Here is a 72,089-nt window from a genome sequence, read left to right as displayed (position 1 = left end):
TTTGGATTGACTTTTAAAAAGTAACTTATAAATTAAAAACCAAAAATCATAAGATGGTAATATCTAACTTTTGGCTTTTGGCTTATTTTTATATTTTTCATGCCTAAAAGTAAGTGTTTTTAAACACTTTTTATCGTTGTCAAACACCACAAAAATTAGAAAAGTGCTTAAAAGCCAATAAATACTTAAATAAGCCAATCTAAATATCCTTTAAGAGTGTGAATAGACATCCCATCGCTGAAAAATTACGTTGTATAGTTAGGTAATTTTTTTTAGAATGTATATATTATAAGTTGAATCTCGTTAACTTCTTCGTCTATTTACTTTTATGTATTTTGATACCCCTTAATAAAATTCTTGGCTTCATTATCAGGGACGGATTTAGGGGTGAAAGGAGGTTCACCTGAAACCCCTTCGCCGAAACATTACACCGTGTATATAAGGTAAAATCTATTTTTTTTAACTATATATATATTATGTTTTGAATTCCGTTAATAGTAACTATTGCATCATAAATAAAAATGGATTACTTCAAATCTGCATATTCTTTCATAGTTTCTTCATTTAATATGCTGTGAGCTTTAAAGGGAAGATGATTATTAGCATGACAGTTTGTTTTGCAATATATAGCTAAGTGTATAAAACATTCTTAGCTAGCTTTTGAAGTCTTGAGAAAAATTAAATCGTTGACTAAAAGGTATACCAAATCAACTCGAATTAATTACGTTCTCCTAAAGTGGAAATTTTATAAGATTTTAAAATTATTCAGAGCATTAAAACAAAAGTGACTGTCCTTTTCCTGATAAGTTATTTTGTCCTTGATTTCTATATAAGGGTGTACACGATAGAGTGAAGAAAACAAAAGCAAATAAACGAACATCAAATAAATTTGATATTTATATATAGTTTCCCACTATAGAGGAAAACTTAAAGAAAATTCTTCCCAAAAGTATCTTCCTTGAAGACAATGATCTTCACTGTGACTAATTGTGAAAGTAGGTTTCAATCTTCTAGTAATTTTCTATACATAATTGGAAATAATAGATCCAGTTGAACCCACCGAATCGGCTCGCCTTTGTTGTCATTCCACTTTATATGCGTACATAATTGAGAATATTAATAGATTCAGTTGAACCCACAAAATCCGCTCTAAATCCGTTTCGGTCGTCATCCCTCTATTGGTTCTTCCACATCATTGAATTTAAGCCATTTCTTGGACCTACAAATCTTGATCAAAAAGTACCATCCAATCCCTCCAACAGTCATCAATCCACTTATCAAAAACACAATCTTGGTTGCAATAGCCATTATAAACACCAAAAAAACACATGGAATCAAGCACATAATCACTAATCCTGGCAACTTCATTGGCACCCTATATGGTCTTTTGATCAAAGGAAACTTCCTTCTCAACCAAATAAAAGATGCAAATTCCAAAAACATACCTAAACTATACAAAAAATTAGCTGAAGAGATTATATCAGTGAAGTTCATATAAGACATACCAAGTGAAATTGCTGTTGACAATAATATCCCTACCCATGGTGTATTAAACCATTTAGACCTCAAACTAAAGAATTTGGGCAAAAATGCTAATTCAGCCATACCCAAAAGTTGAAAAGCAGAACTACTTAACTGAGCCTCAAATAGTCCAATTGCTGATAAAACAGCCCCAATTTCAATCCAAAATTTCAACCATTTCCCACAAATCATCTCTGCAGCATTTGCCATAAATCCTGTTTCCCACTCACTTTGATCAACTGACACAGCTCCAGTCACAGCCAAAAGTGGAATTATATATCCCAAACAAGTGAAAATCACTGCTGAAAATAGTGCTAAAGGAAAAGTCTTTTGTGGGGTCTCAACTTCCCCTGCCAAAGTACTAACATTATCCCAAAAATTCAAGTTCCAAAACAATGTATTAAAGAACAAATTCCAATCTTTTTTCACACCCTTTTGGCCTAAACTTATCCACCTATGAGGTTGAATTTTGGGAATTGCAATCAATGACATTAGTAAAAAAGGTGCAAGTGAAACAACACCAAGTACAACTGCTGCATAACCAACAATTGTCAAACCAGTATAGTTTAAAAAAGAAAGCAACAAAGTAGAAACCAAGATTGCCATAAATCTTGGAACCCCAGAAGAGAAAATAGGAAAAAGCTTCTCCATATAACTAATACAAAGAACAGGAAAAGATGCAATGTTGATTACCCCACTCAAGAATTTCCATGTACCCATAAGGGAACCCCAAAAGGGACCAAAAGCTTTATCAGCCCATACAACAAAACCACCATTTCCAGGAAAAGTTGTGGATAATTCAGCAGTAATTAAAGCTTCAGGGACACTCCAAATAAAAGGGAAAATAAAAAAACCAAGAATTGCAAACAAAGGGCCAGCAGATTGAACTGCTGGCTCTTCACCATAAGGACCACCTGCTACTTCAAAATATATGAGGAAAATAAGAGGGATAAGAGTCAGTTTTTTGTTCTTAGAAGTTGCAGTGGTTGTAGTTATGGGGAGTTTTGGAGAGTTTTCTGGCATGGTGGAAAGTGGAGGATCAATTTCTTGTGTCATTTTGATTTTTGCAATATTCTGTTTGATGAAAGATTGAATCAAAGTGGTTGTTTTTGAGGAGGATTCTCGCATTAAATGTTAAGACTATAATAAGAAGATTCTAATGAAATCATACATAAACTTAGAAGTTTTAGTTGGCGTTTGGACTTAAGAATTATGAAATTACAGAAAAAAAAAAAAAATTTGTTCAAAGTAAAAATGATATTTGATAATCGGAGTTGTGTTTAGATATAAATACAATTTAAAAATATTTTTAAATTTTTGTGAGTGATTTGAAGTGAAAATTTTGAAAAACAGCTATTCAAAGTTTTTTAAATTTTCGAAATTTTTTAAAATTTAACTTCAAGTGAAATTTAAAACTTTCATGGCCAACACTGATTTAAAAAAAATGAAAATTTTTATAAAAAAAAATATATATATTTTATGGCCAAACATGTCCTTAGTTCAAATTATTTTTATTCTAATTCGAGCTATTCTGACAAGGCAAATATTTCTTCTTGTTCATTTTAGTTGTCGATGGTTATTAAAAATAACTGATCCAAAATACTTATTATTTTTGAAAGTAAAAAATATTAATTATATAGCATAAAAATCCTAAATGTGAAAAGTAAATAGGAGTTTAGTATTCAAATATCACTTTTACAAGTTATCTTGACAACTAAAATGGATTGGAGGGATTATTTGTTTTTTGCTCATTTAAGTAAGAGAGAAGGTTAGTTGAATTTAATACTCTTTGTAAGTAATGTAATATAAAGAAGTTTTATTAATGTGTGTAAAAAATAATGATTTGTGCCTAGCATTTTCGAAATTTGAATTTTAAAATAATGTTCAGATTTCATATAATAACATATCAAAATCAGATTAGACTGAAATAAATTAAGGGAATTTAAAAGTATCACTAAGGAAAATTAAGGGAATTAAAATGTCACTATTTGTCTATGTAAATAAAAAAAAAAAAAAAGAGATAGAACTTGTTCACATAATTGTCTATACGTAAAAAAAAAAAAAAACTTAACAACGTCAATCTTGCCTTTTGCTTTGAAAAAACAATGCAGAATACAGAGGGGAGAGTTTGCAGAAAAGCTTGAGAAACTCGCAAGATAATAATGTAACTTCTTGGGCACAAATATTTTGTGACTTTTATGCGTTTGTTTCAAATAATATTTTTGACCTTTTGTGCAACTCTGTTTGTTTAAGTTGCTTTTGCAAAATTTAAGATTTTGTAACTCAAATCTTTTATTGTAGGGAAAAGAAAAACTCAATTTTTCAAATTTTAAAATTCCAAAACTAGTTTTTTGAGTTTTTGGAAAACTGATAGTACCTGGCTAGCAAAGCTATACAAGGCAAACTAGTCTTCTTCCTCTTACGGTTACATTCATTCTTGAGTTATGTGCTTTACTTAGAAAACTATTCCAACTGTCAAAAGAAAGTCACACTCTCTTTTTGTACTAAGAAACATTTGAAGTCCTAGACTCTCGACTATTAAAAGAGTTGGGCAAAAACATGTTGGTGGTGAGAAAGTACGAATGTTGGCTTACCGAACCAATATGATGAGTTTCAATTCTCTTCTTACTTTGTAATTTAAGATTTTACAAGAATTTAGAGTGCTTTTAAAGGATTATTATTTTTTGCTAAAGAAATTCTAATATTTCTCTGGATTGAGTTAAGAGACCAACAAATCTAGTTGCTCATTGATTGGCAAGAGAGTCTAGAAATTATGTTACTCCTTCTTATTAGGAGTATATTCTTAGTTTTATTGTAAACTTGTTGGTTGTTGATTCAGTCTAATAGAAAGTGTTTGAGTTAAATAAAATAAGTTAATTTGTCCGCACAATGATAAAAGAATAAAATATGACTAAATAATTATTCTTATAATTTTTTATTAAAAAATAATTTCTACTCATCAAATAAGTAAACAAAAAGATCGGAATCCTATTTTTAAAGTCATGATTAGGGGGGCAAACAAGCGGGTCGGTCAGATATGAGCGGATCAAAAACGAATAATGCAAAAAATAAATAAATTATCCGATCTGAATCATATTTAATACGGATAAAAAACGGGTTAACCGACGGATAATATGGATAACCATATTATCCATGACTTCTTGAATATGATCACTTGTGGGAGAATTCCTAATATCCTAAACTCGAGGAACCACCAACTTGAGGCTTTGTAAATATAAAATTTAAACTCATTAGTTATCCATTGATTATCCATTTTCTAAGTAAATAATATGGTTCTTATTCATATTTGACCTGTTTTTAAAAAGTTTATTATCCAATCCATTTTTAATGAATAATATGGATGTATAACTATTTTTTTTAAAACTATTTTACCACCAGTAATCATGATCTAGAAATAGACTATGTAGCCAACAAAAAAAGAACAAATTTTTATGCATAGAGACTGTCCAACAGTTAGAAATTGAATACCACATATAACTGCATACAACAACACCCGGTACAATGATAAAAGAGAAAATCGGCCACTTTTTAAATAAATTATAGTAATTTTAAAGCTAATTAGTATAAGAACCCGCGCGATGCGCAGATAATTTGATAGAATATTAATCTTATAAAATTATGATATAATATATCATATTAACTTAATAAATATTAGTTATATTTTATTATTTAATATAGTGTACAGAAATATAACACAAAATATACAAAATTAAAGGATACACATCATTTAATAATGAAATAATTGTTTGGTCCTTTTTATTTTTATTATTGAATTAGCAAGTACTTAGTACTATTGACAATTTTCTTGAGTGTTATTTATTTATCTTTTATTTTTTAACTAATTTAAAATATAAATATTATAAAATTATCTTTATCCCCTCTTTTTGTACATTCCTTTTTACTGTAATACTTATTTGATTAGTTTTCAAATTTTGTAGTTTATTAAAAATTTAAATAATATAATATTTTTTTACTAAATTATAATTTTGAATTCATCAAAAGTATAAAGAGATAAGCATATATATATATATATATATATATATATATATATATATATATATATATATATATATATATATATATATAGAGAGAGAGAGAGAGAGAGAGAGAGAGAGAGAGAGAGTACTATATTAGAAAGAAAATACTCCCCAATTTAAATTAGAAATTTTATACATCTTTATTTTATTTTTTTATTTTAAAATAATTTTAAAACTCCAAATTGAAACCACACCCCAATTTGAATTGGCAATTGTTTATTTATTTATTTTTATTTTTTATTTTAAAATAATTTTAAAACTCCAACTTGAATAGGTATTTTTTATTATTATTAATGTTTTCGTTTTTTTATTGTAGCTAATTTAATTTTTATTATTTTTCGTTTTTAAATTTAAATTAACTTTAAAACTCCAACTTGAAATTAATTCTCAATTTGAATGAGTAGTTATTTTTTTTTTATATTTTATTTTTTTAAATATATCTAATTATAAGATATTTATATTTATTAATTTAAATAGAGTAACTAATTAATTCAAAATTTAAAAAGGTTTTTCTATTTAAAAATATAGTTTATTTTGTCTTAATAATGTCACTTGGCTTTTTATGGTTACGCTAATTGTCTTAGTAATGTGCCTTTGCCTCTCCTTTTATTATATATAGATTAATTAATATTTTTTTTATTGTAGCTAATTTAATTTTTATTATTTTTTGTTTTTTAATTTAAAATAACTTTAAAACTCCAACTTGAAACTAATCTCCAATTTGAATGAGTAGTTATTTTTTTTATATTTTTATTTTTTTAATATAGCTAATTAGAAGATATTTATATTTATTAATTCAAATAGAGTAACTAATTAATTCAAAATTTAAAAAGGTTTTTCTAGTTAAAAAGATAGTTTATTTTGTCTTAATAATGTCACTTGGCTTTTTGTGATTATGCCACTTGTCTTAATAATGTGCCTTTGCCTCTCCTTTTATTATATATAGATGATAACACCTTTATGAAACTTCAATACTTAGTCTCGCCTAGGGGTGGTAGGTGGGCCGGGTCGGGCCCTAAACGGGCCAAACAGACCGGTCTTATGGGCCGCGGTCCCGAACCGATCCCGGTACTTAAATAAACGGGCTAAACGGTCCCGGGCTTAATGCGCTTTTTGTAGGAATCAGCTCAGAACCGGACCCACGAACTCATGATCCCGGGCTAAATGGGTCGGGGTCGCGGTCCCAAAGGGCTAAATGGCCCAACGGCTAAGAAGTAATATTTTTTTAAAAATTAAATAGAAATTAGAAACAAAAAGATGTTAAAAAAATATCTAAGGCAATGAGTTATAATTTTATTATAATTGTAACAACTTCAATATTTTTTGAATATTTTTTGGAATAAAGTAAGCAATAGTAGCAACCTCACAATTTTTTCACTATTGTTTTTAATAAAGTAAATAATTGTAGCAAGTATAGAAGAAAACTAGAGAGAGATTTTGATAGATTGATATTGATTTTGTAAGAAAATGAAAGAATGAGGGGGTATTTATAGTAGAAAATAGGGACAAAGTGTAATAACAAAAAGTTTGGGGTTAAAACTAAGTTGGGGGAGGGGGATTAAATGGCTATTTTTTAAATATCCAACGGCTATTTTTTAAACCCCCAACAGCTCTTTTTTTAAAAAAAATATCAGTTGGGCCTGTTTGGCCCGCCAAGGGACCGGTCCGGTCCCAGTCTCTTAGCGAGCCAAACGGGCCCAGTCCTAACGGTTCCTAGCTTAGAACCGGCCCACGAGACCGGCACGATCCCACTTAGCCCGCGATCCCGAGCCCGACCCGATCAACTTGCCACCCTTAGTCTCGCCCCTAAACATTGGAAAAGACTCTTGCTAAATAAACATTTTTCAATCCATTATTTTTATTATTTTGCTGAATAAAGTTCGTTTTGAAATATAAGATGAGAGGGGCGAATTGTATTAAATTAAAAATTAGTTGGCTGAGATGAGACTTAGTAATGGACTTTTTTTCCTGCAGAAGAATGTTAATAAAGAAGACAATAAAACAAATGAAAGCTGTAAATGAGATGTGATTTTTATACTAGTTCGTGTACCGATGTGATACCTACACTCATTTTTCTTGGGTCACAAAGGTTCTCTTAAATCTTTCAATGAGTAGAGTTACATATATGTGTGATAACTTTTTGTTCACCACCACTGGTTATCTATTCGGAGCTTCTTCTTGTCTATTAACACAATCTTTCAATTGTTTTCTTTTTCTCTATATATTTTATGACACTTGTAAACTCAAGAATACATTGTTTGACTAAGAACTAGCAAGATATTGAAAACTTTTTGCAATGAAATTGCGTGCTTCTCTTCATATTTTCAAATTCTTTATATAGGCAGTGATTCTTGACCGTTGGCTTGAGATTCTTCAGTCAAAAGATCTTCAGCTGATATGAAGGAGAAAATTATGTCATTTCCTTTTTGAGGCAGATTTATTCTTAGAGAATGACCCAATAGATACCTTTGAATCCAGTTAGTATATGTGAATTGGATTCATGATTGATATCTTAAACTTGATGGCCTTCCTTGTGCTCCCCGCTTATTTTTTCTTTGCTCATGATATTCTTCAGATTTTCCAAGTTGAATTCTTGACAGGTCTTGTTGATTGTGAGTGGATTACTCGGTATTTTCATCCAGGCATCCAGACTTCCTCGTGTGCTAAGTTGTTTGATTGATAATTGTAACGACCCAAAATCCACCATAGGTCTTGATGGCGCCCAACGCTACTGTTAGGCAAGCCAACAATTTAATCAACACGTCAATAGTTAATCCCAAATGCATTTCGAAATAATTAAAGAAATAAAGAGGAAAAAATTATTCATTTTTATAAAAGTATAAATGTTATTATTTTAAATGTTCGAATGTGGCCAAAATATAAACCCGGAATCATTACAGAATACACCCAAGAGCAAAATCTAAATTTTCAAAATCCAGTGTCATCAGTTCATGAGCATCTACTAAGAAGTACAACACCACTACAACATCTATCTCGAATATAAAATAGATAGAATAAAGTAAATGAATAAGATGGAGACTCTGTGTGCTGCGGATCGTAATATGGGATGTAGCTCACGATAAAGTCTCCCTAGCAGTTGCGTCTATGCGCCAAGATGATCATCAAATGTACCTGTCTCAATACCTGCACAAGTAGTGCAGAAGTGTAGTATGAGTATGTAAATCAATGCGTACCCACTAAGTATCTAGTCTAACCTCAAAAAAGTAGTGACGAGGGATCGACATCGACACTTTCTAGTGGTCTGATAATCAAAGTACAAATAAAGTAGAGAGGTATAAGGCATATCAGGTAAAAATAATAAAACAGATATTTGTGCATAACATGATCCTCAACAGAAGAGTAAATACGAAGTCCTCGAATATCAGATACTATATTGAATATAAATTCAAGAACACATAGGAATTCAAGATAGAAAGAATTCACTCACTCTCAGAATTAAAATTCATGTGCCACAGAAGACGCACCATATGCTTGCCCGTAGTGTAATACTCTACTAATTGAGCTCATTCAGTCAAGGATCAAGTAGGACTTTAATTGGTTGTAATATAAGTTACGGGAGGGGTAGGATAGATTTGGATATAGTGACTACACCTCCCTGATCACTTTAATACACATGTAGCCTTATCGAATCAAAGAAACCGATCATTTCCTTTGCCATTCTGATCCAAACCATTACTAAACTGACTCAACTTCTTCCATTTTCCCCTTGACTTGCCTTCAAAGTAACACTTTTTTTTTACCAGCACACAATAGACCCCAATTAACACTCATCTCGAGTGACCCCAAACCGCAAGACCACATCGCCTCAATACCCATAAGCCATGGTATACTCTCCTCATGCGCTCAATAGCACCTCTAACTGATACGCCCGTTTCGATGAGACCTTTTGTGAATCCGAAATTATTTCTTCCACCTCTCTAACACCGCACTACAGACCTGGTGGTGGTAATATAGAGATACTGCAAGTCTCTATCACAATCCGCTACAAAACTAAATCCTTAGCTACATAACGAACCCGAAAATCCTTAGGCACCATACTTTAAATCTTGAACCCACTAGAATCATTATTGAGAGTCGCTCACTCTAAACCAATCCCGATTATATAACCAAAACAATTAGTGTTCTGTTAGCACAAGAATACTCCAAGGAAGCAACCGAATGAATCCTTTCCCTTACACATCACATTTACAAAGAAATATCAAATATGATTCATTCCACAACCTTCACATATCAATAAGGTGAAATGTAGCACACATCCATCAAATCTCGTGCCCGAATTACCTTTGATGTCCTCTTCCTTAGTCATAACTAATCCATCACTGTACCGAAATCCAGAAATTGCAAAGACACGTGACCACATAACCCAATCATTGACAGTAGGCTCCCCCACTTGTATTTAAGCCACAATCACATAAATCAAGAACCAGCAAGAACTTCTCCTTCTCAATCACCATGATCCTGCACTGTTACCCGGCTAAATTTCTCGTAAGTTCATGTTGCACAAATCATAGCACATCCCGAGTTATCAGCCCTAATGCACACTCAACTTCATGATGATCGCGCCATCTTCCTCAGGCATTCCGAACTCGCACCGTAGTACGTGCATCCCATTGGATAGAAGGTAGAACTCTTCATAGGAACTTCATAAAAAAACACACAACTCCTAACCTTCTCATAAGAGATAGCCCACATGCGTAACCCCATATTGACATCCTTAAACAACGCTGCAATGGTTATAACCACTATGAAATCGGTTAGTCCTCCAGAGTCCACACTCGTCCACCAATTATAAGAATCAATTCATTCCATTAACATCAACTGAAGGTCCAACAATACGTTTGAAACTCGAAGATATATTGCATCCCAAAATGATAATTAAGCGTTCCCATTCCTTTCCTCTACATTCCAAGCAAACTCTTTTCGACACATACGAACTTCCTAAGTACAGAAGCCACCACCTCAAACGAAATACACAGACTTAGTCATTTGTCTACCGTGACCCAAATCACACTAAGCTTTCTCAAAGCATGTGGCTACCCTGCCAAAAATCCATACGATAGGTTCCTACTCCCACTCTGATTTAGCCATCTTCCTATGCAAACTACTCGATCTCTGATGCTCGTACTTGACCTGCTAAAAATTCAACCACAATGAGACTTATCCCACTATGTCCTTTCTCATCACCCGCCACTAATCATGTCGCCCTGAATCACGATTCATTTCCGTAGCACCCGAACAAATAGATTGCCATAAACTCTAAGCCTCATTAAGGATCGTCTCCCTCGAGTCATCAACAATGGAAACACCGATTCGACCCTGAAATTGCAATACACCGTCATCTCAAATAATCGCTTATTCGGTACCACTTTGCAACACCGTGCCCCCAAAAGAAAACAAATGAATACCCACATACTGACGAGCCTTAAGGCACTCAACAAGGACGACGACACAACAACACAAATAAGAATTCCACCAAGTCCAGAAAAATCCAATCTCGCAACTCCGTCAACCAACACCTGAACATCCATAGTCCAATTGACTCTTCTCCGCTGGAATTAAATGCCGAATCTCCCAATAATAAATCGAATAATCATCCTTTTGAATCATTCACTACCGCAATACATAAATAAACGCCCCGTAATTCACATCAGTATTGCGCGATAACAACGAAAGTAATATCACAATACACCGTGTATAGCCCTGAATTAGTGGGCAACACCATACTAGGCTGAAATGACTAAACGGCCCTCCACGAGGCAACGTTATTAGTCTGCCCTCATAATGCAGGGAAAAACATCATGCACCACACCTATAGAACCACTATAACTCCTCGATGCCCAACTGATATCAAGTGCTCCACATCGTGTTCAAATGAGTAGAAAGGAACTAAAGACATAAGCTTCAACCGAAATCAAGTCGCACGACTGAGGATCAAGAAAGGGAAGTTCTCCTAACATTCATGTAGCCTCTCGAAGATAAGTACAGATATCTATGTACCGATCCGCAAGACTCTACTAGACTTGCTCATGACTCGTGAGACCTAAGTGAACCTAGTGCTTTGATACCAAGTTGTCACAGCCCAAAATCTACCATAGGCCATGATGGCGCCCAATGTAATTGTTAGGCAAGACAACAATTTAATCAACACATCAATAGTTAATCCAAAACATATTTCTAAATAATTAAAGAATTAAAGTATGAAAAATTATTCATTTTCGTAAAAGTATAGATATTATTATTTTAAATATTCGAATGTGGCTAAAATATAAATCCAGAATCATAACAGAATACACCCAAGAGCAAAATCTATATCCCCAAAACCCGGAGTCACCAGGACATGAGCATCTACTAGGAAGTACAATACTACAACAACATCTGTTTGGAATATAAAATAGACATGATAAAATAAATGAATAAGATGGGGAATCCGTGTGCTACGGATCGTAACATGGGATGCATCTCACCACAAAGTCTCCTCAGCAACTGCGCCTATGCGCCAAGATGACCACCAAATGTACATGTCTCAGAACATGCACAAGTAGTGCATAAGTGTAGTATAAGTACGTAAATCAATGCGTGCCCAGTAAGTATCTAGTCTAACATCGAATAAGTAGTGACGAGGGGTCGACATCGACACTTACTAGTGATCCAATAATCAAAGTACAAATAAAGTAGACACGTATGAAGCATATCCGGTAAAAACAACGAAAAGGATATATGTGTATAACACGATCCTCAATAGAAGAGTAAATACGAAGTCCTCGAATTTTCGATACTACCTTGAATATGATACATAATGGTCAACACCAGATAAAACGTCACATCTCAAGTCAGAAAGACTCATAGGTACACTAACTCCTTATCAGATATTATGCATGATTCTGCAGAGGCGAACAACCCGATCCCATAAGAGTAATGGCATGATATCCTGCTGTGGCGTACAATTCGATACCATAATAATAGTGTACACTGCCAAGGTCATACAACTAGATCCATAATGATATTGATGAGGCGTTCAGTCTGATCCCATGGGAATAGTATAACTTGATGGGTCATTGGCCCCACTCATGAATATATGTGTGAGTTATGAAATTCAAGAAGTTTTCAGACAAATACGTACAACAAGGGAAAATCCATAAAAGAAAGTATAATTTCCACCACTAATGAAGTAGCTCGCCAAGTATCTAAAATAGCAAGTCGGATACCTTATGCAAGTCTAGTTTCAGGTAAAAATGTAAATTAAAGCATTTAAACAAGCAAGAATGACTCAAATAATACAATTAAAGCATGACGTGAGTCCAAGTCTACCTGGACATAATCAGGAATTCTAGCATACACATGGACACTCGTTACCTCATACGTTCATAGCTCCAAAACACGTAGCACATAACAAATATAGCACCTACGGAGTAAGTTTCCCCTCACAAGGTTAGACAGAAGACTTACCTCGATCTGAATTTCTATGACGAGCTCCAACGTCTCTCTAATACCTCAAAACAACGCCAAACAATCTGAAACTAGTCAAATAAGGTGCAACCCAATCAAAATATACTCAAGGAATTGAGATTTAACAATTAGAAACAATTTTCAACTCCACCCGAAAAGTCAAAAAAGTTAACTCCCGGACTCACGTACCTGAATTTTAAAATTTTTGAAGGTCAATATTACCTATAGTACTACGAAATCAAATATATAATTTATTCCCGATTCAATGTCTAATTTCGTGTTCAAATAAAAAAAATCATTTCTAGGTGTTCGTACAAAATTCCATAATTTTCACAAATATTCATGTTTAAATCCATATATGATCCATGTATGTAGCTCAAAATGAGTAGAGGTCACTTACCTCATGATAGATGATAAAAATTACCCTTTAAAATCTCCCCCAAATCGCCTCAACAAGAGAGAAATTGAATAAAATGAGCTTAACCCCCGAGCTCACTGTTATAAGCTTTTGCCAAGCCCTTCATCGTGTTCGCGGGCCACTCGTCGCATTCGCGGAGGCCTACCTACCCAATGCTTCTCGTTTGCGAGCAACCCTTTATGTTCGCAATGAAAAAATTCCCCAAGCCATAAACCCCTCCTTTACGTTTGTGGTCGTCCTTTCGCGTTCGCGAAGAGAAATCTGCCAGCCCGCTATTCCTCGCGTTCGCGTCTCCCATGTTGCGTTCGTGTAGGGAAAACATCCCCTGCCCCAGCTCCTTCTTCGCGTTCGCGACTCCTATGCCACTTTCACGTAGCATAAACGTCTACTAGCTAAATCCTTCAACGCGAACGCATACTCCCCACTGCGTTCGTGAAGGACAACACCCGAACCAACAACCAGCAATAACAAAACATACTTTTATAGTTTGAAACTACCCTGAAACACATCTGAGGCCCCCGAGAACATATCAAATCCTTCAAACCAGTCCCAATACCTTATTCAAACTTATCCAAAGGCTCAAAACACCACTAATAACATCAAAATCACGAATCGACGATCAAAATTCTTCTTTTAAACCTTGAAAAAGGTGCTGGTTTGAAAGTTCATTATTCAAACCCTTAAAACTCCTTGTGCCCTTACATTATGTAAATACTCTCTTTGAGTAATCACATTTCAAATTTGACTTTGAAATCAAATTTGATTCTTTTCGGCACCACTCCCAATTACCTCCCTTTTCAATGACTTTTCTCTTTCTTCCACGACAAAAAAAGTTGTCTTGTTTCTCCATTTGTGGGAAGAATCTAAGCGTGACCTAAAATTAAACCAGTGGAAAAGGGAAAAAACGTGGCCTGAAATGTCATTGGCAGCAACTTTGGTTTAATTTTTGCGATCCCATAATTATAGAGGATCTGATTAACATTTTGCATTGCTCCATATCTCTATTTGTGATTGTGCTATATATAAGTCCTATGATTGTTGGAGTCTTTAGGAATTCTTTTTCCTCCATAAAAAATAAGAAAGATCATAATAATGGATATAAAATGATGTACTAGTAACAATGTTTGTGGTAATGACTATTACTTGAAACGATGTCTTTCTATTTCCTGAGTTGCAACTGAAACCTTAAAAGTTTTTGAAACAATGTCTTTAAATGAAAACGTTTGGCTTTAACCAAAGAGTTAAAATAAGAAAGAAAAAAAATGAGTTCCTAGCTATTGAGAGGAGCCGTGTCAATATTCTTTGGCTCTCTCTCTATATATATATATAGGTTGTTTGTTGCGATTTTAAGCTCGTGTAACTTAAAGAGGGTGAATGAGAAATGGAGGGAAAATGAAATATTTGAGTTTTCCTTGACAAAAGGACATTGTCCCATATCGGAGGAAGAAAAGGCTTTTGATGGGTATATATATAATTGCTCTTCTTCTAACTCTTAAAGAGTTAAGAAGAAGGCAAGCCTCGCGCCGTCGTCGTCGTCGCTCGCTCGGCTTCGGCTTTCGGCTTTCGGATTCGGTTTAATTGATTAATCTTTTTGGACAAAATTTCTTTCAATTATTTAATTAATTAATTAAAATAATTAACGAAAAATTCAATCCGGAATAACCCATGACCCGCGACCCGGTTCGGTCATCTTTCCTTACGAAATTTTCTGAGCTTCTTCTTCTTCTTCTTCTTCTACACAATAAATTTCAGTGTGTTTTACAGCCTTCGAGTGGCTCGCTGTTCACCGACGTTTTGGTACCAACACTCCAGTGAGTTAAATCGTTCTATCCTGGGAGGATATATTCCAGCACCTCGGGTACTTGAGGGGAATAATTTCCTTAAGGACACACTGTGTATTCAGTGGGCTCGATTTATTCCTATACTATTTTTTTTATTACTAACTTTCTGTTTTATTTTTTCAAAAAGTTTAATTATTTATTACAGCAATACAGAATTATAACATTCTTAAGGAAATTAATTTATTATATTCTGTATTTTATTTGTGGAGATTAAAACTTGTGTAGTTTTCTACTCCTTCTGAATTTTACTATACTGATTTGAAGATATAAAAAACTTCATCAGAGTATTGAAATTCATAAAATGATTTGAAGAACATAAAAACTTTTTTCTGTGAAACAGTATATAAAAACTTCGATTTTATTTATTATACATACTGTTTTTGTTAATAACAGTATTGTTTATTGTTCTGATTTTGCCATTAATTGAACTCTTCTGTTGTTTACAGTGAGAAATGGCAATTGATAACGGAAATTCTTCTGCGACTATTGCGGCAACGACGATAGCCTCGTCAAGCCGGACTGCTATTCCACCGGCAGAGAAACCGGAAAAATTTTCCGGAGCCAACTTCAAAGGATGACAACAAAGGGTGTTCTTCTGACTTACCACACTTGGTATGCAGAAATTCACTAGTGAAGAACCTCCAGTGCCTGCTGCGGACATGCCGGACAACGAGAAATTCATGATTGTTGAGGCGTGGAAGCAGGCAGATTTTCTTTGCAAAGGCTATATCTTAAGCGCTTTAGAGGATGACTTGTACAATGTGTACAGTGCGATGAATACTTCGAAAGAATTATGGGACGCACTTGAGAAGAAGTACAAGACTGAAGATGCATGCTTGAAGAAGTTCGTGGTTGCCAAGTTTCTAGACTATAAAATGATAGACAGTAAAACTGTTGGAACCCAAGTTCAGGAGCTTCAACTTATTTTTCATGACCTTATTGCTGAAGGTATGGTCGTGAATGAAGCATTTCAGGTGGCTGCAATGATTGAAAAATTGCCTCCTTCGTGGAGAGATTTCAAAAACTATCTTAAGCATAAGCGCAAAGAAATGAAGTTGGAAGATCTTGTGATTCGTCTCAAGATTGAGGAAGACAACAAAACAGCCGAGAACAAGTCTCGTGGAAATTCAACGATCATGGGAGCTAATATCGTTGAGGAGACTGCTCCAAAAAGTAAGAAGAGAAAGAGGTCTTCTGGACAGACTAAGGAGCAGAACAAAAAGAAATTTAAGGGCAGCTACTACAATTGTGGAAAAACCGGTCACAAAGCCCCTGATTGTCGTCTCCCGAAAAAGTATAAGAAGAAGGGACATGCCAACATAGTGGACAGGAATGATGACATTGATGATCTGTGTGCAATGCTTTCGGAATGCAACCTAGTTGGAAATCTGAAGGAGTGGTGGATTGACTCTGGAGCCACTCGACATGTTTGTGCTATCAAGGAAGCATTTGCGACTTACTCTACTGCTGGTCCCAAAGAAGAGCTTTCCATGAGAAATACTGCAACATCCAAGATTGAAGGTTATGGGAAGATATTCCTGAAGATGACTTCCGGCAAGGTGTTAACGCTCAACAACGTTCTTCATGTTCCTACTATTAGGAAGAATTTAGTTTCTACTTCTTTGCTTGTTAAGAATGAATTCAAATGTGTATTTGTTTATGATAAAGTTGTTGTAAGCAAGAATGAAATGTATGTTGGAAAGGGCTACCTCACAGAGGGCCTCTTCAAACTAAATGTAATGGTTGTTGACAGTATGAATAAAATTGCAGCTTCTTCTTATTTATTGGAGTCAAATGATTTATGGCATATTCGTTTAGGACATGTCAATTACAAAACCTTGCGGAAATTAATTAATTTAGAAGTGTTGCCTAAATTCGAGTGTAATAAATTAAAATGTCAAATATGTGTTGAGTCTAAGTTTGTAAAACATCCTTATAAGTCTATTGAAAGGAATTCAAATCCTTTAGACTTAATTCATACTGACATTTGTGATATGAAGTTGACACCATCTCGAGGTGGGAAAAAAGTATTTTATTACTTTTATTGACGACTGCACTCGATATTGTTATGTTTATTTACTTAATAGTAAGGATGAAGCAATTGAAGCATTTAAGCAATACAAGAATGAAGTGGAGAATCAATTGAATAAAAAGATCAAAATGATTAGAAGTGATCGGGGTGGAGAATATGAATTTTCATTTGCAGAAATATGTTCGGAATATGGAATTATCCATCAAACTACTGCACCTTACACACCTCAATCTAATGGAATTGTGGAAAGGAAAAATCGGACATTAAAGGAAATGATGAATTCTTTATTAATAAGTTTCGAATTACCGCAGAGTTTGTGGGGTGAAGCTATCCTTACAGCTAACCGAATACTTAACAGAGTACCCCACAGCAAAACGCAATCTATTCCATATGAAAAATGGAAAGGAAGAAAACCCAACTTGAAATATTTCAAAGTGTGGGGGTGTCTAGCAAAGGTACAAGTTCCTTTACCTAAAAGGGTTAAAATCGGACCAAAAACTGTTGATTGCGTTTTCATTAGATATGCTACAAACAGTAAAGCATGTCGGTTTTTGGTTCATAAATCCGATAATCCCGAAATTCACGTTAATACGGTAATGGAATCAGATAATGATGAATTCTTTGAAAGTATCTATCCGTATAAAACTGAATGTGAGTCGTTAAGTGAAAGACCTAAATGACCTCGGGAAGAACCAAAGGAAAATACTCCAAGTATAGAAGATCCAAGGCATAGCAAACGTCAAAGAACATCTACTTCCTTTGGACCAGATTTTGTGACTTTCTTGCTTGAAAATGAGCCTCAAACTTTTAAAGCAGCTATGTCATCTTCTGATTCAGCGTTTTGGAAAGAGGCAGTCAATAGTGAGATTCAATCAATTTGGATAACCATACATGGAAATTGGTAGTTCTTCCTCCGGGAAATAAGCCTTTAGGTTCGAAATGGATCTTTAAACGGAAAGTGAAAGCTAATGGCACTATTGACAAATATAAGGCAAGACTTGTTGTCAAAGGTTATAGACAAAAGGAAGGCCTTGATTACTTTGACACTTACTCGCCAGTAACGAGGATAACATCTATTAGGGTGTTAGTGGCACTAGCGGTCGTGTATGATCTTGAAATCCATCAAATGGATGTTAAAACAGCTTTCTTAAATGGAGAATTAGAGGAAGAGATTTACATGGAACAACCTGAGGATTTTGTGGTAACTGGTAAAGAAAAGAAAGTGTGCAAACTTGTTAAGTCGCTTTATGGACTTAAACAAGCACCCAAACAATGGCATGCTAAATTTGACCAAACAATGTTGGCAAGTGGGTTTAAAATCAACGAGTGCGACAAATGTGTTTACATTAAAAACACTCCAGGTCATGAAGTCATTGTTTGTTTATATGTTGATGACATGTTGATAATGAGCAAAAACATGGCAGATATAAATGCTACTAAGCGCATGTTGGCTAGCAAATTCGATATGAAAGACTTAGGAGTTGCTGATGTGATCTTAGGAATCAGAATTCACAAGACTCCACAAGGTCTAGCATTATCACAGTCTCACTACATTGAAAAGGTACTTGACAATTTCAAGTATTTGGATTTCAAAATTGCCAAGACTCCAATTGACGTGAGTTATGCACTTCAAAAGAATGAAGGTAAAAGTGACTCACAATTGGATTATGCAAGAGTATTGGAAAGTTTGATGTATATCATGAATTGTACACGACCAGATATAGCATGTGCTATTATTAAACTGAGTCGGTTTACAAGTAATCCCAATCACATACATTGGATGGTAATGAAACGAGTTTTTGGGGTATCTCAAACATACCCAAAATTATGCTTTGCATTATAACAAATATCCCTCCGTGATCGAGGGATATAGTGATGCAAATTAGATCACTGGATCATCTGAAGTTAAAGCCACGAGTGGATATATTTTCACAATTGGGGGTGGAGCAGTGTCTTGGAAATCATCCAAACAAACGTGCATCGCCCGTTCTACAATGAAATCTGAATTCATAGCTTTAGATAAGGCCGGTGAAGAAGCTGAATGGCTCCGGAATGTTTTGGAAGATATTCCATTTTGTCCCAAACCTTTGGCACCTATTTGTATACATTGTGATAGTCAAGAGGCAATAGGCAGGGCAGGGAGTGTTATGTATAACGGAAAATCTCGGCATATACAATGGAGACACAATACCGTTAGACAATTACTCTCTAGTGGTGTTATCACAATTGACTACATAAAGTCAAGAGATAACGTGCCGGATCCACTTACAAAAGGCCTATCTAGAGAGGTAGTTAAAAGATCATCAAAGGGAATAGGGTTAAGGTCTAGGACAAGTCATCATGACGGTAACTCTACCTAGCAGACTGGATATCCCACGAGCTAGGTTCAAAGAGATCAAACAAAGTTATGAATGACGGTTCAACATTGTCAAATAACTCAACTCATTCTCGTGATGAAGACAATGTTCAAAAATCGAGGTAAAGCATTAAGGCTTTTTGATGAGTCAACAAAGCTTAAAGGTTTTTTAATGATTTGCTAAGTCTGGCAGGATATGACCAGATAGTGTGTCTATAAGATTACACGTTTAGAAATCACCTATGTGAGTGTGAAGTGTAAGCCGCTTCAAGGGGAATGAAAGTAAAGGCCCATTCTCTAAGCACTCATGAAACCAGGCGGTGTTCATGGCTGAAACGAACACAACCGTGAGAACCATAGATGGTTAAGGATTGATTGTGTGACTTATGTTGTCTAGGTATACAACAAATCTCGACGGTTCAAAGATATCAAATCTATCGATTGACCGAGTATATCCGATATAAGTTCACTACGGAAAGTTCAAAGGGAAACCTACTTATCCAGATGCAATTAATTCTTGCATGTAAAACACACGCGCGTCCGTGCATTCCTTTATTTTATAGCCATTCCCCATTCATATGGGGGTTGTTGGGATTTTAAGCTTGTGTAGCTTAAAGAGGGTGAATGAGAAATGAAGGAAAAATGAAATATTTGAGTTTTCCTTGGCAAAGGGACATTGTCCCATATTAGAGGAAGAAAAGGCTTTTGATGGGTATATATATAATTGCTCTTCTTCTAGCTCTTAAAGAGTTAAGAAGAAGGCAAGCCTCACGCCGTCGCCGTCGCTCGCTCGCTCGGCTTCAGCTTCGGCTTCGGCTTCGGATTTGGATTTGGTCAAAGATCGATTGATTGATTAATATTTTTGGACAAAATTCCTTTTAATTATTTAATTAATTAATTAAATAATTAACGAAAAATTCAATCCAGAATAAATCATGACCCGCGACCCGATTTGGTCAGGACCGTTTTCTTTCCCGGATTATTTTAAATACATTTTCCCGCAATATTTCAACAACCCTGTTCCAACAGCCATGGCTGTTTCTGAAAGGTTACAAACCTTTTCAGAAACAATACCAGCAACTCTATAAATAGAGTTTGAATCCCAGAATCTTTCCTTACGAAATTTTCTGAGCTTCTTTTTCTTCTTCTGCACAATAAATTCCAGTGTGTTTTACAACCTTCGAGTGGCTCGCTGTTCACCGGCGTTTTGGTACCAACACTCCGGTGAGTTAAATCGTTCTATCCTGGGAGGATATATTCCAGCACCTCGGGTACTTAAGGGGAATAATTTCCTTAAGGACACACTATGTATTCAGTGGGCTCGATTTATTCCTATACTATTTTTGTATTACTAACTTTCTGTTTTATTTTTTCAGAAAGTTTAATTATTTATTACAGCAATACAGAATTATAACAGTTGCCTTTAACTAATATTAATTATCTGCTTCAATTTTGTTTGTGTTCTAAGTTGGATTTCAAGGATTAGTTGCTACCACTTTATGTATTTTTAAAATTAGTTCTAATATGCAAAAAGCTTGAAAAATACTAAAACACTCAATTCACCCCTGCTTGTTTTATTAATATGTTTGTGTACGGTCAAAACCGATTCTCAGTCATAATGACCGGTCGAGATTATGACGTTTTAATCGAAGGGTATCCACATGACAAGCTCGGACGAATTCCGAAGTAGGGACGTCGAGCTTCGCGCTATAAATGGCAAAACTCGATATCATTATCAAGCCCGTGTCCGAATCGGGCTACGAGGCAACACCGATCGATACATGCCCCGAATATCGATGCCCTAAGTCAGAACCGAGCTCGAACCAAGACTGGGAGTTCGACCTAACACCGAGCTCGAGCCAGTGCCAAGCTCGCAGACAAGAGCCATTACAACTGCACCGAGGGAGAGAATCTTGGCGAGAATCAAGGAAGAGACAAACCATCATGGGTCCTCCACTATATGTATTATTTTATTATGTTGTTATAGATAAAGCAGTGATCCTCTGCTATAAAAAGGAGGATAGACTGCAATAGAGAAAAGTTCTCTAAGATATATTGAGATTTCATTGTGCTTATTTTTCTAACTCATTTCAGTCCCCACATCCATCATTCCAATTTTATAGCAAAAATACCTGTATTATCTTTTTGTATCAAAGGGATTTGCATACCCTTAGAACCATATCTAAATTTAACATTATCCGATTTTTCGGGTAAACAGTTTGGTACCCACCGTGGGGCTAAGGATAACAGTGATTGTTTGATATAAATCTACAGTACACTCCAGCTTACAACTTCAAATGGCTCTACATATCGACCTCGAAGCCGGCCTTCAAGATGAAACCAACAACTTGGCGCCCGGGGGCGGAAGGCTACCTGACGACGACAACGAGGCTCGAATCGAAGAACCCAAAATTCGAGCCGAAGTACCATTGGATATCAATTCACAAATAGCTCTAGAAGAGAATCAGCATTCTGAACCGAAAAGAAGCATTCAGGGCGGTGCTCGACCCATAACTCGAGACACCTACAGCATGGGGGAAATCGGGGTCAACTTGCGTATGATTTTCAAAATGTTACAAGCCCAACAAACAGCAATAGCTCAGTTGCAGAGCCGAACTCATATGCAAAGAGGGCCGAACTCCAATACGCTTCTCCGAGAAGTCACCCCTAGAACGGAGCCCACCGTAGTGAAATCAAATGAGCAGGAATCGGGGACCGCTCCTGAAATTGCTAAATTGCTCGAGGAACTCACAAAACGAGTCAAAGCCAACGACAAAAAAGTGGAAACGTATAACGCTAGGGTAGATCAAATCCCGGGGGCTCCGCCAATGATAAAAGGGCTCGATTCGAAAAAATTCATACAAAAGCCTTTTCCCTCGAGCGCGGCCCCAAAAAAATTTTGTATGCCCGAAATTCCCAAATATAACGGTACGACCGATCCTAACGAACACGTCACCTCCTACACATGTGCCATCAAAGGCAACGATTTAGAGGATGATGAGATCGAATCCGTGTTGTTGAAAAAGTTTGGAGAGACCCTCGCAAAGGGAGCAATGATCTGGTATCACAACTTACCACCAAATTCCATCGATTCTTTTGCCATGTTAGCAGATTCGTTCGTAAAAGCACATACTGGTGCCATAAAGGTTGCAACAAGGAAATCAGATCTCTTTAAAGTAAAACAAAGGGGTAACAAAATGCTGAGGGAATTCGTATCCCGATTTCAAATGGAACGTATGGACTTGCCACCGGTCGCAGACGATTGGGCCGTACAAGCTTTCACCCAAGGACTGAACAAGCTAAGTTCGACAGCATCACATCGGCTGAAACAAAATTTGATCGAGTACCCAGCAATAACTTGGGCAGATGTACACAACCGGTACCAATCAAAAATCAGGGTTGAAGATGATCAATTGGGAGCTCCGTATGGGCCCGTACGTCAGAACCACACAACCACTAAAAATCAGAGGGAAATCAACAAAGAACAAAGGTCGAACAGAGACCGATACCAACCGTACGACACAGATTGGATGAACAACGGTTCAGCACATGATGCAGTTTGGAACAACCGAAGGACTGATCGGGGACTTATGAGCAAGAGCGGCTTTGATAAATATGTCGATCCTATAGAAGTCCCTCGATTATCGGAGTATAACTTCAACATTGGTACATCTGCCATCGTATGGGCCATCGGACGCATCAAAGACACCAGATGGCCTCGACCCATGCAGACTGATCCTGCCCAAAGGAATCCTAATCAAATGTGCGAATATCATGGAACCCATGGCCACATAACGGAAGATTGCAGGCAACTAAGAGAGGAAGTGGCCCGCTTATTTAACAAAGGACACCTTCGGGAATTTATGAGTGATAGGGTGAAGAACCATTTTAGGAACAAGGAATTCGGCAAGCAAAACGAGCCAAAAGAACCGCAACACATCATTCACATGATCATCGGCGACATCGATGCCCCTCAGGGACCGATGCTTAAACGCACTAAAATATCAATTGTGAGGGAAAAGCGATCTCGAACTCAAGATTATACACCCATAGGGACTTTGTCCTTCACTGATGAAGATACAAAGGGAATCATCCAACCCCATAACGATGCATTGGTAATATCCGTACTCATGAATAAAACTAAGATTAAGCGTGTGTTAATTGATCCAGGTAGCTCGGCCAATATCATCAGATCGAGGGTCGTAGAGCAGCTCGGCCTGCAAGATCAGGTCGTACCCGCAACTCTGGTTATAAACTGATTTAATATGGCATGTGAAACCACCAAAGGCGAGATTACCCTACCAATAAACATGGCCAGAACCATCCAGAAAATAAAGTTTCACGTGATCAAAGGTGATATGAGATATAACGCCCTTTTCGGAAGGCCGTGGATCCACAGCACGAGAGCCGTACCCTCGAACCTATACCAGGTCCTCAAATTTCCAACATCGGGAGGTGTCAAAATAGTGTACGGAGAACAACCGTCCGCAAAGGAAATGTTCTCCGTCGAAGAAGCAAAATCAATATCCTCGTCTTCGCCGATAAAAAGATCAGGTTCAAAAGGAGACACAATTGGAGAGCAGAGCGCCAAATAGCAATCACAGACATCGGCTTCGACCCAGCCAGGTAAGCAGAACATTGAAGAAGATGATGACGACCGATGGATCCCTCGATCCTTCGTAACCCCCGATGATTTTGATGCCACCAAATCAACAATTGAGGAACTGGAGCAAATCATACTGATCGAACACTGTCCCGAACGAAAGGTATACCTGGGAACGGGTTTGAGCCCCGAACTCTGGAAGAAACTCATTCAATTTCTTATCAATAACATTGACTATTTTTCCTGGTCCCATTTAGATATAACAGGGATCCCGCCGGACATAACAGCATACTAGCTAAGCTTGAACCCTAGGTTCAGACCGGTGAAGCAAAAAAGAAGGCCCCAGTCCGAGGAAAAGCACGCATTCATAAAGGACGAGGTAACCAAACTTCTCAAGATAGGGTCCATTCGGGAGGTAAAATACCCCGAATGGTTAGCCAATGTAGTTGTACTACCTAAAAAAGGAAACAAACTTAGAATGTGTGTGGACTATAAGGATTTGAACAAAGCATGCCCCAAAGATTCTTTTCCACTGCCCAACATTGATCGCATGATCAATGCCACGGCCGGCCACGAGATCCTCACCTTTCTCGACGCCTATTCCGGGTATAATCAAATTCAGATGAACCCGGACGACTGGGAAAAGACTTCATTTGTGACCCGACATGGAATATATTATTATAATGTAATGCCCTTCCGGCTAAAAAATGCAGGAGCTACTTATCAACACCTAGTAAACAGAATGTTTGAAGAACAAATAGGTAAAACAATGGAAGTCTATATTAATGACATGCTAGTTAAGTCCATGCGCGCAGAGGACCATTTGGCCCATTTGCAGGAAACGTTCGAGATTCTGCGGAAATACAACATGAAGCTCAACCCAGAAAAATGTGCTTTCGGGGTCAGTTCGGGCAAGTTCTCCGGCTTCATGGTGTCAAATCGGGAAATTGAGATCAACCCCGACAAAATCAAGGCCATTGAAGACATCACCATCGTGGACAGCGTGAAAGCTGTACAAAGGTTAACGGGAAGAATTGCAGTCTTAGGCCGGTTCATTTTAAGATCATCAGATCGAAGTCACAAATTTTTCTCCCTACTCAAAAAGAAGAACGACTTCGCTTGGACACCAGAATGCCAACAAGCGTTACAGGATTTGAAACGATATCTATCGAGCCCACCACTGCTTCACACTCCAAAAACCGACGAAAGACTATACTTGTACTTGGCGGTATCGGAAGTCGCCGTAAGCAGTGTCCTAGTTCGAGAAGATCAAGGTACGCAATTTCCCATTTATTACGTAAGTCGGACCTTAGGATAAGTGGAAACTAGGTATCCGCACTTAGAAAAATTGGCACTTGCGTTGGTAAGCGCATCTAGAAAGTTAAGGCCGTACTTTCAATGTCACCCCATAAGCATATTAACCACCTGCCCACTCCGTAATATTTTACATAGGCCCTAACTATCAGGCCGATTGGCCAAATGGTCCATCGAACTCAGTGGGTACGATATCGAATATCAACCCCGTACGACCATCAAATCTCAAATTTTGGCAGACTTCGTGGCCGACTTCATGCCAACCCTCATACCCAAAGTCGAAAAGGAACTCCTTTTAAAATCGGGTATATTGTCCGGGGTATGGATCCTTTTTACGGATGGTGCTTCAAATATAAAGGTGTCCGGGTTAGGCATAGTTTTGAAACCCCCCACGGGTAACATTATTAGGCAAGCTATTAAAACTATTAGATTAACTAACAACGAGGCCGAGTATGAAGCCGTGATTGTAGGTCTCGAACTAGCTAGAAACTTGGGAGCAGAAGTCATTGAGGCACATTTTGACTCTTTACTGGTGGTGAGTTAAGTAAACAAAACCTTCGAAGTCCGAGAAGGTAGGATGCAAAGGTATTTGGACAAACTGCTTATCACTTTACACCATTTCAAACAATGGACCCTACGGCATGTTCCACGAGAACGAAATAATGAGGCTGATGCTCTTGCAAATTTGGGATCATCGGTCGAGGTAGATGATTTGAGCTCGGGGACTGTCGTTCAACTTTCAAGATCGGTAATCGAAGATGGGCACGCCGAAATAAATTCTACTAGCTTAACCTGGGATTGGAGAAACAAGTATATTGAATACTTAAGAAACGGAAAGCTCCCTTCAGACCCTAAAGATTCCAGGGCCCTACGGACTAAAGCTGCTTGATTCACGTTGGCTGCGGATGGAACACTATATCGAAGAACATTCGATGGACCGATGGCGGTATGCATGGGTTCGGGAGATACCAATTGCATCCTCCGGGAAGTACACGAGGGCACTTGTGGCAATCACTTCGGTGCCGACACATTAGTTCGAAAAGTGATCAGAGCGGGGTATTATTGGATCGATATGGGCAAAGATGCGAAAGAATTTGTTCGTAAATGTGACACATGTAAAAGATTTGTGCCAATGATCCATCAACCCGGAGAGCAACTTCACTCGGTCCTATCCCTATGGCCATTCATGAAATGGGGAATGGACATCGTCGGCCCTCTGCCATCGACCCCAGGTAAAGCCAAATTTATTTTATTTATGACTGACTATTTTTCTAAATGGGTTGAAGCGCAGGCATTCGAGAAAATAAGAGAGAAAGAAGTTATAGACTTTATTTGGGATCATATCATATGCCGATTCGGGATACCCGCCGAAATAGTGTGCGACAAAGGGAAGCAATTCGTTGGCAGCAAAATCACAAAATTCTTCGAAGATCACAAAATAAGGAGGATATTATCAATACCATACCACCCCAGTAGGAACGGTCAGTCCGAATCAACGAACAAGACTATTCTTCAAAACCTGAAGAAGAGATTGAACGACGCGAAGGGAAAATGGAGAGAAATCCTACCCGAAGTCCTTTGGGCATACCGAACAACGTCAAAATCCAGTATGGGGCGACCCTATTCTCCTTAGTATATGGTTCTGAAGTATTAATACCAGTCGAAGTCGGTGAACCTAGTCCCAGATTTCGATTCATGACGGAAGAATCAAATAACGAGGCTATGAACACCAACCTTGAATTATCGGACGAAGGACGAGAAGCTGCCCTCATCCGATTGGCCGCCCAAAAGCAACGAATCGAAAGGTATTATAATTGAAGAACTAAACTTCGCCATTTCAAACCCGGGGACTTAGTATTAAGAAAAGTCACCATCAATACTCGAAATCCAAACGTAGGAAAATTAGGACCAAATTAGGAAGGACCATACCAAGTGCTCGAGAACGTTGGAAAAGGATCATACAGGCTCGGCATCATAAATGGCAAACAGCTATCAAGCAGTTAGAATGTATCACATCTAAAACGGTACTACTGCTAAGGTACGACCTTTCCATATTCATCTAACTGACCCATGCAGAAGTCCGAACAAGAGCTGAAGAGGATCTTTCGCTTAAAAGCACGCATTGCACTCTTTTTTCCTTAGACCGGTTTTCTCCCAAATTGGTTTTTCGGCAAGGTTTTTAATGAGGCAACTATCGATCGTGCTGCATTTTTGACAATATCCGAGGCCTCTTTCCAACCGACCTCAAATACCGAGGGGGCATCAGGGCCCTCAAATATATCGAGTTCAGATGCAAGAAAGTCATCTCACAACAATAGAGTTCCAACAGGAAAAATTGTAAGAGCCAAATGGTCAAAATGAACCATGCTCATATAGATTGGCCCAAACATAAACACATGTGCAATGACTTGAGATTTATTGTGTAACCAGAATTAAGCCTACGGGCTACTTTCATTCCGAGTTCGAAGTAATCACTCGACCATTATGCCTACGGGCTGCTTACATTACTTCGAGTTCGAATCATTCACTCGACTATTAAGCCTACGGGCTACTGTTATTCCGAGTTCGAGCAAGCACTCACTCGACCATAAAGCCTACGGGCCACATTACTTCGAGTTTGAATCATTCACTCGACTAAACCTACGGGCTATCTTTATTTTGAGTTCGAGCAAACACTCACTCGACCATTGCGCCTACGGGCCACACTATCTCGAGTTCGAAACATTCACTCGACTATTAAGCCTACGGGCTACTGTTATTCCGAGTTCGAGCAAGCACTCACTTGACCATAAAGCCTACGGGCCACATTACTTCAAGTTCGAATCATTCACTCGACTAAGCCTGCGGGCTATCTTTATTTCGAGTTCGAGCAATCACTCACTCGACCATTGCGCCTACGGGCCACACTATCTCGAGTTCGAAACATTCACTTGACTATTAAGCCTACAGGTTACTGTTATTCCGAGTTCGAGCAAGCACTCACTCGACCATAAAGCCTACGAGCCACATTACTTCGAGTTCGAATCATTCACTCGACTAAGCCTACAGGCTATCTTTATTTCAATTTCGAGCAATCACTCACTCGACCATTGCACCTACGGGCCACACTATCTCAAGTTTGAAACATTCACTCGACTATTAAGCCTACGGGCTACTGTTATTCCGAGTTCGAGCAAGCACTCACTCGACCATAAAGCCTACAGGCCACATTACTTCGAGTTCGAATCATTCACTCGACTAAGCCTACAGGCTATCTTTATTTCGAGTTCGAGCAATCACTCACTCGGCCATTGCGCCTACGGGCCACACTATCTCGAGTTCGAAACATTCACTCGACTATTAAGCCAACGAGCTACTGTTATTCCGAGTTCGAACAAGTACCCACTCGACCATTATGCCTACGGGCTACAATATTTCAAGTTCAAAACATTCACTCAACGGCTAATAAGCTACTTTTACTCTGAGTTTACATTAACTCAACCAGTACATTACACCTACGGATTATGTTCCTTCAAAGTTTGAATCATCGACTCAACAAAGCAAACCCAGGGGCTACAAATCTGATCGATCAGAGAGATTACAAGGTCAACATTCGATCAAAAGTCTTCACAAAACAAAAACAAGTCGACCTCGTTATACATATATATACAAAAATTGCCTACGTGATTAAATTGCAAACATGAAGAATTAGAAATTAAGCTTCCTGGTCGAGCTCTTCCCCATCCTCGGATCCGCTTTTGCTACCATCATTATCATCATCATCATCAGAGGCTAAGGCTTCAGCTTCCGCTTCGAGCTCTTTTGCCTTTTTTACATCTTCGGTAAGGTCAAAACCTCGAGCGTGTATCTCCTCGAGGGTCTCCCTCCGAGACCTACACTTGGCAAGTTCGGCAACCCAATGAGCTCGAGTATCGGCGGTCTTTGCCGCTTCCCGGGCCTCCATCCGAGCAGCCTCAACATCAGCCCGATATACAATAATAGACTTATCCGCCAAGACTTTTGATGACTCAACCTCCGCCTCAGCCTCAGCAAGACGTGTTTCAAGCTCCTCGATCTTCTTAGCTTGAACCGACCCCTTTTGCTTGGCACTTCGAAGTTGAATGTCAGCCGATAATAATTTTGTTAAGATGGTTTCTTTTTCTGCTGCCAGGCGGTCGAGGGTCTCCTTCCACCGATTGCATTCAGCTCGGATTTGATCGACTTCTTCTCGAAGTAACCCGATCTTTTTGATCTTTTGCTGCAATTGAGACAACGAAGGGTTAACTTCCACGGTTGAGTCAGACCCATACTTTAATAGAACGAGGCTCACCTGCTTATCGAGCTCGACCCCTTCTTCACGGACCTTAGCCAAATCCGCTTGGAGGTCCTTTATAGCCTCGTCCTTTTGGCTGCAAAGAAGCCGCAGGGCATCTCTCTCACCTGAGACCTTCCGGAGCTCGGCCTCACACTAGCTGAGATCGACTCGAAACCTACTAATGGCCTGCACAGTAAGAAACACGAGTCAAGTATGGAAAAGAATAAAGAAACCAAGTATGGAAGAATCATTACCCAAGTAATGAAACGCTGAGCCTCCTCTAATAAAAGAGAAGCGTCACCAATATCGGAACCATCGTCGACTCCAGTAAAATAATCCCTAAAAGGATCCCCTACACCAGAGCCTTCGCCGATATCGGGAGCCTTCAACTCTCGAGCTTCCTTAAACGCCTCCTCAGAAAAAGATGGAAGAGAAGGCGGATGACCCATTGTCATAGCCCCGAGCAAATCACTCGGAGTACTCTGGTCGAGACTCAGGTCTTCGGAAACAACCCCGGCAGTCACACCCGCCATCGGCTCGGGAGCTCCGGCAACCTCGATGGCCTCCGTAGATCAGACTACCAAAGTCGAGGAGCTATTTTCTTCTTCTTCTTCTTCTTCTTCTTCTTCTTCTTCTCTCAGTCGATGGACCGAGTCAATCGAAAGGGCAATTACTTTTCTCCTCACCCTTCGAGTTTTGGGCTTGGGGTCCTCTGACTGAGAGGAAGCTCTTCGCTTCTTATCTTCCCCCTGTTTAGGGACTTGGTACTTGTTTCCTTCTTCACCGCTCGAAGGCCTCAAAGCGGCATCCCTGGTTATGCCTGCACAAAAGGAAATCGGTAATGAATGGAACACAAAGAATACTTCGAAGGAAACAAAAAGCAAACCTCACCATGGTTCTTGGCCTCCCATCTGCCTTTTGTCAAATCGCGCCAAGCGCGCTCGGCGTAAGAGGAAGTCGAGGCTAACTTCCGAACCCAGTCCTCGAGGTCAGGCACCGCTTGTGGCATCCAAGGGGCAGCTGAACATCAGGGGAAGGACATCAGAAAAAATCGGAAAAGGACATGAAAAGTGAACAAAAATCACTTACGGTCAAAATTCCATTCTTCAGGGAACGACATCTTCTCTTCCGGAATGAGATCACGGGTCCTCACTCGAATATAACGACCCATCCAACCCCGATCCTTGTCTTCATCGATGCTCGACATCAAAGCCTTTGATGCCCGACGATGGAGTCTGATTAGTCCTCGAAAGATCTGAGGCCGATACAGTCGTATGAGGTGGTTCAGAGAAAAATCCAACCCCCCGGCTTTGATAGAGAAGAAACGCAATAAGATCACTATACACCATATAGAGGGATGAATTTGGCCAAGGGTAACTTGATACCTTTTACAGTAATCAATAATCACCAGGTCGACGGGTCCCAGTATGAAGGGATAAGTATAAACACTTAAAAACCCTCCACGTAAGTGGTAACACTCTCATCGAAAGATGGAATTTGCAACACGACCTCGGAACCCCAGTTGCAGTCTTTTCGGACGGCCTCGAGGTGATCCTCCGTTATAGAGCACGTATACATCGATACGTGTTCACATCGACCCGGAACGGAGGAAGGATTCTCCACCTTAAAATCGGTCTTCAGAGTGCACGGGCCAGGAACATAGTCATGAACTGACGGCTCCACCGGTGCCTTATCATCAGACGACCGTAAGGAAGAAGCTTTCTCCTTCTGAGGTACGGCTTTGGAAGTTTTCGCCATTGATATGAAAGGAAAGAGTGCAAAGGAAGGTGAAGAAATAGACATCACCAAAATTCTGGTATGGGCAGCCCCGTAGCAGCGAAATAGAGAGGATAGATAAGAAAGTTTGGAAGAAGAGAAGGCGCAAAAGTAGTAAAGGTTATATGGAAAGACTATTTATAGACTGAGGCATGACGGTTCGGTATCAGCGGTGGCCGACCACCGTCTGACACACATTAAATGCTTCGGTAAAATCGAGTCGATGGGACAGCTATCACATGCGTCAAGATCGGGTTCGATAGAAACGTCAGCATAAATTTGATCGAGCCGCAGGGAAATTATATCGTTCCTCGCCACATCCTTTCCGAGAAACGAGGGGACTATCTGTGTACGGTCAAAACCGATTCTCAGTCATAATGACCGGTCGAGACAATGACGTTTCAATCGAAGGGTATCCACATGACAAGCTCGGACGAATTCCGAAGTAGGGACGTCGAGCTTCGCGCTATAAACGGCAAAACTCGATATCATTATCAAGCTCGTGTCCGAATCGGGCTACGGGACAACACCGATCGATACAGGCCCCGAATATCGATACCCCAAGGCAGAACCGAGCTCGAACCAAGACTGGGGGTTCGACCTAACACCGAGCTCGAGCCAGTGCCAAGCTCGTAGACAAGAGCCGTTACAACCGCACCGAGGGAGAGAATCTTAGCGAGAATCAAGGAAGAGACAAACTATCATGGGTCCTCCACTATATGTATTATTTTATTATGTTGTTATAGATAAAGCAGTGATCATCTACTATAAAAAGGGGGATAGACTGCAATAGAGAAAAGTTCTCTAAGATACATTGAGATTTCATTGTGCTTGTTTTTCTATCTCATTTCAGTCCCCCCATCCATCATTCCCATTTTATAGCAAAAATACATGTATTATCATTTTGTATCAAAGGGATTCGCATACCCTTAGAACCATATCTAAATTTAACGTTATCCGATTTTTCGGGTAAACAATGTTGCGCCGTAGCATAAGTGATAACTCCATTAGTGGCGAAGCCAAATTGACCGAAAATGATTAATTGAATCTCTTTTGTTTGAAAATTATATACTGCATAGGTGAATTGAATTTTTACATACATATATATTAATAGTTGAATCCAATAACACAAGAAAAGATTCTCGTTCTAGCATAATGACAAAATAGTTCATAAAATATTTTAGGTCATGGGTTCAACTATTAATGTATATATATATATATATATATATATATATATATATATATATATATATATACATTTTAGCATTTCTTGAATTCCCTTGTCTCCAATCCTGTCTCTACTCTTGAGTTCCATTATGCATTAATCAGTTACCAAGGTTTACAAGGACAATGTAACATAAATAAGTAAGAATCCTCTAGAAAATATTTTTCAATTTTTTTGTGTTCAGTTTAAATATTTTGAAAAATATTTTATTTATGAATTAAGATTTCTCCATCCCTACCATGAGGAGAAAAAATAATTTCAAAACACTATCTTTTAATCTTCCCCGCCCCCATCCTCACCCCAGATCCACGCCCTCACCACCCTGTATCCTTTACCCCTAACCTACCACCATACACCCTCACAACCCTGTCACCCTGCCACGACACCCCCGCTCCGGCTTACATCCCCCTCCCTAGCCAACCTCTCTGCCCTTGGCCTAATACTCACTCCTCTCCCTGGATCACTTCCCCCGCCTCCGTCCCACCCCTTCCCCTCGCCCTCGACCCATAAACTCTCAACACCCGTCCCCCGCTCCCTCTCGAACTTTGGCATTTGAAACACGAAAATGTTATGGGGACACATTTCGTGGTTCAAAGTTTGGGTCCGAGGTCTAAAGTCAGAGGTCAAGGTATATAGTTCGTAGTCGCAATCAAGATCCGAGATCAAGGGTCGAGTGGTCTGGGTTTGAGATCCAGGGTTGGGTTTCGAAGTTTGGGAGTCAGGGTCTGAGGTCGAGGTCGAAGTCGAGGTTCGAAGTCGATTTCGAGGTTGAGGGGACGTTGTCGGGGGTTAGGACCTCAACCCTAACCTCGACACCGGACACTCGACCACGATCGTGGAACCTTGACCCTCAACTCTTGACCCCCAACTCTTACCCAAGACTCAAACCCCGACCCTCGACCCCGATACCTGACCTTGACCCTCGACTTGGGGCTCGACCCCAAATCTGACCCTGACCCTAAGCACTACCCCCTACCCCCGACACCCCACCTCGTCCCCAACCCTAACCACAATCCCGGCCCTCACCACGACCTCGACCCCAACTCAAAAAATGAAAAAAAAATCAGATGTTTCAAAATTCTTTACTTAAGACAAGGTTAATCAAATAACTACTAATATTATAAAGAAGTGTTCAAATTACTAGAATTTTATTTGGCAAATATTTTTATCTTTTGAAACTCTTCAATATAATGATATTATCCCTATCTTCTAAAAATATTTAAAAGTATTATATAATAAAAATTATAAACAAATTGAAACGTTATCTTCTTTTAAATTTTATGAAAATAAATGTGTGAAAAATGTTGATTTTTAATTTTAAATTGTCTTTTAATAGTTATATTTTATTTTTTAAAATTAATGGATATACCTCATAATGGGTGTACGTATAGAATTTTCATTGCATAAGGAGTGTAAGTATTTAATTTTATTAGTTCCCGTTTGGATATAGATTTAGCTATTTTTTTTAAAAAAAATAAAATAAAAATTGAAAGATTGTTTATTCATGAAATTTGATCAATTCTTGAAAAAAATTTGAAGAAAAATTTTCAAGTTCCAAAAACTGTTGGGGGCAAATTTTTGGTGAAAATTATTCTTCCACTAACAAAATTCAATATTTTTTAAATAAAATGTATAACTTTTATTTTTAAAAATTATTTTTCAATACAACTTTAAAAACTTTTTTTTTTTCAAGTTTCAACTAAATTTATATCCAAAGGTTAGTTAAAATATAGCGTGTGTATCAGAAATTGAGTCATATTTATAAGTTGTTTAACGTAATTAACCCAATTAATTATTGATGAGATATAAAATAGAACAGAGACCAGTAATTTTTGAACAAAATAGAAACCGCCACAAGCCCTAGACTACCGTCCGCTGAACTTTCTCAATTCATCAGCAGTGGCCTGTTAGGGTTTCAACTCTCAATCAAAGGTCGAAGCCATGTCGAAAAGGTGAAAATTTAGGTTTGAAGGATTGGATTTTAAATTTTGTGTTTCCTGAGAGATTCTCAAACAGTAGAACTTGCTATTTTTATTGTTTTTCCTTTAAACTACACTGATTTACTTCTCCAAAATCACGTGTTAGTTCTGAAGTAGGTTTTCTTTTATGCTTTTAGAGCATTGAGATTCAGTTGACGATGCCTTCCTCGCCCTCTCTTTGCCACGGATGATTTATCTTTTTATTTTTTCCCCAAATCTATAAATTACATGCTTTAGTAATCTCTCTTTAACTCTTTTTGAAACTTTATTGTGGTGCCTAGCTTTGTCTGTTTGTGATGGGACTTCAGAAACTTGTCACTGAAAATGCCGTTAAGGAGCTTTAGTTTTTCATTTGAGATGGTTTATAAGGTAGGGATTATTTAGGATGTTTGCTTTGTTCTATTAAAAATTATTATACTATGTGTATTTTAAAAGTTCTTTTTAACGAAATAAAACATTGGTTAAAAGTGCTTCGCTTGAGCCGAGAGTTTATGAGAAACAACCTCTCTACCTTCACAAGTCAAGGGTTGTGTACACACTATCCTCCCCAGACCTTACTTGTGAGATTACATTAGGTTTGTTGTTGTTGTAAAACATTGGTTACAACATTAAGGATTACTTTTTTCATCTAATAGTTTTAATCAATGTATTGCTTATTCCCCATTCTTATCCACATTTTATCCCGCATAACGATGCGTAAAAGAAAAATGAACCAAACATTGTTTAAAATGATGCAATGATTGATGTGGAAAGGAAAAGTGAAACTAAACAAGTAAACATTGTATTAACTATGTTAAATGTTAAATTTTATGTGGGGATTTCTCTCCTACTCTCAACCAAACATCACCCGAGTTATTGATCGTGAAATGGGTGTTTAAACTAATTGTTTATTTTATGATGTTTACGACCACTATAACAGAAAAGAAATGAATTGCCTGCTGTATATAAGTAAAATCTTTCATTCTAGCATTTCCAGATCATTATCATTGTACTGTCTATACAATACATTGTAGTTGTTGGGGCTGGCGAAGTTTATTGTTAATCCTAAATGAACTTTTTTCTCTTGTAGATAGTCATATGCATTTTTTGAAAATCTTTTCCAGGGTTCTTTGCAAGTTCTTTGCACGTGGAGCATGTCTAAAAGGAGAGCACTGTGATTTCTTGCATGATTCGGAAGATGTTCCAAATAATGTAATGTTCTGAAGATTTTGGTTAGAGTGTAAAGCTTTGACTTGCTTCTTCATCATCTAATTGCTTTTACCTGATCTATTGTTGCAGGTGTGCACATACTACCAAAAAGGAATTTGTGCCTTTGGCAGCAGGTGTAGATATGAACATGTTAAAATTACTCGATCACAACCTTCACTTCCATCTTCATCAGCTAACATTGTTGAATTGAAGAGAGTTAATGCAACTGATCAGTCAATTTGCTCTTCCTCTACTGCTGGTAATTGTCCACAAGGGAAAAAAGAGGAGCATATGAAAACATGTGAAACAAGGGAAAATCAGCATGATTTATTGAAGCATAGTCAGGAGATAGAGTGCGGTGTATGCCTTGAGCGTGTTCTTTCTAAGACAATTATGGCCGAGCGGAAATTTGGGATACTTTCTGAGTGTGATCATCCATTTTGTATATCGTGTATCAGGAATTGGCGCAACAGTTCTCCTTCAATTGGGATGGATGTCAATTCTACTTTGAGGGCCTGTCCTATATGCCGAAAGCTTTCATATTTTGTAATTCCAAGTGTCATTTGGTACTCAACGAAAGAAGAAAAGCAAGAAATCATTAACAGCTATAAGGCAAAACTCAGGTTCCTCTAATTCTCCTCTTCCTATTTTTTTAATTATGTTTTTCCTTTGGATTCTGAACTCGAATAGCTTTAAAAGCTATGAGCATGGATGTGACTTGTTCCTAAAATGACAGACAACAGTTTCTGAAATGATTTATGCAAATTATTTATTGAAGAGCTCAACTCATGCATTAAGATATCATATACTAATTTCGATCGTGTTATATAAGTTTTGTAAGAGTATATATTGAATCTTCACTAGGATGGTATTCTATTTCAGGATAACACTTGTTTGTTGGTGGTAGTCTGATTTGAAAAATTAGCTTTTATACTTTGTGGGAGATCTTATTTATAAAATATCCATCCTTCATTATATGGATATCACGCAAGACTTTTTTATTTTTAATTTTCAGATCAAAGTAGTTCTGGATGCAGGGTGTATCTTAGTGTTGCCTGAAACTTGTGTATCTATAAAATGCTTCCCCCTTCCCCTTCTACCAGCGAAAGAAAGCTTAGAAGTGAACTCAAAGTGTATTTTGTTTTGTCTGAAGTAACTTCTTCTGTCAATCTTTGATTTCAGGTCTATTGATTGCAAGAAATTTGACTTTGGCAATGGGACCTGCCCCTTTGGAGCTAGTTGTTTCTACAAGGTACAGAATGTTAAGATATCTGTCTGTCTTTATATGCATCTAAATAGTAGTTGTATTTTTTAGATAGTAATTGTGAAAAACAATACAGGGAAGAAAATTTGAGAGAAATTTAGCTTGATTATTCCCTCAAGCTATTGGGGTTAAATAACTAAGTGTATATTTCCTAAGAAAGGAAAGAAATTCAAATTATCTAATTACAAGATCCTAGAATATATACAAGATTTTAATAAATATCTATAAGATTCTAACACTCCTTCTCAAGCTGGTGCATTTAAATTATATGTATCAAGCTTGTTTCAAATGTAGTTGATATGATGACTAGTGAAGGATTTGGTAAAAATATATGCAAGCCGAGCATTTGACTTCACGAATCTCATAATAGTGTCTCTTGAAAATATTTTTTATCTGATAAAGTGATGATCGATCTCAATGTGTTCAGTTCTCTCAGGAAACGCTGAATTTGATGCAGTATAAATAGCAGCTTGATTATCAATACAAGTTTCATTTGACTGATTTCTCCAAACTTCAGTTCTCCTAGTAAATATTTAATCCAAATTGGTTCGCAAGTTGCCACAACCGTTGCTCAGTATTGTGTTTCTGCACTCTATCGAGCGACCACATTTTGTTTCTTGCTCTTCCAAGATACCTACTTGCCTCATACTGGGACATAATATCTAGACGTAGACCGCTTATCAGAGGGTGATCTTGCCCAATTAGCGTTTGTGTGCCCAACAATTTGCTCATGGCCTCGATCCTCAAAAAGTAATCTTTAATTTTATATATCGATGAATATGAACAATTGTATCCCAGTAACTATCACATGGAGAGTCCATAAATTGACTTACAAGTTATAACACTCACAGGAAAGGCAATGTAGGGTCGAGTCGCTATGAAAAGTTCAACTTACTAACTAGTCACCTATACCTTCCAGGATCACTAAAGGGCTCCCCCTGTAGTGACAAAAGCTTAACATTCGGATCCATAATAGTATAACGAGTTTATAGCATGTCATACTTGTTTTCTCAAGAATGTCTAAGACAAACTTGCGTTGTAAGATAGACAATATCTGATTTGGACTGAGCGACCTCAATGCGTAAGAAATATTTCAATCTGCCTAAGTCCTTCAGTCTGGTAATGCTAAAAGGGATGTTACTTCAATTCAATTATACTATCTTGATAATTGCCCGTGATCACTATATCATCAACATCAAATACCAAATAAATGCACATATTTAGAGCAATATATAGATAGAATACAAAATGATCAGTCTCACTACGAGTCCCGAGTCGTACCAAACTCCTGAATAACGTGCTAAATTTACCAAACCATGCTTGAGGAGATTGTTTTAAACTATATAAGGACCGACACAACTGACATACAAGATCACTACTCCCTTTGAGCAACAAAACTAGATGGTTGCTTCATATATGCTCATTATCAAGATCATCAGGGAGAAAAGTATTTTTAATGTCCAACTAATAAAGAAACCAATGGCAAACAACCGCCCTGGATCTAAAGAGATGGAAATATACTATTTTAGCCACGGGGAGAAATTATCACTATAATCAAGCCCAAATATCTGAGTATACCCTTTGACAACAAGGTGGACTTTAAGTCGATCAGTTTGACCATCTGTACCAATTTTGAGTCTTTGACTACATACATCCACCGTTAGATGGTAGATTTGCCTAGAGGTAGATGAAGAAGTTACCGAATACTACTAGCATGTAAAGCAAATATGTCTTCGATCATAGTTTGTTGCCATCCAGGATGAGATAACGCTTCACATGTGGACTTAGGGATAGAAATAAAGGATAAAGATGACACAAAATCATGAGTATACCCTTTGACAACAAGGTGGACTTTAAGTCGATCAGTTTGACCATCTGTACCAATTTTGAGTCTTTGACTACATACATCCACCGTTAGATGGTAGATTTGCCTAGAGGTAGATGAAGAAGTTACCGAATACTACTAGCATGTAAAGCAAATATGTCTTCGATCATAGTTTGTTGCCATCCAGGATGAGATAACGCTTCACATGTGGACTTAGGGATAGAAATAAAGGATAAAGATGACACAAAATCATGATGGGGTAACGACAACAACATACCAGCATAATCCCACAAGTGGGGTTTGGGGAGGGTAATGTGTACGCAGACCTTACCTCTACCTGGTGAGGTAGAGAGATTGTTTTCGATAGATCCTCGGCTTAAGAAAATGTGAAAAGCGAGAGAAGGGAAGAAGACGAAGAAGAAAGAGGAAGAAAAAGAAAGAATAGGGAGACAAAGGACGATGGGGAAAAGGAAAAAAAAGACAACAACAACACAAAACAACAAGTAAAAGAAAAAGTAGCATCAAATAGTAACAAATTGAAAAATACGAAACACGGAGCGAACGAAACAATAGGCAAATATTAGAGTTCAAAGAATACGAAAAAAACAAGAGCGCTACTAATACTACTAGAAAAGAACTGGGAACTCTCGACTACCTACTAGCCTTCTACCATAATCCTCGACCTCCACACCCTTCTATCCTGGGTCATGTCCTCAGTGAGCTGAAGTAACGTCATGTCCTGCCTAATCACCTCTCCCCAATACTTCTTCGGCCTACCTCTACCCTTCTCAGCCCCGCCATGGCCAGCCTTTCACACCTCCTAACAGGAGCATCCATACTCCTCTGCACGTGCCACGAACCATCTCAGCCTCAACTCCTGCTTCTCTCCACGGGGCCCACTCCCACTTTGTCCCGAAAAACATGATGGGGTGATGATAAAAAATGATAACTCAAACATCTTTAATGGGAATTGCAATTACGAGTGGATCAAATACCTTTTCGGAGTGCAATCGGAGCATTAGGAGGAGATAAGTCCGCATTAGGTGAAGGATCCAGTATAGGACGTGAATCATCTGGACCTGTTGTTGGACACTAACTGTGTTGATTAGTTAAGAATGGTGGAGTTGCAGAAGGTTGAACTGGCTATAGGTGGGAACCTACGCAGTAGGTGGTGGAGTTATGGAGGAAGATGAAGGACAGACACTGGCTGAATCTCTGAAAGATGGAATTGGTAATGCCTCATAAATGTCGAGTGATCACTTGAACTTGTGAAGTATGGTTGGTTTCCAAAGAAGGTAACAACAGCAGACATAAGGCACCGCTGGAGGTCATGTGAATTACATTGATATTCCTTCTGCGCCCTCGAGTAACACAGAAATACGCATTTAAGTTAAGTGAATGAGGATTTAAGGTTATGAACAAAACACGTGCTCCCAAAGACATGAGGTGGAAGATAATACGTAAGTGAGGAAACAAAACAGAATATGAAACTTGATTTTGATTAGTTGAGGATGGCATACGATTAATAAGATAATAATTTATATTAGTTTTGTTTAGGTTATATTTGTTATCTACTGTTCCTTTCATCAGAGTTTGTGTGACAGATTTTTTCTGTTGAATGATGTTTGACATAATGCTACAAGTAGTATCTATGGACCTTTATCAAGAATACAAAATATGAAATTTGTTTAACTACTCAGAACTTAAATGAATGTTTTCTTCATCAGTTAATTTCTAACTTCTAGCTTATTACCCCCTTTTTAAAATATTATATAGCGGGTGTTTGACTAGTTAAGTGTTAAAAAATGGAAGAAAGACTTTACATATTAGACACATGAGCTAATTATGTATAATATACCAAAAATATCTGAAGAATTCTATGGTCTGAAACATGTTATGCCATTTCCCAAAAACCTCTTTGTTGTCTTACAGCACACTGTCAAGCCAGGCTCAAAGCTGTGGAATTCTACACTCATGCCAGACTTACATGGCTCAAGCTTCTCAGACGCAGATGAAACGGAAAGCGGCTCTGATGGAGATATGGAAAGCTTCAGAGCTTTGTTTGAGGAAGCAATGGCTTTTATGATGTGGCTGCGCGATTATGATACAAGTGATGATGAATGATTGTTGGATCTAACTAGGGGTGTTCGTTGGTCGGTACAGTACGGTATTTAGACATTTCGGTTCGGTATTCGGTTTCTTAAAATGCTATACCAAAACCGTACCTAATTAAATTCGATATGATTCAGTTTTCTCCTTTCGGTTCGGTAACTTCGGTTTATTCGGTTTGAATACTAACTAGTGCGTAGAATCATAAACTGTAATATTCTTAATTAAAGCACTCAGAAGTACAAAACTAAAAACATTTGTTGACAAAAGTTGTCCAAAACTAGCAAATATCAATCCAGAGAGAAAATTGTACATAAAATAATAAATTTGGTCATTAGAAATGTCTTGTTACTTGCTTAGAGTTAATTGATGAACTTATAAAATAAAGAAAGTAAAATTTTAGATTTTTTTATATTTATGTTATAGTTAATAATGTGTATTGTTTAATATAATATATATTTCTGTATAGTATCGGTATTTTATTTTCAAATGTCAAATACCATACCATACATAATACCAAATTATTTTTAAATATTAAACCAAATACCATACTGAATATCAAAATATCGATATCAAATACCAAAATTTTTGATTTCGTCATGTTAATTCGGTATTTATCAAATTATGCATAACCCTAAATCTAACCTATGTAGATATTGGAATTTGGGTGAAGGTGTTGTTAATTACTGAACAAATTTTAATCTGATATGAACCTTCGAAATTTCGCTTTTGGTTTTGGTTAAGGTAATGCTTATTGAACTTGGGTCTCCTAATTAGTTTATTTTGCCCCATGATATATTTTTTTTGCTTTTAGTTTCTCAATTGTTAGTTGCTCAGTATTATCATTATATCATCCTACTGTATTAAAAGTGGGAACACTCAAAGACAAAAATGCCCAGAAATAATTAAATGCCCATTTTACCCTTCACCTAAATACTGTTTAGACAAAATTAGCCTTGAAATGTGATGGACTTCAACGTATTTATGTAAACTAACTTATTCCTTCATAAATGGGTATGTCTCTTCGTAAGTCGTAACTCCCCAAAACTGAAGAATTTGAATAGTTGCAATTGATAAAACAATAAAAACTAAATAATTTCTACCTAAACAAGTACATTAACCAATGTTCTTTAAAACAATCTTATTCAGATTCATCTTGATGCTTGTGATATACTGATAGTTGCCCTTGTTGGTCCGTAATGACTGAAAAATAGAAAATCTGTGAGTGTTTTCATACTAATGTTTATTTTAATTTTTAACATTCATTTTTTTGCCTTTGCATGTTTGATATGTCATTCCCAATTTTTGTAATTTTATAAACAGTCTCCTACTTATAAGAAAATCAAATCTTGACGGGTTTTGTAAATAAATACCCTCATAAAGAAAGATAACGACATTAGTAGTATGAAAAATGCACCTCTCAAAAATTTGAAAGTTATTTTAACACATTACTTGGTGGGAAAAAACCAATAAAGACAAAAAAAAAAAAAAACTTTTAGCATTTTCATTTTCGGATATTAATTTTAGGAAGATCACTTATAATTAACTTTAGATTTCATCATCTTATTTTTATTTCATCAGTATCTTTTCTCCTTTCTCAAAAGAAAAATATTAACGTATTCATGGATAGAACTAGCTTCCATCCTATTAGAGATCAAGAGAAAAAAGATGTAAAAAATATGAGATAAAAAAGATTTTACTGATTGTTACAAGATACACGCGCAATGCACCATTAAAGTACAATTATTCTCATCTATTCCGAAAATAATTATTTCTCATGTAGGATAGTAATTCTCCTTACTTCATGAGAGTTCTTGTGTTTCCCCATTTCCTCTTGTTTTTGGTTTTGCAAGGGAATCGGACTACGTTCATAGATTGGTTTGATTTAATCATTTAAAGATATTTATCTGACACTTTTAGTATTCCTATTTAACCTTTTTTCTCAAATTCTCTTAAAAAATGTGTAACCTAATGAGCGTTAATGTCAGCATTGCTAATGATTTGCCCTTTCAAAGAACAGTGATTGTGCTAACTCCTCGACGTCCCACAAGATATATGACGATAATGGTTTGCATGTCAAATGGAGAATGTGCACTTTATTTTAAGGTCCAATTGCGTGCCCAGCCTAGTTTAGGACTTCAATTTTACTTATAAGAGGCAATAAAGATAACTAGAGTTTGTGGGTACTCGTGTAAAGAAATTGGCAAATTCTTCTAACTTTTTCTCTTGGCCATCATCTATAATTTACTCTGGCATCACTGTTAAGTGAGAATTACTAGAGTTCGAGGGTATTCTTGTAAATAAGCTGGCTATTACCCATCCTCTAGAATTTTTTTTGGCATCACTAGAGTTTGAGGGTGTGGTTTTGATGTTGAGAGTATCCTATAACTTCTTTTTTCTTTTTTTCTTTTTGTCGTTTTTCCTTCTTTCTTTCAGGTAATTTCAGTTTCTTTGTGTGCTTTTAACAGAAAAACTATATGATACAGATGCAGGTTGCACCCCAATGTCAAGAGATCAGTTCTAATATTACAATATAAATACTCACTTCCTTCATTTTCAATTATTTCAATGACAAATTATAAGCAAATGAAAAAGGAGTCAAGCTTGGTGCTCTTTAAAGCTATAGCTTAAAGTTTTATTGACAATAATCTTTGGATGGAATCTGGCCAGAGGCGGAGAAAGTATAAGTTACGGGTTCGAACGAATCCAATAACTTTTACTTAGACCTTATATATGTAATAGGAAATTCATTAAATATGTGTAAATATTCAATTGTAAACCCAATAACTATAACGAGCTATGGGTTCGGCGACAAGTTTAGAAACCATAAACTTCAAATTCTGGCTCCGCCTCTAAATCTGGGCCAACATTCCCCCTGCTGAGGATAGTAAAAATAGCACGGGCTAGCCAGTTTTCGGATTGGTAATTGAAAAATAACCAGCATTTGCAAAGTCATTGAAAAATAGTCACTATTTTGCTGCAACACGGACCGGTCCAGCATAATATATTGGAGATTGGTGCACCTGTGTATGAACTTCCAGCATATTATAATGAAATATTTTTCGGATTTTGAACAGTATTTTCGTTCAGATTTATCTTTACATGAAAAGTGCTGAATTTCTTGCCTATTTTTCAATTACCACTTGTAAATCTGGCTATTTTTAAATTTCTCCCCTAAGGATATCATGTAGACAAACAAAGTAGGTATTTGGACATAAGAATTGTAAAATTTCAAAATAGGGGAAAATATTTGAAATTTAGAGTTTGTTTGGGCATGAATATAATTTTGGATTGTTTTTGATGTTTTGTGAGTGATTTGAGTAAAAATTTTGAAAAATAATTTTTTGGAGTTTTTCAAATTTTCGAAAATTTTCAAAATGCATTTTCAAGTGAAAAATGAAAATTTTATGAACAAACACTGATTTCGAAAAAAAGTGATTTTTTTTTTGGAAAAAGGGAAAAAAATTCTTATGTCCAAACGGGCTCAAAATATACGAGCAACAAAATCAAGCCTTCAAATATCTGTAATAAGAAGCATTCACTACAAAGGCTCATAACTCAAAAAGAAGATAAATAAATGAAAGAACGTATCCCATTTAACAGAATAGAAATGAATAGAGCGCAAACTTGTCCATATAAGACATGACATAATAATATTTACATTTATTCATTTTCAAGAATATACATGCCCATCCTTCGAGCAAAACACAGCCTATAGCAACCTAATACGTATTATATTACAATATGAATAAAATTAGACAACTGATATAGCACGGCAGCTTCTTGATGTTGATCTCGAAGTAGTGCCAATCCCCAAGAACAAAGGACTATTCAACAACAATAGGATATTATATGTCAAGACTGAATATGATGACTAACCTAATAGTTACACAAATATTAAGCTCTGAATAACATTTCACTCAGTGATATTAACGGACATGCTTCTTCATCCTGCTCTCAAAGTAGTAATGACTTCTGCACTTAGCAATCCCGAGAACTAAGGAATATTCAACAACAATAGGATATAATATGTCAAGACTGAATATAATGACTACCCAACTTGTTAAGATGGCCTCCTCATTCAACAGGATCCAGCTCAATCTGGGCAAGAAGCTCCAGATAAGCCTCTGACATTAACCACCTCTTTAGAGGAATTGTTTGTTGGAATCTATTTATCCTTTGCAGGTAAGAAATAACGAGTAATACCCAAATCCCTGTTTACTGTGTTAGATCGCTTCTGAGGCCTGAGCCATGCACGTACCTCTTCTTGAATTTGTTTTGGTAACTCCTTCAGGACATCCTGGTCAATCTCATCAATGTCGTAACTCCAGGCAGGTCTTTTAAACTGGCTGCAAAGACGAGCATCGACACTGGACTCACCCCTTGTAAGTGAATTTTCTTGAGGAGGTTCACTATGAGGGTCTGCACAATACAAATAAATACAAAATAAGTAAGAAACCCAATACTCCCTGCTCTAAATTTATGACATCCTTTTCTATTTTAGGTGTCCCAAAATAGTTAACAACATTTCAAAAAATATTCTCTTACATTTGCCCCCTTTCATCTAACATGATGGTATTAACTCGACATGAATTTTAAGATATTAGGTTGAGTTATATATTATATTAGTGATAATGAAAAAAAAATATCAAAGTAATGTTTGAAAAGTTAGTTTGATACAGAAGCATCACGTCAAAGTTCAAAGTTAAATAATTTAAATATTTGAATTCTTGAAAAAATGTGAATGTTATACATACAAATGGAACAATGTGAAAGATTTTTGACGTCAAAAAATGAAAAGAGTATCATGTAATTTGAACAGAGAGAGCGCAACTTTAATTCATACAACTATTCAGATTTAAATTTTGATGTGATATGCTCATTTTAATCTAATTATCCAACTATTACTTTAATATTTTCCATTACCACCAAGTCAAATTAACACCTCAAACGCCATGTTCAATCAACCACGATCATGTAAACAATGAGACGAGAGAGTAAAAAATGGAAAGCTAATTGAAAAAAAATTATATTGGCCGGTGAATCTGTTACCTGACAAGGAGGATGATTCGCTAAGATTAGCAGTGCTAGCATGCTCTATCTGTATGAGAGAGTCAGAGTTTTGACTTTGAAAATATCGCGAGATTGTTTGCATTCCCTAATATAACAATAGCAAAAAGAAGCTAAAAACAGTTTTCTGAAGCAATCAAAATAAAGATACTTTCAGTATTGGTAGACTGGACATTTATTCCAAGACAATTTTAAGGCATCCAATCCAAACATGGAATGTCACAATCTGAAAGGGATATAGGTGAAGATCATACAAATGACTCAGTGCTCTGATCATTGACGCCTGTTCCAGTGCAGAAAAGATGTGCATATACCTTACATGGTCTGTTTTATATGTGAAGCATAACATTCCAACACATACAAGGAGAGGAAAGATCTCTTTGATAATCTTTTTTATGAGGACAGATCTCTTTGATAAACGTTGTGATGCTTAAAATTTTTATTTGACCTCTTATGTTTAGATTATAGAAATATGATCTCAAACCAACCAACAAAGATCTATCAGCCTCATCATAGTAAATCTTTTACATGTTCTTAGGAGGTTGCATAATGATTTCTTTCTTTACTGCAATACATATATTGTTGAAGGTATAACACAACAACAACATACCCAATATTATCCCACACTGTGGGGTCTGGGGAGGGTAGTGTATACGCAGACCTTATCCCTACCTTGTGAGGATAGAGAGGCTGTTTCCAATAGACCCACGGCTCAGGAATATTGTTGAAGGTATAAATAATTTAAAAAATCTAAATCTTATTACTCGAGTGATAAGCTTTACTACAACATACTACGCAAAGTATAAATACTTAAACAAGAAGAAAGATGAAGAAAGGAAACCTAAATCTGACTGCTCAAACAATCTTTCATCTTAAAGTCAAGGAATAGCAAAAAAAAAAACTTAAAAGCAAAAAAAGAAAAAGTCAAGCAATAGCAAAATGCACAGTTCTTAAGGAAAGTACGGAGAGCAATCATATTGAAAAGGATAAGAATGGGGAAGAAAGAAAAGCCTGCGCATTTAAGGAAAGCTAAATGTGTAAGGAGAAACAGGAGAACACAGTCAATACACAGCTGTAATCCATGAAATAAGTAACTTTCTATTTTCTTAGATCAAGCAATGAAATAACAGAATGGAGTTTGAAACCTTTTCTTTATTGGACTTCCTCTTCCCTTCCTCCGACTCAAAAGTATCTCTACTCTTTTCAGTAAGGGAGACCCCACTTGATTCAGTCTGATCTTTCTCCCATCTCGGATACTCTTTCTCCCATTTCGGATACACTTCAGCATCTAAAGGATCTAAAAGTCCAATTAAAACAAAAATAGGGCAGAAGCAAAAGACAATTAAGGAAATATTGACCAAATTTTTAGCTATTAGAACCAATAGGAAGAAATACCTGGTGAAGAACATATCAAAGTCTCTTTATCTGGTAGCTGTTCAGGTGACAAAAGAAAGCCCTGCTCAAAAAGACCTAGATTATAAAGGTTTTATACCAGAGGATAATCAAAATGGAAAATACAGAAAGCAGGAATCTCACTGACAGTCTAAAGACCAGGTCTATTAAATAATTTATAGCACAAAATAAGTCATAGTACTGAAATTGTTATAACTGATATCCCAACTCAATTAAGCGGGCTTCTGGGATTACAATCAGTGTATATGGTTTGCTTCCTCTTTCTTTATTTACCAGTAACTCTTATGTCTCATCTTTTGTCTTCCCCCCTTCAGAAAAGGCTGGAGGAGTTTAAGATAACAAAAAGGGAAGACTTATCAACTACAAAATAGAAAAACAAAACTTTTCTTCTCTTTCTTTTAAGACCGACCGAACAGACCTGAAAACGTTATGCAGATACCAAATATCCAAATAACTCAAGCTAAAAGCATAAAAGATTCCTGTAGCCTATGAAAGTAGGAAGCTCAAGAATGTAGATTCGTGTAATGAGTAATGATGCGCACAAGATAGAACTGACCACAGCAAAAGATAGGAAGTTCAAAGATGTAGATTCGTACTAGTTAATTGTTTGCAGAGTAAAGAGACATTATTGCTTGAGGCCATTTTCATGATGAAAAAATGACAATATGCTATTAGCCACATCACGACTTAGCCCAAGCTCACTGTCAAGTAGGCCAGGTGGCAAGAGTTACTTGTTGAAATAACCCATAAATAGTGAAGATATCACTGTGCAAAAAAAGGAATAAGTGAGTGGACCACAGCCCACAAAGTTAAAAGACTAATGCTGGAAAGCTATAAATGGGGAAAGGGACGCCGGAGCTTCTGATGAAGCTGTAAAAGCAAGCCATGCAATATAGCTTTTTTAGAAGCCTTTCTCACGTGAAAACAGAGAGGAGAAGAGAGAGAGATAGGAGAAGAAGAAAAAGAGAAAAATCATGCATTGTATAAAGCTTCAAGGTATATTTCCTTACTTTTATTTTATATTAGCATTATTAAGCCCCATTTATTTCAAAGGCGTATCCAGGATTTCAAAATCATGGGTGCACTATGAGTGCCAGAGACCCGAGTTTTCGAGAGTGTCCGAGAGATGTGTTTTTGGTTTAGGAATTTTAAAGGTTAAAACGAAGACTAAAATAAGAGAAGGAAAAAAAGAAGCCGTATTACAAATATAAAAGGGAGAAAAAGAAACAAAAAATGTATTTAATTAGAAAAAAAGGCAGAGCACGATAATTTAACCCTATTTATTAATTAAAATATGATTTAAAAGAGGAAAGAGTATGGAATCGAACCCTGATTAAAAGATAGAAGGTGCACCTCCTTACCAATGCACTAAAGTGTTCACTTGAGTTTGGGCTCACCTATGTTAATTTAAATATTTGAGCTAAAATTTACTAGTGCTATACATGATTTCGGGGAGGAGGAAGGGTTCACATGAACCCGCCCCTTCCCATGTGCATCCGCCCCTGATTTATTTGCATTTAATGGAGGTATGAATTTGAATGGTTCAGACCTTAAACCATTTAATGAGTCTGGATAGATCTGAATCATTTAGATCATGAACCGTGGTCTTTGTTGAATTGTCCCACATCCGCGGGATTTGGGGTCCTTGGTCTCCTTATACGGTCTTGGGCAATCCTCACCTCATAAGCTAACTTTTGGGTTTGAGTTAGGCCCAAGGTCCATTTAACATGGTATCAGAGCCACTCTTGTGTCAGCTTTGCCGATGGTGGGTCAGAGTTCAATTGAGTTTAGGCAAATCACGATTAGGCGGGGCAAACCTCAGTGAGCCTAGGCGAATCCATGCGATGGGGCAAACCTCAGCGAGGACGTTGAGTCCATAAGAGGGGGTGCATGTAACCTACGTTGCTCGGACACGGGTGCAGGTGTCCGACACAGGTACAGATCTAGAGTTCAGATCCTTCAAGATGTAAATTCTAAGATTCGGGGATATGGATCCTAGTACAGGTGAGGAGATCCGGCTAAAAATAATTCAAAAAATAAAAATATAAAAGTATCTCTAAATTATGAGAAATACCTAAGTATAGCTTTTAAGTGTGAATATCTTTTTTATTTTCAAGTTGTAGATAAATAAAGGATTAAATTACTAGATAAGGTATGTTATTTTCTTCCCTAATTTTGATTCTAATTTCGGAAATCAAATTGTATCTCGTCTCGAATTTTTCCGTCCGTCGTGGTCAAAGTACCAAAATTATTTGACCAGATCCCGGACGGATCCCACACCCATATCCATACTAGTGTCGTGTCGACACGGGTGCGGCATCTAAACTGCCGTGTCGGAGCAACTTAGTATGTAACACCCCAAACTCTAGACAGAGTCTCACATCGGCAAAACACAAAAGGGAGGTTGGGTATATAAGTTAACAAGCCTTAGACCATAGTGACGCATTTTAAACTCATGAGGGCCTAGGCCCAGAGCAAAAATTTCACTAGCGAGTTGGGCTGTTACACATGGTATCAAAGTCAGGCCTATCCCAACCCAATTATTGTTACCGATGTTGGGCCCCCATATATATTGTCCACGCTCCAATTTGCAGGCTTGGGCGTGGGGGGAGGGAGGGGGGTTGAGTTGTCCGACATCGGTGGAATTTGAGGTCCTTGGTCTCCTTATATAGTCTTGGGCTATCCTCATCTCATAAGCTAACTTTTGGGGTTGAGTTAGGCCCAAGGTCCATTTAACAAGTCTTAAAAATATTAAGAGGTTAATCAAATATATTTGCGAAGATGGTCTTCCACCCAATCACCACCATGTAAGTCCTAGGGTGTCATGGAGCCATTACAATTGAAGCCTACAAGTTGGGTGTTCACGGTTCGATTAAACATCCATCCAAATCTGAGACCGAACCGATTTTCTTTTGGGTTTGTTTTTACATTTTAAAAAACTAATAATATTTGATTTGGTTTTATTAAAAAAATGAAGTAAAAATTGAACCAAACCGACAAAGTATGTATATATATATATATATATATATATATATATATATATATATATATATATGTTTTCATCAAAATTTTATCTACCATTAGTTTTATCTCTAATATGGTAATTGACTTTAGGCCATGAGCCCATTTCTTTAAAAAAATCATGAATCCAAACCCATTTTAAAGTTTAAAAAAATAACAAAAAACAAAAAACTTTTCGAAAAGTTACCAAACCGGCTAAGCCGTTTTTGTTTTTCGCTCATATTTCAGCTATCCCTTTTCAAAGAGGCAAATCAAAGGGCCAAAATCTACATCGATTTGCTACTATCCATCGTTGAAACTTGTCAAGGGAAACAACCACCATTCATCGCCGCCACTATACATCATCCCCGCTAGAGGTATACTAAGGACCCGTTTGGCCATAAATTTTGCCAAAATAAACTTGGGTTTTATTTGGCAAACACATGTTTGGCCATAGATTTTGCCTACATTTTGGCCAAATCCCAAAACCCAAAACCAGCTCAATAACTGGTTTTGGGCCAAAATATCACTATTATATTTTTTTAAAATTGCCTCAAACTTTTGTATTTTATAAAAGAGCCCACCATTTATTATTTTGTAACGATGTTGCTTCGTCTTCTCGGTCTCGTCTGATAGTATATCATATAGTTCATTATAAAAATGATAATTTTGTATCAAATTTATTTATGTTCAGGACTATGGTTTGCGATAATATAATGAATGTTATTGATAATGGTATTGTTGGGTATTTGTGATAGTTTTTAGAACTTGTGGGTATAAGTCATGTTTCATATTTTTCCAAACCAAACTTCACCCAAAACAGATGTCCAAACACATTTTCATCTTCAAACCAAACTTCACCCAAATCAAATTTTTCAAAATAAATTTGGGAATCTATGGCCAAACGCTAGCTAAATCTCTCAGTTTGTCATAACCAATTTCTTACATGAGGAATTTGCAGAATATATTTGATGTAAAGTTTGTGAAATGTGACTATGGTCGAGGGTTGCTGGTGTAATCTTAAAAAGCAAAAATTATTATAGTGATATCTATCTTGCACTGAGTTCTAATAATTGCTTTTTTCATATGGAAACAATAAATGTTGAGCAAACTACACTAGCGCCAGTGATACCTTAATCACATGGTAACACTCCTATGTGCGCAATCCTCTTAAAAAGAAATACTACTTGTGGTCAAGACCCTAGCCATGGAGGAAGTGGTAGGGAAACATCTGAAATTTGGCAATACTTTTCAAAATCAATTGATAAAAAGGATGAACTGAGGGTAAAATACAATTACTACAGTAAAGACTTTGCTTGCCTTGGTAAGAATGGGACTTCAAAGCTATGCACACATTTAAATAGCAATTGCGGCAATCCCATCTCAAATTCACTTATAGGAAGTTGTCAACACTAAAACTTAAACTTATTAATGGAGGGGAAAAAGAAGTTGTGGATAGGGTTGTTTATAATGTTACTGAGGTTAGGAGGACCATTGTTGAATTTGTGATTCTTGAACAATCATTTAAAGTCTTGAGGGAGGAATGTTTTAAAAGATTATGGCAGTTGTTTTGCCTAACTATGAGTTACCTTCTTGCATTATTGTTGCTAGGCATTGTTTGAAGATTTATCTAGAGGAAAACTAAAAGCTTAAAATGCTTATTAAGATCGGTGTTGTCAAATACTCATTTAAGGCGCGCTTAAGCCCTGAAAAGCTTAGGGAGGGTGCTTCGCCTCACTAAAGTTGTGCTTTGATGTAGTCAAGTAACTAAGGCGGGTACCTCACTGCCCATAAGTTCTATCTTGAATCGAACAGTACTAAATAACACATATAATCGTCAAATAAGTGTACTTGTTTTAAGGAAAAAAACATTATGAATGACTTTACTACTTTTTCTTGAATAACATAGATATTTTTATCTTTTTTGCTTCATTACGCCTTTTTTACTAAAACCCAGACTTAAATTGCGCTTTGCACTTAAAGCCCCAATAGACCTTTAGCGCTTTGCCAATACTGATTAAGATCAAGGCGTGTCTTACTAGTGATACAAGAACATCAATCCAAAATTTGACTTATAAGGTCATTAGTGTCCATTGGATTGATGATTAATGGAATTTGCAAATGAAAATTATTAATTTTTTTCAAACTCAAGAATATAAGGGTGAGACAATTGCTAAGGGAATTGAGGCTTATTGTTTAGATTGGGGATTGAGAGCCTATTTAAAGTGACGCCAGATAATGCAATAACTAATGATGATGTAATCAAGCACTTGAAAGGAAGGATTAATGATGGGAAAGGCGTCTTCTTGGGAAATGATATTTTACATGTAAGGTGTAATGCTCATATTCTAGATGTAATTGTAAAAGAAGGGTTGGGTGAGCAAAATGAGTCTATTTCTTAGGTAAGGATAGCTGTGAAATATGCTAAAGTCTTCTCCTACAAGGTCAGCTTCCTTTAAATCATTAGTTGAGAAGGTCAAACTAGACACTCATGGCCATTTCAGGTTGGATGTTGAGACAAGATGGAACTCAACATATTTGATGCTAGATATGGCTCTAAAATTTTCAAGAGACTTGATAAAGACCTTCACATTCTGCCAATCATCTGAAGATGGATGCTTTATCATTCCCCTCAACTCTAGACAATACCTAAAATACTTATGTTCATCAGTGTTGTCAAATGCGCGCCTAAGCGCACAAGCGAGGCTCCAAATCAGTTCGTCGCACCTCAAGCGAAACCCAAGTAGTGAAGCGTCGCTTAAGCGGAGTTTCGGGAAAAGTGCAAGGCTCTTGAAGCGTGGTCTTTTTCCAAGATTTTAAAAACATTTAAAAATTGGTAACTTTTCAGAATAGAGAATCAGAATTATAATTTAAAAAGGAAACGAAATCAAAACCCAACCTAAAAAGATTAGAAATAGGAAAAGGAAAATCAGAATCTTAAACAAAAAAAAGGAAGAGAAATCAGAAATCAAAACCCAATCCCCAAAGAAAAGGAAACACCAATGTCTTATAAATAGAGATGCAATCCACTAGAAAAAGACGCAAAAACTGAGAAGAATCTTTATTCAAGTTTTACTGGTACGTTGCTTCTTCTCTTCTTCGTTACCAGTAAAACTTGAATAAAGATTCTTCTCAGTTCTTGCATCTTTTTCTAGTGGATTGCATCTCTATTTATAAGACATTGGTGTTTCCTTTTCTTTGGGGATTGGGTTTTGATTTCTGATTTCTCTTCCTTTTTTTTTGTTTAAGATTCTGATTTTCCTCTTCCTATTTCTAATCTTTTTGGGTTGGGTTTTGATTTCGTTTCCTTTATAAATTATAATTATGATTCTCTATTCTGAAAAAGTTACCAATTTTTAATGTTTTTAAAATCTTGGAAATAGCCCACGCTTCAAGAGCCTTGCGCTTTTCCCGAAACTGCGCTTAAGCGGCGCTTCACTACTTGGGCTTCGCTTGAGGTGTGGCGAAGCGGCGAACTGATTTGGAGCCTCGCTTGTGCGCTTAAGCGCGCCTTTGACAACACTGACAAAGATGTTTTTGAGATCATTGATCAAAGATGGGAATGCCAATTGCATGAACCATTACATGCCGCTGGACATTATTTGATTCCCGAGTATTTCTATCAAGATCCGGCCATTAAGAATTGTAGAGAAGTAACGAATGGACTATATGCTTGTATTCAGAAATTGGTTCCAAGTATTGAAGTTCAAGATAAGATTGCATCTGAGTTACCATTATATACAAGAGCTGAGGGACAATTTGGACTTCCCATGGCAAAAAGATCAAGAGCAACGAGATCTCCAGGTATATGAAAATTCAATGTTTACAATTAACACTTCAAGGCTTCACGTTCAATATTTACTTACCACTAAGTCATATCTTTTTCAGTTGAATGGTGGAATCTATATGGAAATTCAGCCCCTCATCTCCAAAAATTAGCCATTAGAATCTTGAGCTTAACCGCTAGTTCAGCTGGTTGCGAGCGTAATTGGAGTGTGTTTGAACATGTGAGTTCTTATTAGACATTAGTTACATATAACTATTCGTTATTTTAATTTATTTGGTTAATTAATACAAACTTACAATTTTACTAACAATGAGATAAAATAATTCATGTGCAGATCCATAGCAAGAAGAGGAATAGATTAGAGCATAAAAGATTGAATGATCTAGTGTATGTCAAGTATAATCGTGCTCTAAGAACTCGCTTTGACTTGCGGAATATCATTGATCCAATCTCATTTGATCATATTGATCATAGTAATGAGTGGTTGGTTGGAGAAATGGGGGTAAATTTTGAAGCGGAAAATGAATTGGTGTTTGAGGGAGATGATGACTTAACTTGGGGCGATATGGCTAGAGCATCGGGAAGCGAAGATGCACAAACATACTCATACTCAATGAGACAAAGGGGACCATCAAAAACTTTGGCAGCCGGTGCTTCAAGCTCTCAAGTTCGACGTATTAATATAGATATAAATGATGTTGATTCTAAGGAATCAGAGGAAGAAGATATTGAAGGCTATAATTCTAGTGATACCAATGAGAGTAATCCTATTGAAGAAGATGATGACATTTTAGATACATATGATAATGCTAGTGATTAGAATTTAGAAGTAGAATAGTTGGTTTTGTTTAGTTGATAGTTTATCATATTTTTCACCATAATTTAACTACATTGATAAAAATAATACTACATTGCTCTAATTTTGAATATATTTGTCACTTATGTTTTTATTACGTGATCTGTAAATATATTGTACACTATTTGTTATATTGCGTTTTTTTGCACTAAAGCCCGCACTTTGAGTGCGGGCTTTATAATACTACATTGCTTTATAGTTTATCATATTTTTCACCATAATTTAACTACATTGATAAAAATAATACTACATTGCTCTAATTTTGAATATATTTGTCACTTATGTTTTTATTACGTGATCTGTAAATATATTGTACACTATTTGTTATATTGCGTTTTTTTGCACTAAAGCCCGCACTTTGAGTGCGCTTTGCGCTTTAAGCCCCAACAGCCCTTGTCGTTTTTTTGCGCTTTTCGCCTTTGACAACACTGATGTTCATTATAATACATCTAGAAAAAACATTTTCAAATTTTAGAGTTGCATCTAACATCAAATATGTTGGGTTCCACCTCGTCTCAACATCCAAATTCAAAAGACCATGAGTGTCTAGTTTGACTTTCTCAACATATGATTTAAAGCAAGTGGATCTTATAAGAAAAGACTTACAAATTTCACAATAATCTTTACCCGAGAAATAGATTCATTTTGTTCGCTCAATCCTTCTTTTATAATCAAATTTAGAATATGGGCATTACACCTAACTATATAAAAAATCATTTCCCAAGATGATACCTTCCAATCATTAATCCTCCATTTCAAGTGCTTGATTGCAACATCTACATCATCTAAGTTCACTGTGAATAGGTTCTCAACCCCACAATCTACAAAGCAAGTCTCAACTCCCTTAGCAATTGTCTCACACTTATGGTATGGAGTTTGAAAAAAATTAAAAAACTTCTTTGGCAAATTCCATTCATTATCAATCCAATGGGCAGTAATGATCATATAAGTCAAATTTGATTGATGTCCTTATATTACTAGTAAGATACATGTTTATTTTTAATAAGTCTTTTTAAGTGTTTTTTTCTCCTCTAAATAAATCTGCAAACACTATCTACAACCAGTAATACGAGAAAAGTAACTCATAATTAGGCAAAACAACTATCATTAATCTCTTGAAGCATTTTCCCTCAACAACTTTAAATGGTTTTTCATCAAGAATAACAAACTCAGTAATAGCCCCTCTTAATCTCAACAACATTATAAACAACCATTTTCAAAGCTCCCTGCTTCCTTCTTTAATAGGTTTTTCATCAAGAATAACAAATTCAGTAATAGCCTTCTTAATCTCAACAACATTATAAACAACCCTTTTCAAAGCTCCTTGTTTCCTTCTTTAATAGGTTTTAATTTTAGTGTTGACTACTTCCTGTCAATGAATTTAAAAGAGGCTTTGTCACACTTGATATTTAACTATGCACATAGGATAGATGTCTCATTCTCACTAAGACAAGCAAAGCAAAGTCTTTATTACTATAATTGTATTTTGCCCCCAGCTCACCTTTTTTATCCTTTTTTATCACCATTTGTATCAATAAATTTTGTAAAATGTTACCAAATTTTACCGTATCACTCTCTATGGCTAGAGTCTTGACAACAAGTAGTAGATTTTGTTTTATTTTTGGAGGATTGTGCGTTGTAGAAATATTAGGATCCTTACCGTGTGCTTGAGTTATCGCTGGCACTGGTGTACTTTGTTCAACCTCTATTGTTTCCAACTGGAAAAAAAATTAAAACACAACCAAAAAGAGATTTTACTGTAATAAACTTACTTTTTAAGATTATGCTGAACACCAACCACATTCCACCATAGTTGCATTTCACAAAATCTACATCAAAAATATTTTGTAAATAATAACCCTATGAAAGAAATTGGTGATGAAGAAACTAAGAGATTTGAGAGATGGTGTACAGTGGCGATGATAAATGATGGTTGTTGCCCATTGATAAGAGATGGATAGTAGCAAACCGATGTGGACTTTGGACTTTTGCTTCCCTCTTTGAAAAATAATAGCTGAAATGGGGGGGGGTAAACTTTTGTAAAGTTAAATTTTTTAAACTTAAAATGGATTTGTTTTAATGGCCTTTTTTAAGAAATAGGCTTATGGCCTAAAGCCATTACCTTATTAGAGATAAAACTAATAGTAAATAAATTAATATATATATATATATATATATATATATATATATATAAGTTATTTAAAATTATTCATAAACCTAGTGAAATCCCACAAGTAGGGTATGGGGAGGGTAGTGTGTACGCAGACTTTACCTCTATCTTATGAAGGTAAAGAGGTTGTTTCCGAAAGACCCTCGGCTCAAGAACATTAAATATGAAGCAACAGAGAAACAATAGCATCAAGGTAATGAGACAATGGAAGCAAATAATACGAGTAATGACAGAGATCCAGGGATACGAAACTACAAGAATAGAGCCAATCCTACTGCTAATAATGACTCACCGTTTAAAAACAAGGGACTAGGAATAGAAAAAAACCCGACTAGTACTACTACTGGTAAGACAAGGCGAAACTTAGACTATCTATCAACACACCATCCTAATTCTCGACCTCTACACCTTTCTATCGAGGGTTATGTCCTCGGTAAGCTAGAGCAGAGCCATGTCCTGCCTAATCATCTCAACCCAGTTCTTCTTAGGCCTCCCTCTACCCTCCTCTGACTCGCCATGGGCAACCTCTCGTACCTTCTAACGGGAGCATCAGAGTCTCTACTCTTCACATGACCGAACCATCTCAACCTCGATTCCCGCAACTTATCTTCCACACGAGCTACACCCACTTTATCCGTATATATTCATTCCTAATCTTGTCTTTTTTGGTATGCCCACACATCCATCTCAACATCCTCATTTCTGCTACTTTCATCTTTTGGACATGAGATTTCTTGACTGGCCAACACTCGGCTCCATACAACATGGCCGGTCTAACTACTGTTTTGTAGAACTTGCCCTTAAGTCTAGGTGGCACATTCCTGTCACACAAAACACCAGAAGCAAGACTCCACTTCAACCACCCGCACCTATACGATGTGCGACATCCTCGTTGATCTCCCCGTTACTCTGTATTATAGACCCAAGATCCATCTCTCTTGGGGATGAATTGTATATCAAGCTTCACATCCACTTCTACTTCATGCGTCCCAACACTGAACTTACACTCCAAGTATTCTGTTTTTGTCCTGCTCAACTTGAAACCTTTAGATTCCAGTATATATATATATATATATATATATATATATATATATATATATATATATATATACATATATATATAATTATAAAAATTTGTGTATTAAATTTGTTGGTTTGGTCCGGAAAAAAGAAAAAAAAAATGTTATAGGTTTTTTTAAATGTAAAACCAAACACATGTTACCTTCTCAAAAAAAAAATGTAAAACCAAACCAAACCCAAAAAGAACAATCAGTTTGGTTCGGTTTCGTGAACACTCCTAGCAATATCTATATCCAATAGCCGCAGTAAGTTACTCTAATCACACAACGTTAACAGGCAAACTAGCATATCCTCCCAAACAGCATTCAGATAATCCTACTTCATTCAACGTACCACTTTGCCCATAATGTCTCAAAATACTGTAAAGAGTCAACAGTAGAAGGTTTTTGGGCCATACCTAAATATTTTTACTGGTACATAGCGAAGCCAGTATCATATCTCTAAGTAAAGATGTCCACTTCCATCAACTGATAGTTCGCTATATAGGAGGGTTGAGTAGCCTTTAAGTTTTCAAGCCAGCAAGTGGCTGTGCTTTGGTTTTTCCCCTAATGCTGCTGTAATGCTTTTATGTACTCTTTTACTCAATTAACCAACATCTTTTTAAATCTAATATATTGAATTTTCTGCAGTAAGCGAGGATTTACATAGCCTTTTAACTCCAACTCATTAGGGACTGAGGCATAACATTTGTAGTATATCGAATTTTCTGCTAAACCCAACCACGGCTCAAAAGTATCATATTTGCATCTATATAAGTTTTTCGCAAGTGCAAGTGATTGCAACCGAGGAGAGGAGTAGACAGAAGCGTAATCTCAACTGAGGTTGGTTTGCCTCATGATTCACTTTCCACCAAGCAAAAGCAGTCCCCATGAAACATGCTTTACATTGTCTTGGACACTCCTATTGAACCTGTCTCTCAAAAGTTTGGGTAGGTTATGATCTCTTTTAAGCACTTCTCACAAGGTCAACAAATTTCGAGAAGTATTAAATTTAGCTACAAGCATAGAGAAAATCCAGGCACATATATTGCAGATAATTGCAGTCAAAGCAAATTATCAGTAAGACATTTAAGAGAAAAAGTGTAAAGAAAATACGTTCCATACATGCATCACTAAATTGATAAGGCATTCCTATCCACCACGCCCCCCCCCCCCCCCCACACACACAAAAAAAAAAAAAAAAAAATCCGCACTAGCTTTTTGAAATATACCATAATTAATATTCAAAATAATCTGGATTTTATCTGAATCACGACTTGTAAACATTATATTGTATGGATGATGTTCTTGTATTAGACCAATGCAGATTGAAACAAACAAGAACCAAGAACGACATCAAACCTTTTCTTTGAACATCTCCTTGTCCTCTTCCTCTATGGAATGTTTAGTCTCTTTATCTTCCTCATGTCGAGCTATTCGTTCTGTTGACTGCAAAGTTGGATGACCTCCACTTCTTAGACAGTTCTCTGTAAATTCAATTCCAAAAGGTAAGACAATCAATTAACAAAAGAATGCCAAAAGACAAATACAGATGATAACTAGCATAGGGGCATACAACCTGAAGGTGACAAAAGTGGAGCATCTTGGATAAGCTTTTCGCTGGATAGTTTTACTTGAGGGTAAATTTCCTCTAGGTTTTGAAAATAATTCATGATAGACCGTGTACCCTGCCAATAGAATTAAATAGGAGAATTTAATACCATGACGCTAAGCATATGCTAGATGTAAAAATCAACCGGAGCACGAAGCATCTCGCATTCACGCAGGGTCGGGGGAAGGACCACATCCCAAGAGGTGTGATGTAGGCAGCCTAACCTAATGAAGCATTAGTGGCTGATTCCACGGCTCGAACCTGTGACCTATAAGTCACATGGAGACAACTTAACCGTTGCTCTAAGGCTCCCATTCAAGTAAAAAATCAACCAAGAAACATATTGAAAAATAAGTCTCAGTTAAAACGAAACAACAGGAAACCCTATACTCAAGTAAGATTTCCCTAAAACATTTCAATTTTTTTTATACAATTCACTCCATGGGCCCAAGCTTCTTAATTGAACTGTCAAATAACTAGCCAGAAACATGCAGCAAAGAGCAAAGTTGGAGCTCTTCATTAGTAGCTCCACTCAGCTGCACTTGACCTACTTAAACTACCTTATTTAGCAACAGAGAAATTAAGTTTTTCATCCTTTCCTCTTCAAATAACCTCAAATTAAGTAAACTCCTTTTGTCAATTGGATGTTTATTTAGGATTATAATTTACCATAAACAGATCGCATGGCACTTCCTCTTGTTTATTTGATCCTTATAGACTTTAATCTGAGATTACCTTTTTGTTTATCTTTGCTTCCACACAACAAAATTTATAGGTAACTCAGCGAATACACGTAATATAGTTCACCTTAAAGTAACTTCTAGCACAGAGGATATTACTCATTCCATGGATATTAATTTGTTCAAGGTTATGTTTTAATAACTGTGCAATTTCACCCCATAGTTGCTTCAAGAACCTGAACATATTTCAAACTGAGAAATAATCAATGAAAATAGAACATATGGTAAATCTGAAGAGGCTGCTTCGAGTTAGAGTAGAGTTTCATGTTCACTTGCAACAAAGTTAACCACCTTAATGTTATCAGCACTAATAAATGTAAACCAGATTTGGGAAAAACTGCCTGAGGCATATACACCGCAACAGGAATTCTGTCAGCAGCAACAATGCTGCCATTATGCAGGGAAAGTCATTTGACCATGTTCATTTATTAAAAAATAATTCCTTTCTGAAATAGAGACCTGTTAAGAACCTATGAGACAAGTAGCAAAAATGCGATCAACAACAAGCAAATTCAATTTGGATGGAGTCATGGAGTTCGGAATAATCAATTAGAGAAAGAAAAGCATCACAAAATAAACTTTAATAAGAATTAAGCCATTTACTGATTATATCCAAACTGTAACCTGAAAGAAGCAATCAAGAAAAGGAATTTATCATATCAAGTTTTAATAGTAGTTGTGCAATCCCTTTCTCATATATCATTACAACAACAACAAACCCAGTGTAATCCCACAAGTGGGGTTTGGGGAGGGTAATGTGTACTCAGACCTTACCCTACCTTGTGAACATAGAGAGGTTGTTTCCGGTAGACCCTCGGCTCAAGGAACAGTGAAAATAAAGCAACAAGCAATTGCAACAAGGTAACAAGGCAATGAACTTTCTCATATATCATTAAGAGAAACAAAAACCATCTTTATGAGCTTTCATTTGTTCATTCGGTACTTCGGTTTACTCATCTCAGAGGTTTATGAATTTATTCCATGGAGATTTGGACATAGGATAAAAATGTGAATGGAAAAGGATGAAAGAAATACATTATTGTTACTAGCAACTTAGAACTTACAGATGGTATGGCTACTATTTTACTGGCTGAAACAGAAAGACCAGTTATTCCCCACCCACAGTTTTGATTTCCTGAAGTCTTCACATTGTACTGGCCAAGATATTCACGCAATCCTGCTTGAAACAGGCTGAGGGCATCTTCCTTAATCTTGGCAGTCCCATACCTTAGTGGACATGACTTTGATGGAAATTTCTTAAACGAATCTGCGTCATTTGACTGCACATAGCAAATATTAAAGTATGCAAGTTCAGGAAACTCTAAATTGCTAGGGAACTTGCAAGTAGTCATGTCATCATGCTGGAGATATGACAAGAAAAGCCAACCTTGTGTGCTTGAGCATGTAGAGTAAGAGTATGTGCAATCCGCTTATTCTGTTCTAGATCAGACTGAAGACGTTCACTAAGTTCTTCGCAGAGTTCACTGAGCCACTTTTCAACCTAGAAACAAATCAATAAAGTAGAGTAGGTCCAATTACAATTGGTAGATGAAACATTTAGTAACTCAAAACAAAATTCCAATGTAAATGTACACAAAGTAAAAATCAGAACATCGTTGCTTCTATTTTTCCCTAAATCAGTTATTTCTAACTGATACGAGTAAGATAGATCAGTGATCATGCAGAAGATGGATGTTCAGTTTGGGAAAAACTTACAGAAGCAACAGTTTTAAGAGCTCGAGGTCCAGGGAATGTCTTTCCCGAACCATGACTGTTGGGAAGAAGGCGTTCCTTGACCTCTTCCCCACTAATGCCCCTTGCTGTATTACATAACCAGGAACTGTACAAGTTAAGCACAACAAAGTCAGTAGGCCACAGAGGGGCTACATGGTAAGACTAAAAATTAAAGTATTAAATCTCAAGAACCAAACGTGTTGTCAGTAGACAACAAACTTAAGTTAATCAATTGTAAGGGAAAATTTTTAAGCTGATCAATCTTAAACTAAATATTGAAAGGTCAAGATGGTGGAATATATCATTAAATACAAAATTGATTTATAGTTGATTTTAGGTTATGCGAGCTTATTACTTGGTACTCCCTCCATCCAAGAAGAATTGCAGGGTTTGAATTTGAAGTACAAGCGTCAATCAACTTATCTAGTAAAATAGACTATTCATTTCTTAATATTTTTGTAAAACATTACATATTTAATGGGCTACATTAAAAACCATTCATTTCTTAATATTCAGAAAAAATTTCACATATTTAGAAAAGTACAGCAAAACCTAGGTAACATTATTTTAATAGTTAAAAATGTTTTTAAGATGTTCTGAAAATTATATTCAAGGAAAATTAGTTTGATTCTCCAAATAATAATAGTGGCATTCTCATTGGGATGGAGGGAGTAGCGTATAATTTCAACTAACTTCAAATGCTTACCAAAAGCTAATTTTTTGTATAACAGGAAAGCACCATAATGAAATACAGTTAATTTTCTCAACTGGTTAATATACGAAATAATAGTTAATTGTCAATTTGTCCATGTGCGGTTGCATTTTTCCTTTTTCTTTTATTTAATAATATTTAATCTCAACCCTGTTCAACTTGTTAGTGATAGAATCAATTTCTTTGACTTGCCATAGGATTTTAAATAGAGCTTTATGTATTACTCTTATCAGTTTTCTTATCTTATTAAACATGTCAAATATGTGGTCACTCAATAAATTCTAATTTCGAACGGTTGAATTAGGTTATCGAGAAATGACATTTTCAGAATGATTTTCAATCAACTTCACTAGTGTCTATCAACATATAAAAAGAACCTTATTGAAAAACCTAGAAATTTTTAGGATAAACATAATTGACCAATCTGATCACGAAATTGCAAGCAAGTGTTCTACTCTGTCTATGCACATCAAACAATTCTATAAAAACACTAAAAATTTATAAAACTGAAGTAGGCATATATATCAGCTCAGAAGCATAACACAAGAAGAAGTAACAGAAAAAATGATGAATTTAATTGGGAAAAAGTAAAATCAAGGTTATCAGTACACTGGCGTTTCACAAGACCTGTTTTCCTGTTTATATTACTTCCATTAGAAGAGAGAAAAAAGCATTCTACGAGGGTGTTTGGGCAAAGCGTAAAAGCTAGTACTGCTTAAAAAATTAGTTGACCAACTTTTTAGCTAACCCAAACGCCCCTATGAGACTAGACTAGATATGGATAATTCCACCTTAATTAGAAGCATGGGAATAATTACTAAACTGTAGTGAGTAAAGCTATCTTGAGACAGTTTGGTCATAAAATTCCTTATTTTCATTCTTTATTTTAATTCACGGTTTTAATTCAACTAGTGGTCTTCTTGCCTTTAAAAAAGGAGTAAGCCCCAACATGGGCAATGATAGACAGACCAAAGATTTACGAAGACTAACACATCTGAGACTGCGAGTAGATTATCACCCAGTATTTATTCCATAATACTCTTGTAGCTTCTCTTCTGAAAACTGGAGCAGATCCCCAACAGTGTTCACACCTAAGTCAATTTGCAAAGAAGTTCCAAGTTTTCCTCCAAGCTGTTTCCTGCGAACGAATTGTATACCAAGCCATGTTTAAATAAAAGTATTTACAAGAATATACAAGCCAAGAAATATCATTTACATTATAGAAACCATGTGCGACACCCTAGAGCAGTCAATGGAAAAGATTGAGAATAAGAATATAAAAAGAAAATAATTCAACCTCAATAAGACATAATTAAGCAGCCAGCATATTATTAACTATTCAAAAGATGGTAATAAGGTGTCAAGAGAGGATTTCTGTGCAAACCCCTACATTTTCTTTATAGGCAAAGTTTCAAGTAATTTGCTGACGGATGAGGAAGGCACCACAGTTTGCTGAGCAGGTTTATTCATTCCACTTGCTAGTTTGGCCAGCATCTGCTCACAATTTCATACTCAAGTTACTAAAAACCTTCTTCCAAGATAAATCATCAAATAAAAATTGATGCATTTTTCATTTAAACTGAGAACTATATCCACCTTATTATAGTTGCAAAATATTAAGTATTTCCACCTTATTATGAGCAATGCCTGCAGAACAAGTGAACTCAGTCTCTTCTAATACTTGCAGCCGAAGTTCTGCAACAATAAGGGCTCCACAGGCTAACAACTTATCACGGCGACTAGCATCACTTCTAGTGAGCCAATGTCTGACATTCTCTCCGGGATCGCTACCAACCTGTGCAGGAACTAAGTCAGCAGATATCAGCAGAACGCGAGGGATATGGATAAAATACAAAAATATAAGTATAACAGAAAAAAGCAAAAATGTATTTAAGAAAGGCCAATACGAAAAAATTTGCAACATTATTTTGCAGAAGTCCATCATATTATGCAGGCCTGCCATATATATTTTCTTATCTCCGTTACTATCATTTCAAAATATAATAGAGTTTACTTTCTGTTCTAGCATTTCATTACTTGAAATGAGAAAATAGGCCTTGATTGATCAATGATATGCTCTGCTGATTTGTCGGAGTCTGAAACAGCCTTCTAAATGAAATCCAACTTCAATACCCTAAACTAATGTTGCTCTTGAATGCCATTACCCGATCGCACTAAAGTTTCTTGCAGTTAGGAGGAAAAACAAACAAAAAAAAAACCGCTGCTTTAAATGACATCTACTACCTCAAGACCCAAAACATGTGATTTCACTGCTTCTTCACTGATCGTGTCCAGGCACTCAGGAGGATTATTTGCCAACATTGCTTCAGCAGCTATAGTGAGATCCAAATACACTTCATCAATTGAAGCACGCTCACATCGGCCTCTTCTTGAAAGTATGGCGACAACCTGCAATTATGTTATGCTATGATTATCAGCACACATTTTTCGTTCTTAAAGCACAAGGATAGCTTTCAGTATCAATGGACCTCTGAGCCTGCATTCCTGTAAGAATTTAGGTCAGCTTTACCACGGGCAACTGGGACTTGAACAAGATGAATCTCCGGACAAACTTGCTTTGCTTCATCACCTCGCATTGAGCTTAAACATGTAAATATTTCAGTGCTCAAACAATTGATGCGTATCAAAAGTTCTCCAAGAATAACTGGCTAACTACTCATACAGTCAAAGTCACACAGACTCACCGCTTCACCCCAAATTTACGAGCCTCATAACTGACGGCGATCAGCCCCCCACCTTGCCAAGAATTGTACTGCACAACAGCAGCGGGTTGACCTCTTAGACTTGGTTGCTTTCGCTGCTCCACTACAGATACACAGTGTGACCAGTTAGACAGACTATAAAAATGACATCATGGCGTAACGAAATTGCACAGCAATAAGGTAAATACACAAGAAAAAGCTGGTAGCATATCACTATTATTAAAAAACATGGTAACATCACTATCTCATGATCATTACAGAAAGAACTTCAATGGCCTAATGTGTACCATAGTGCATCTGTTCAGTACATAGATATATCAAAATGTCAAACTAGATTCTCAATATGAAGGTTGTAATGCGTACATACACCAATAAGCAGAGCATTATTTAGCCCTAACTGTAAGTGCGCATCATAGAGTCTTCGCGTACCTTAGTATTACAAGAATTCTTAATTTTCACAACGATTTCATATGTGAAATTCAACTTTCTGTGTTGTAGAGTTTCATCATAATTCCAAAGATGATTCGAGCAAAAAAAAAGGGGGGAAATTGTGATTTTTAAAAAGGGAAATTAAGGGAAACTATTTACAGTGTCAAGTCTGCTTATGCCCTAATATCAGTACAAATTAATCAAATGTGATGAAAATTCCAAATTTTTCAGGTAAATGGGAAGAGGAAAATGAGAACCTTGAACATAGAAGCAATCCATGTCGACATGAGCAATAACTCTAGAATCCGATGACTCAGGCCTTGCCACCGGCATATTTCTCTCTCCCGTCAATCGTCTTTTACTATTTTCCCCACCAATTCCTAGGCGGGTAACATTTGAACTTTTATACCCTAATACTAGAGGATGAGCATGGGCCGAAGCACTATATTGCATATGAGGTCTTTTTTTCTCAATCCTTACATAAATAATTGATTGGATGCACAATTTACTTTTTTTATCGAGTATAAATAGATTATATATAAATACATATATTTGTTTACCCTTAAAATAATATAATTAAATTTATACGTGGTTTATAGACAAGTAAACTAATTTGATCCTAAAATAATAGATGAATTAGACAAAAATGTAATATTTAGCCTTGAGACGAAGATAAAATAGCAGAAATTATAATTTCGGGAGCAGGGCTTCCGGGGACAATAACAACAAGATCAGTAAACAAGAAGATAAAATTATATTGAGCTTTAAATAGAGTGTAGCATATGTTTTTCAGAAAATTCGTGTCCTTTACAATGATAATAGAGCTCACTATTTATCGTTGTACCTAGGGAATAAGGTACTAGGATCAAGCTCCTCTATAATGACAATTATGAGGGCCATTGAAGAATGTGTAACGGCAGGCAGTGAATGTCATATTCCTTGTAATGGGCCGCGTACTTACTACTATAGAATATTACTCATTAAATACTACCGGGTGGCAGTCATTTTATTCATCTTTATGAATATCATTCCTTCTGGTAACAGACGGGATCGTTGCCTCCGGATTCGACTACCTTCTGACTTCGGCTCCACGTATCACTTCCTCATGTGATCATTTAATATAAACATATTTTACCATATACACATAGTCCCCCTACTTTTCGGTGGCATAACTTTGTGTCACCGGGAAGTTGGTAGAAACACCTTTTTGACGGAAAATTCACAAATCCCCTCTGAAAAGTTTCTGACGGTTGATTAGACGTACATCTCTCCGTATTTAATGCCTCGAACCGCGTCATCCTACGATTTAGCATCACTTTTGCCGGTTATCGAGGTAATTATGGTCACGATTTTAGCCGCCTATACCTTTACTTATACACATCATCCTCTTTCGTTTACACTTCATAATAATCTAAATTTTCTCAAACTTTCTTTACTCAACTCATACTTCGTCTTTAACATGTCTTTAGCTTTCTTCTTTGAGAGAAAAAAAACCTTCCTTCTGATAAAAAAATGGCCTCTTCTTCTAGAAACCCAAATTCTTCAAAGAACAAAGGTAAAGCTGATGATGCTGCTCCCCCCACGGTGAGCACCATTATCCCAAAGAGTCTAGTCATTACCAAAGATTTTGAAGAGAAGTTTCCTTCTGCTCACCCTCATACGTGGGCCGTTAGCGTATACCCTTCTTCCATCCGTCTTTTCAGTATCCCTGTTGTGAAGGAAGACTGCCAATGTCAAGATTTGGATATTATCGCCCCCGACCTGGCGGAGTGGATAGCCTTACCCAAGAAGAATGTTACGTATTTTTACATGTATCCCTTTACTTTGGGAGCGTTTTCTTTTAGTGGAGAGCTTAACTCCGTCATCGTGGAGTTATGCCTCCGCTGCCAGGTGTTCTTGGCATAAGTAAGTCCTTTCATGTGGAGGACAATTGCTTGTCTTCGACGCATGTGCCAAGATACGGGAAAAGAGCTAACCCTAGCTCGAGTGATGAACCTCTATTCCCCCAAGATCTTCTACGGGGGAATGATAATTCAACAAGTGCGACCACCATACTCTGCTATCCAGCATGGATGATGACAACGACCGTGGGTGGATGGAACGGTTCGTTTAGTCACCACCAGTGATATCATCCCAGCCACGACTCAAGCCTTTGCGAAATTATGGAACCACACTTGTAAGTATACCATTTGTTTTTTCTTCCGTTAAAGATCATTCCACATCGTTATTGACCTTTCTTCTTTTACTTATTTCAGCGACTCGGTGGATTCCACCTAGGGTTGAAGGTTTGGACCAATGGGTCCAAAATATTTTGGATGTTACTATACCCGAAACCCGCATGTGGAAAGAACTGTTCCTTAAATACGGATGGAAGGCCAAAAATCATGGTAAGTTGAACTCGTCTTAGTTTTTACCTTTTCATATAAGGAAGTCGTTTGATCATTCTCTCCTGTTGAATTCAGGCCTACCCCGGGGCTTAGTTGTCGTCCCCAAGGAGGGCATTTTGGCTAATCCTGCTAATGCGGCGAGGCTGCTGCATGAGGCTTTTACACAAATAGGTGTCTCTAGGCTTACTTCTAGTGTGAGTTCTTCTTCTCGGAGTCCTCGGCAGGAGAACAAACAACCAAAGAGAAGACGTTCCTCCGCGACCAGGAAAAATAATAAGAGAGCAAAGAATGTCACTCCCGAGTTGTCTTCGGAAGTTGTGGTGACGAGTCCCCCGCCCGGGCCAGCCATGGACATCGTGATAATTGACGATGATGGGGAAGCCAGCGAGGAGGGGGCTTCTCTACATAGAAGACGATGACCTTCCTCAACTCAACAAACTGCTCAATCTATTGAGTTATTTACACCAACCGAGGATGCTGCCTCGATGCTCTGGGGGGAGTTTGAGATGGTGAAAAATGCCAACTCCCGTTTCCGGATCCCAGTCACTATGCTTGTTACTGTGAGGCTAAGTATCGGGTCCCTGCTGTCTTCGGTTGACGAGCAACCAACAACCAACATTGCACTTACCGCAGCCACTTCTCATCCTTCAACGCCATCAACTTCATCTACTTCTTCACCAACTCTTCCTTTACCACTAGCAACGGTTACATCATCTCCACCGGCCACAACTGTCCGAGAAGAGGATGTCCCTCTTCCACAGTCCCCAGCTCATGAGAGCTTGGGGTAAAATTATGCCGCCCCCTCAGAAGATTCGCAAAGGAGGAGGAGCGTTACTCTCTCGGTCTCTACCTGATGCAACCTATTGTCCCAGCCAGTGGAACTTGCTAACTATCTGAAGCCTTTGGCTTCAGAAAAAGATAGAGAAAAGATATAAGCTCTCTTGGGAGAGTGTTTGTTGAATAATGCTATGCGCAACGCTGTATCAGTATATTCTTCATTTCCTTCGTTATCTCTTCTATCTTTGATATAGTAGTATTTTGAGTTTGCACTTTTCGTTTTGCATACCAATTTTCTTGCTTCCAAGGGCCTCCAAGGGTTGATTCGAGATAAGGAGGAACTTACCTCCGAGCGGGACCAAACTACTGCTCGCCTCTCAGAACTTGAAGCTAAAGCTGCTAAGGCAGTTGTGTTAGAGGCTCGGTTGCAGCAAAGCGAGCAAGAAGTTGAGACCCTTAGCCGAGAGATCGCCCCGTTGAGGGTTCAATTTGAAGATGCTTTGGACAAATGGGTTGAAGTCCATAGTGTCATCATTGATGCACCGATCGCAAGGCTGTCTCCGGGGTGAAGTATGCCCAATTGGAGGAGAAGAATAAGAAGACCATTGAGCATAATAGACTTTTCAACTCTATTGTCCGTGATCTCGATGTCAGCCTTCTGTCTGTTAGATTCGCGCAGGAAAATCTTTCTTTTGAGGTCGATCAACTTAAAGAAGAACTCAAGTGCCGAGTGGCTTCCCTCGTTGTTGAATAAACATATGATATGTACAACACGGGGAGAAAAACCTTGGAAGAGGCTAAAGTGGGTGTCATTGACTTTGATGCCGAAATCGCTAAAGCCCGCGAGCTGGAGTCAACTGCTAAAAGTGGTCTTCTTGCCAGGCCTGATGCTACCGATTCTTCTAGTTCCGGTTCCAAATTCTCGGGAACTGAAGTGGAACCAGAAGGTGATGAAGCTGAAGGTCAAAATGATGAAGGCCAAGACATCGAACCGGCGGCGGATCTACCCACTTTTCCTGGGGGCGCGGATACTTCTCTTCCTCCGGGTTCCGGAGATGCAACAACTTAGTTTTTGATTTCCTTTTCCACTTTTTGTACTTGTGCCATTTGGCACATTCATTGTAAATAAAAACACTTTTTCTGCTCAGGTATTGTATGAGTTTTCCTTTCTGCGTAGTTCCGTTTAAACATTTGTGCAAGTTTGATCTTTGTGTCCTTTTTATTTTAAGTATTTTGCGCAAGTCTTACTATTTATGTTTGATCATGCAAGGCCTCGAGTGCATTTTTCCCCGAAGGCATTTGGATTCCGGGCGTAAGTCCATCCGAAACCAACCCTTTAACGTGAGGGTTTTCATAAAAGAGGACCCTCTTGTGTTTACAGTGCTCTTGAAGAGGACGTCTCTTGTTCATTACGACACTAGCATTTAAAGTACTTGTTTAACTTTCAAATGACAAAATCAATTCATAGTTCATACAAGAAACACGATAGAAATAAAATGATTTTACTTTATTCCTTCCATTTTCAGAAGTACATAAGCATTCGTCATGCTAAAAAGAAATTGTCATTTTTTGTGGCTAAGTTGTACAACTTGTTTCTACGGGGCTGGTCGCGCAGTCCCCGGTCCCGATAATACAACTATGCTTCCGGGTTTTGTATTTTGGTGTAAGCGGCAGTCGTTGTTGTCGTATCCTCATATCATTTCCCCCTAGTGTTCGAATGCGAAGAATACGTATTTGAACACTGGAAGTTTTATACCTTCGAGGATTCCACTAGCGAATTGCTAGATAATCTTCAGTTCGGTAACAAACTTCACTTCCCCTTAGGAATTTATGCTATTGAGTCAAAGATTATCTAACAACCCCCTAGTGGCTTGCACTTGTGAACTGTCGGGTAATCTTTGTTCGATAGCAAACTTAACTTCCCGATAGGAACTTTGCTATCGAGCAAAAGACTATCTAACCGCTCTATAGTGGTTCTTCGCTTGTGTGCCTTGTCATTAAAAGGTCTTATTGTTGTTGTTGAAACTTCCTTCGTAATATGCTTTCTGTTGCTGCCTCGTTAAAAACCTTGCCAAAAAAACCCAATTGGTACAAAAACTGGACGGAGGGAAAAATAGTGCAGCACATACTTTTAGTACAGGTGATGTTCATCATCAATAGTATCTCTTGAGGTGTGCCACGTCCTAGTTGCTTTGCAGCTTTTCTCTATCTTGATTCTCCAACTCGTATAATCCTTTCCCGGTGACAACTGAAACCCAATAGGGGCCTTCCCATGTCGGACCTAGCCTCTTTGCATTGAATTCTCGGGTGTTTTGAGTCACTTTCCTTATAACCAAATCTCCCACTTTGAA

The 72,089-nt window shown here is 37.1% G+C and overlaps 3 protein-coding genes across 8 annotated transcripts; 1 reads left to right on the top strand and 2 right to left on the bottom strand.

Annotated features, from left to right (window-relative positions):
* Window positions 1–869: 869 nt before the first annotated feature.
* LOC104105462 (probable polyamine transporter At3g13620) lies at window positions 870–2,648 on the bottom strand. The gene has a single exon (XM_070192002.1). The coding sequence runs from the start codon at window positions 2,575–2,577 to the stop codon at window positions 1,168–1,170; it is 1,410 nt and encodes a 469-aa protein (XP_070048103.1). The 5' UTR covers window positions 2,578–2,648; the 3' UTR covers window positions 870–1,167.
* A 32,068-nt stretch (window positions 2,649–34,716) lies between these two features.
* On the top strand, window positions 34,717–41,432 carry LOC104096059 (putative RING-type E3 ubiquitin transferase C3H69). 2 transcript variants are annotated; one of them, XM_009602351.4, is made up of 5 exons: window positions 34,717–34,857; window positions 35,988–36,075; window positions 36,163–36,695; window positions 37,255–37,324; window positions 41,094–41,432. In XM_009602351.4, the coding sequence occupies exons 1-5, from the start codon at window positions 34,847–34,849 to the stop codon at window positions 41,283–41,285; spliced, it is 894 nt and encodes a 297-aa protein (XP_009600646.1). In that variant the 5' UTR covers window positions 34,717–34,846; the 3' UTR covers window positions 41,286–41,432. The 2 variants fall into 2 exon arrangements, with proteins under 2 accessions (XP_009600646.1, XP_009600645.1); XM_009602350.4 differs by having other exon boundaries at window positions 34,723–34,857; window positions 35,954–36,075.
* Window positions 41,433–44,844: 3,412 nt separating this feature from the next.
* On the bottom strand, window positions 44,845–67,020 carry LOC104092245 (DNA polymerase eta). 5 transcript variants are annotated; one of them, XM_070191988.1, is made up of 18 exons: window positions 66,832–67,019; window positions 66,128–66,248; window positions 65,912–66,023; window positions 65,667–65,831; window positions 65,053–65,217; window positions 64,813–64,916; window positions 64,441–64,560; window positions 62,693–62,816; window positions 62,364–62,477; window positions 62,041–62,256; window positions 60,204–60,312; window positions 59,987–60,111; window positions 57,057–57,114; window positions 56,129–56,217; window positions 47,736–47,796; window positions 47,486–47,637; window positions 46,323–46,428; window positions 44,845–45,692 (listed from the first exon to the last, which is right to left on the bottom strand). In XM_070191988.1, the coding sequence occupies exons 1-18, from the start codon at window positions 66,905–66,907 to the stop codon at window positions 45,439–45,441; spliced, it is 2,271 nt and encodes a 756-aa protein (XP_070048089.1). In that variant the 5' UTR covers window positions 66,908–67,019; the 3' UTR covers window positions 44,845–45,438. The 5 variants fall into 5 exon arrangements, with proteins under 5 accessions (XP_070048089.1, XP_070048091.1, XP_070048102.1 ...); XM_070191990.1 differs by having other exon boundaries at window positions 47,486–47,628; XM_070192001.1 differs by lacking the exon at window positions 62,041–62,256 and having other exon boundaries at window positions 66,832–67,020.
* Between the last annotated feature and the right edge of the window lie 5,069 nt (window positions 67,021–72,089).

The sequence above is a fragment of the Nicotiana tomentosiformis genome, chromosome 1 (genome assembly GCF_000390325.3).
Source record: "Nicotiana tomentosiformis chromosome 1, ASM39032v3, whole genome shotgun sequence".
NCBI classification, from domain to species: domain Eukaryota; kingdom Viridiplantae; phylum Streptophyta; class Magnoliopsida; order Solanales; family Solanaceae; genus Nicotiana; species Nicotiana tomentosiformis.
Note: the sequence above shows the minus strand (reverse complement) of the source record. Positions and strands in the feature narration are given on the sequence as shown.

Bases quoted from the DNA above. Each gene is read 5' to 3' on its own strand.
- LOC104105462 (XM_070192002.1), bottom strand. From the start codon at position 2,577: ATGACACAAGAAATTGATCCTCCACTTTCCACCATGCCAGAAAACTCT.
- LOC104096059 (XM_009602350.4), top strand. From the start codon at position 35,962: ATGCATTTTTTGAAAATCTTTTCCAGGGTTCTTTGCAAGTTCTTTGCA. The intron at 36,076-36,162 runs GTAATGTTCTGA...CTATTGTTGCAG, and splicing joins CGGAAGATGTTCCAAATAAT to GTGTGCACATACTACCAAAA. The intron at 36,696-37,254 runs GTTCCTCTAATT...CTTTGATTTCAG, and splicing joins AGCTATAAGGCAAAACTCAG to GTCTATTGATTGCAAGAAAT.
- LOC104092245 (XM_070191988.1), bottom strand. From the start codon at position 66,907: ATGCCGGTGGCAAGGCCTGAGTCATCGGATTCTAGAGTTATTGCTCAT. The intron at 66,024-66,127 runs GTGAGTCTGTGT...TACATGTTTAAG, and splicing joins CGTAAATTTGGGGTGAAGCG to CTCAATGCGAGGTGATGAAG. The intron at 46,429-47,485 runs GTTTCAAACTCC...TTGTTATATTAG, and splicing joins GGAAGTCCAATAAAGAAAAG to GGAATGCAAACAATCTCGCG.